General features: G+C 39.0%; 1 protein-coding gene across 1 annotated transcript; it reads right to left on the reverse strand.

Annotated features, from left to right (window-relative positions):
• Positions 1 to 23,020: 23,020 nt before the first annotated feature.
• PI15 (peptidase inhibitor 15) lies at positions 23,021 to 53,772 on the reverse strand. Its single transcript, XM_075743858.1, has 6 exons — positions 53,574 to 53,772; positions 52,685 to 53,026; positions 33,362 to 33,480; positions 32,951 to 33,083; positions 32,690 to 32,805; positions 23,021 to 29,644 (listed from the first exon to the last, which is right to left on the reverse strand). Exons 2-6 carry the CDS (start codon positions 52,955 to 52,957, stop codon positions 29,509 to 29,511), a joined length of 777 nt encoding a protein of 258 aa, XP_075599973.1. The 5' UTR covers positions 52,958 to 53,026; positions 53,574 to 53,772; the 3' UTR covers positions 23,021 to 29,508.
• Positions 53,773 to 72,089: the final 18,317 nt, after the last annotated feature.

Consider the following 72,089-nt stretch of genomic DNA (forward strand, 5'->3'; position numbering starts at 1 on the left):
TACCAACAGGGGACAACCAGCCATGACACTGATCTCAATGGTAACATAGCTCATTTTCTGGGAAACTTTTCGTTATTCCCTTCCCTCCAGTTTTGACATTTCTGTCCTCTCCTCTCACAGAAAGATTCTTCTGCAAAGGCAAAATATTTTCCCTGAAAAATAGCCGTTGTAACAAAAGGTTAATAGTTGTGAGGTTGCAATCAATTTTGAGGTTGTAAAATGGATATGCATTTGGGCTTTATGCATGTGATGGCTTAAGTGGCTACATGGCAATATATAGTAAGTCCATGTGTCTTCACAGACTGCATCACCTGATGTAAATATTCAAGAGCCACAAGAAGGACCCTTTTAGAAAAGGCAATGAGCAAACTAACAGCAGATATTATGCTGCTGTTTTCCACAAAAATCTGCACTAAGATAGCACACGAATAAAAGAAACTCAATCTGTATGGACTATTTTGCTTGCAGTCTGCTTACCAATATACTATAGTTCAAAACTGAGCCAGTATATTTTTAATTGTTTTTCTGTCTTTTCTGTTTATCACTACATTGCCTCACAATGCAGTTACTATAATTTTTAGATGGATACATATTGGCACTTAGGGACATGGTTTAGTAGTGGACTTGATAGGGTTAGGTTAACAGTTGGACTCAATGATCTTAAGGATACTCTCCAACCTAAATGATCCTACGGTTCTATGATCTTCATAATCCTATAGTGAGAGATGGCTAGAGAGAATAAAGGGGTAGGAGGATGTAATGGGTTAAGATGGTTGAAAGGAAGGGATGGTAAGCAGCAAATGGGTTGGGGAAGGGGCTGGTGGGACTGAATGCTGGGAGAATTGTTTATGCAGGGAAATAAAGATTGAAGTTTGACAAGTGCATCATTTTAAACATGCTGAGAAAGAACAAGGAGGAGAATGGGGTGAGAAGAAAGCTACTTACAGAGTACCACAAGAGAAGCATTAATTCTGCCTTATTTAGCCCATATCCAGAAATCTAAGAAAACTCTTATGTTTGTGTAATGGCACAAAATATCTGCAATTATAGCGAAGCATTTTCAGATTTGTTTGGGTAAAAACCTCCTGATGGACACAGTGATAGTTTGCCTGTCTCCATGATTAAGCAAAGCAATGTCTATATCTACAAAGTCACTGAGGTTTGGGCTGCTCTTATTAAATGCTTTGTGGTTAGGCCCATGTCTTACAGGAAGAGTTCTTCAGGGGCTGGGAAGAGGGGACTTCTTATGTTAAGCTAAGGGCACCCCATATTGCATGGGGGTTTTTATCAAATTTTACAGTGATGAGATTTTTTTCATGATTCAATGGTAGAACAAACTTGCAGTCCACTTCTTTATCATTTGGACCGCATAAGATCCGTAAGTGCTCCTTTTCTGCCTCACTCTGTAGTATCGGTATAAGTATGCCTGCATCCTGTCAGTTCTCCAGACGGTATTGAACATGTTCCAACACTGAACATGCTCCAACCAAGGTAACTGAGTCCAGCAGCTTGGACCTGGCATGCCCAGAAGCAGGGATGCTCTGTGAGTGATGTTATAATTATCTGCCTCCATTTTTAGACTGCAACATCCTGAGCCGCTCCAGGCTGCCTGGTGAAGGGGAGCATCTGGGAGAGCTCAGGATAGGCAGGTGCCTGAACAATGCCAATCATCAAAACACTATGCAGTGGGGGATAACAGTTAAGAGCATTCAGAAATAAGAGTGGTTTTAGACAGAACCCGATGGAGAGGCACAGGGCCTCCTCATACTGAAGAGGGATTTATTTCCTTCTGAGACTTGCCAGGGAATCTCGTACACTGGGTCAGGTCAGAAATGATGAGCACAGTAGGCAAAAGTGAAATGACTGGGTTAATAACCTGTGTTCAAATATAAAAAGATGCAAACCCTAACAAGGCTCTTTTCAGCATGGGCCTCAGTGCTGCTAAATTGATGGCTCCTGCCTAAAAGTCCAGCTTGTAAACAGAGGAGCTACAAACAACTTCCTAACACAACTTCTTAACCTTAAAATGAAAAAAACTTACTGCAAAATTGAGTTTCTTCTATTTCAGACAAGGTTAGAGGCCTTATCTATTTGCTTTGTTTATTAGAAAGCAGTTAAATTTGAAAAAAACTCATGTGTGCAAGTAAGCCACTTAATAGTGAACTAATTAAAATTGTTCAGATTTGGCTTTTTGGGGTTGAGACATGTTTTTACAGTGTATAATAGTCTGCAAGCACACAGTCCAAAATATGTTGCCACTAAAGTACCTGGGGTTTTTGGTTGGTTGCTTGGTTGCTCGGTTGTTTTACTGTGGTTACTTTATTAATAGATCCATACCATGTACAACATATGCCCCTTGAAAGATCATAGCTGGAGGGAGTGGCATTGATTTACAAAATTAGGTTTGAGTGCTGTTATTGATTTCTCTTCCAGAAAATATGTTTAAAGGATGGCACTCTTGAGAATCCTGATAGATTGGGAAATAAATCAACTAGTTTATAACTTTGCATCACATTTTTCCTACTTTTTGAGGAGCTCAGATAAGCAAAAGGTTAGCAATATCAAACTATGATTGATTAAGTGCTTTGAGCTCCAACATATATGTTTGCGTCCAGTAGTTAAAATTGCATATTAAAAAGTGATCTGTATTTTTAGAAGCACTTGTATGAAAAAAAAATAAATAAAAATCCCACTATTTGTCTTATTTCCTCATCCATGAAAGAAGCTGGTTAGTGTACTCACATGTGCCAGGTCATTTATTTTAACCAACATTTGTACATGTATAGCCAGCAATTACAGAAAGTTGCAGGACATCCAGAGACTCATAAGAAAGCCTCTGCCTCTTCTGGTAAAGCAGAAATGGACTCCAACAAACAAATATTTACTCAGATCTGTGAGTCACAGATGCTGTAACTTCAAGTTACAGCTTCATTTTCAAGCCTGCAAAGCACATCCAGTTAATGTTTACCAATTACAGCAGTCTTCTGTCTGTGCAATTTTGCTTTACTCCAAAAGTAGAAACTCTATGACTTGATTCTATGTCTCTTTTAGGTAGAGATATAGGAATCAGTTATGTAGAGAATTTGATGATGTATATTTAAGAAGGTAGTTAACTTTTCTAATATTTAGTATGAGGAAAAAGAGTAAGATTTGGCCTGTTTATTATTTTTGTGCCTGATCTGAATTTGATGTATTCTTGTACTCAGGGACTGATCCAACACCTCCTGAAGTTAGTGGAAGCATTGTGTTCTTTTTCCATAATAGATGCTCTCAAATAACGTGATTTGTGATGCATTAATATTAAATATTTTCTCTGCTGTTCATCATCAAACTTGACAGAATTACTATATGTAGAAATAAAATTCTTAAAACATGTCAAAAAGGTAAAATCCATTAAAAGTTTCTTTTCCAAACCAATTAGCATGCACAATCTTCAAAACATTAGTAGTTTAAAATATTCATATGTTTCAGAAGACATGACTGTGTTCACAGGGTATAATTTTTGGTGATGTGGTATGAGAGTTGCTGTCTACAGAATGTAATGATCTGTGACCACAGACAAACTGACCCCAGGATCATCAGCCAACCACAAACACAGCACTGGGATTTAAATGTGGCTTCCAAAACCACAAACCTCCACCCACTGAGCTAAAACAGCAACTCTACTAGATCAGCTAATAGAGCGGACTGATGAACAAACATATGAGGAGGTGCATCGTGTTTTCATTGCAGCACATGTGTACTTCAGTGATCACATCATTAGCAGGTACCAGAAGGTTAAGCAAAATAAAAGCTTCTTACAGACTGACAGAGGCTGTACAGAGAGAGATCTATATTTGACAGCAGCCTTGGGACATGCTAGGTCCCTTTTTAAATAGACAAGCATTCTCCCTGGCTAATGCCCCCTTTGGAGCCTCTTCTCAGCCCTGCCTAATTCATAATGATTCAGTGTTTTCTGTCTTCATAACTAGAGGTGGAGTGCTGTGATAGAGCCAAATAAACAGGAAAGTAATGGACGTACTGGAGAAAATTAAAGGTTCAAAAGGCAAAGCAGTAAAGTTACTAAACCCATGACTCTTATCTGAGGGGGTAAAAAAAAAAAAAAGAACAAAACCTAAAGAGGGAGAATGGGTATAATTTTCATAAACCAAGAGATGTCATTCAGTATTATCAGCTCTAACAATGAACTCCTTCCTTGCCAGGTTTCCATAAAAGCATATTAAAACTGGAGAAAACAAAATGCTTCCTCTGGCTAGCCCTCATCAAAAGCCTTTGTCATATTTCTAAATTCACTTGTGTGGCTATTATAATAAACTTACCCAGGGACAATATTTACAAACCTTCAACATTAAGGTTAAAAAGGAAGTGAGGAGGAAGGTGAAAAATACATCATCGTTGGTGGAAACTCTGAAAGACTCACAACAGCTAAACAGAGCTTTGCAAACTGGCCTTCAAGTACTTAAATGCTTCATCTGATGAAACCCATATAAGATTTAGAATTCTCTCTGCCATAATTCCTTGTATTTTCAGAAAACACATTTTTTAAAAAAAGCAGATGATACCATCATATTGCAGAAAAGTGACTTGCTGGAAATAACTGGATTAAAAAAACAGTGGAAATAAAAAAAAAAACCCACCATCAAAAAATGTACTCACATTCTCCCTGGATTTTTACATTAAAATCTCTAATCCTGAAGGATTTGAAATGAGTCTGTTCATCTTGGTCAATTAGCTCTGTGCTGAATTTTAAGAGAGGTCTGTGTTCCTCAGAGACATTTTTCAGAAAGCTTTTAATTAATTTCAGTGAAAAACTTATAAAATTAACAAGAAAAAGCCAGATCTTCAGTTGGTATAAAATACCAGAATTCTATTGATTCTGTCATTCTGGATCAGAAGGAAATAGGGTTAGCTCAGGTGGAACTAGTGGGAGAAAAGAAAAACAGCTCTAGTGTTTGTTTTCTCTTCCCATCCCAGTCTTTTGACTGCCCGTTAAATTGTTGTCTGACCATTAGACATTCAATGGCTACTTAAACATCTAAATTCCAGAAAAAACTTTGTTTCAAGTCAATGCTGGCAGTCACAGACCTGCCATCTAGGACTATCAAAACTTAGCTCTTTCAGAGCCTATATTTCCATTACTAATGTTGCTATGGTACCAAAACCTCTTTTACTAGGTATGTACATATCTGCCTGTAATCTGACAGCAATAAACTGCAGAGTTCCTTTCTCATAGCTCAACTCCTTCAGGGCTTATAAAATCTGCATTCCTCCACTTCTCTCAAAATACAGTTTGATTTGGTAGATGATCATGCTTATCAACACCTCCCCATGTCCCCCCCTTCCCACACATTCCCAAGCTAGCTGAAAGAGCAATTCCTGTTTTACTCGATAGGCCAGTCATTAAAGCTCTGGGTGCTTTTAACATTTTTGATCCCTCCTTCACCAGAAATTTTTTCCCACTCCCAGAAGACAACAGAAAATGCCAGGCTGCAGCAGTTTCCATTCCAAGATGGTCTCTGTGTCACTCTCTCTTGTAGTCCACATCAAATATTTAATTTTATGTTGAAGGAGAAAAGGCATGAAAAAGTGAGAATGCTTGTCCAATGAGTTAAGGGACTGACTCCCTGGAAAGGGCAGACTGGGACCCTTTACTTACTCAAATAAATTATTTCTGTAAAGTGGAGCAGCTTCACCAAGGCTATGGTAGAGCCTTGCACTAGGTCATTGCATTACCACAGCATCCTAGAGCTGTGGTTTTATGCTCACTTCGGGCAAGGAAGGAACTAGACTTTGAAGCCAGCCATCATACACAAAACAAGGACACTGAGAAGTGACATAGATATCTATTGCTAAAACCATAACCTGTTGGTTTGGAAAGGTTGGATCTGTTGTTTTGGAAAGGACTGATCTGTTCGCATTATCCACTCAGATTGAATATCAACCAGAAAAGTCTTGAGAGTTTACAATTTTGCCTCCAGTTTATATTTAGCAGTCATGTTATTTATTCCAGTAAAAATAATATTTTTTTTTTTCTGGCTTATGGAGTTAAAAAAAAGTCTATTTTTGCTGATTTGCACCTTTATAAAAATAGTGAATATATTCATTTATTTTGGATTTTGTTTTTGAATAAAAGTCTCTAAATCATTGACTGAAAAAAATGTACTAATATTTTGTATACATAGAGTAATATACTTAATGTGTTTATACTGTAACAAAATAGTCCCCCAAAACATTGGAAACAGGACCAAAGGCAGAATTATTTTTATGAAGAAACATAAGTTTTCCTAGTGAAATAGTCTGGGTCATACTTTGCTTCTGGGTTAGCAGAGGAAATAACAACAAAAACATTCCTTTGGAAGTTTTGAATGATACCTGAGAAGTTCCAGGAATTTGCTATCAAACACATTCAGTATCTTCTGGAAGAAATTCGTAACATAAGTCTGAGATCAATAGTGTTTGTCACTCAGGCGTGGTCACTGTCTGTTCCCAAGAGGCAACCCATTGTGCTAAATTCTGCTTTTCTACCTGTTAAGCCATAAAAACGTGATTTTACAGCTCTTCACTAATGCCTCTGTAATGAGATGCAGTTAGCTCAGCGCCGTGGGAGGTTTGATTCCACTGACGGTTTCCTGTCCCTACATGAAGGATAGAGTTTTTTCAGTTGATGGAGGGGGGTTTTTCCCTTTAATGAACAGTGTGTTTATGATGTCCTTCTGCCAGCTCCAGGGAATGTAACAGCTACAGATTAATGGCACGATTTCAAACAGAGGTGCTGGAGTATTATTAAAAGAGGCTGTCTTCTATTCAGCACTACAAATGGAGTCACACGGTGGAACTGCTGGACATTTTCCATCTCTTGACTGCCTGGAGTTCTCTCCAGTCTTGTGGTGAGGGGGCAAGGCAATTGCCAAGGAGCTAATGATCTTGGAGACAAGGGGAGGGGCCAGCAAATAAAAAAAAAAAAAGGAAATGTTCAATTAACACCTATTTAGCTTTTATAATAATGCTCTGACATAATTATACTGTCTGGTGTTAGAGGTATATGTCTCATTAACAGCACTGCATATATTTATGTATGTCTTGGCAAGGGAGAGTGAATCCTAGAATTTTTCATGACAACCTTGCTGTTGTTAACTTCACCCTACATTCTTGTGATTGCACTTCATTCCAATATTTTCATACTTTTTTTCCTACAAATAACTCTGTTGGAAATACAAGATTGTTTTGAAACCAACTGTTATTTTCCTTTGAAAATAAACATCTCTTTGCATTTCTCAGTAGGAGACTTGCTTTGAGCTTACTCATGGTTTTCAAACTATTCCTTCAGAGCGCTTCAGGTCCAAGCTTTCCCTGTGCCTGCAGCTGATCCACAAAAAAATGGGGCCCTTTAAGAGCTACACCAAAAACATGGAGCTTCAGACTCCTACTGTAACCACTATGGTACAGCACATTTTCCCTATAAATCCAGATGTGCTCAGATGCAGTCACCTCTTGACAGAGCTCAGCAGATGCTTAAGTGTCCCTATGATGCTCTTACTGTGATTTCCTACTTCTGTCTCTTGTGAAAGGCTTAATCAAGCCACTCACCTGATGAGCAACTAACTACGAGACCAAACCTCCAGGATAATGTTTAGCACAAAGCACTCATGTCACAGATAGAAATATCCTTGCTTTCATTTTGTCCCAAAAATCCCATAAATAGTCAGCTGGAATGTGATGGGTAAGGGTTTGGTTTAGCCTTTCTAAAGGGAATTTGCACCCTGAATAAGCACTTCTGTTCCTGAATGTTCTATGATGACCCTCTTCACTCTTACATCAGCATTTCCCAATGGATACCTTAGACAGTTTCTCACGTGGTATTAGCTGTTTCATACTCCCCACGTGCTCCCTCAACTGACTGAAACTAAGGCCATAAATTCCTCTAGGCAGGAAGTTAAAAATGCTGCAGCGCCCATCCTCAATATAGGTAAGCCCTTTTGCTCAACTGTTTTAGTGGATCCTCAGCAAGTGGGAGCATGGGGTCCAAGGACCTGAAGTATTCCACAGAATTTCCTATATTATGTGAGAAGAGAGAGAAACAACCAGAAAGTCCCTTCCCACACTGGCACATAGGTAGATCTAGTAGTAGACAGCAGCAACCACAACATCCGTTACACTCATACTTGCTCGCTGCTGACCTCAGTTTGCTTCTATGCTGCAGAAGGGAGTTGGAGCCAAGGTTCTGTTCCTTCAAGAAAGCCACACTGTTCTCTTTGAGAAGATCACAGTTTTGCATCTTCCACAGCACATGGCCCTTGGCAGGTGATAGCCAACGTGCCAACTAGCAGTGTTACAACTGTAGGGTGGACAGGGGAAGTCACAGTTCCCAGGCTGCTGCTGTTCTCTCTTCTGCAGGGATCAGTTGACCACTGCGGCTAAAATTATACTGCCTACAGCACGTCACAGATATTGATAAGCTAACAGTTGTTTCTCTCGCCTTTCCTCATAGTAAAAATAGCGCAATAGAAATATAAACTGAAATAAGTCCAGTTTTTTAATAAAATTTTCTTCTACCAAGGATCTTGAAAAAGGCAATTTACATTAAAAGAAATTCAGTGTCATCAGTAATTTCAAACAGAATGGAAATTCACACATGCTGCATATAAATATTACAAAATGTGATTTTTATACTATTTTGAGGACACTTTTATCCTAATAGACATTAAACTGAAATGAAAATCTGATATTTTACAACTTTCAGTGGAACGAAAGCATTTTTTAAAATAAAAAATTACTTTTGTAAAAAAGTAATTATCTTTGAATCAGTCAAAATACTTGTTCTGATTTTGACTTCATATATTATGACAATAAATTTATTTTAAAAAGTAATATCATAAGAAAAAACTTATATTGAAATTCCCAAAGTGCCTTTAATTTCCAAAAGGAAGGAAAAAAAAATTAGACGCAAGATACTCCAACAGAAATTCTTTTTTCAGGAGTATCAAACTTATGGATGAAAATTTTGCAAAATTAAGCTCTGTTTTTCCTCTATACCGTATGAAACCTATTATGCTCACTGCATCTGTCAGAAGGATCACCTGGGCTTTCACAGAGGGCCATCAGACAAATTGTTGTTATAAGACATTGGCAGGGAAGATCAAGCTGGACTGCTAAAGCTACTATCATAGCTCTCCTCACAAATTCTGGGTTTATTTTGTGAAGAATGGCATTCTACTTACAAAATGAGTGTTAGGTTTTGTACAGTCTGCTGTTTTATAGGATTTTGTAATATCTGATTATGAGATATGTTAATAAATAATGAGAGGAAACATAAATTGGTGAAATTTGAAGATTGCACAACTAGAATGACATAAATGGAAGAAACTCAATCATTAACACTCCAGGAGTAGCGTAAAGTAAGACGCATTGCATAATCTCAACACTTTGTACTGTTAGTCCAACACAAATATCACAAAATTAAGCAGCAATAAAAAACTTATATATCTTGGCTAATATAGCTTCTGAAAAGATGAGTCTTATATTGTCTGACTTGATGTGATGACAGCTGTTGCACTGTATCCCATGGATTTACACATAGTTGTCTAGAACACTTTGTTTTAAGGAAAAAGAGTGGGTGGTGAAATTACCTCTGTTTAGTCATGCTGATTTTCACATGATCTTCAAGATACTCACACCTCATTAAGTAGACAGAGAACAAGGCAGCTCATTATGTGGTGAAACCTTAGTTTAGACACTTTGTTATTTTTTTCTTCACATTTTCAACTCATATGAATGTGATATGCCCTCTCCATTAAAGATGCAGCATTAAAACTCCCATAGATGGACTCATGTTAGTAATAGAGCATGACACCACAGCCAGAACACACAAAATCAGCTTAAATAACCTTTCAAATTTAAGCTATTTAATAAATACCTCTTTCATTTAAAAGTAGCACATGTATAAAAAAGTAAGATATTATCATGAGCCACACAGACTTTAATGACACTTATTTAAAATGTGTCCATATCTCCTTATCCAACATTACGGCTCTCTCTTTCTCATCCCTATAGTTCCCCAAAATATTTGAATCTGTTTTTTTTATTAACTGACTGAACTCAAATTACAGTGAGACCACAGGGACTAACTCTCCCCTTTCTTACTATAACTCCTTCATGCATCATATCCCTTTCCCTTTTCTATACATGAATGCAGACAGTGGAGGGAAGGTTATACATGGCAGATCATGTCTGGATGTCCCTATAATATTGATGACAAAGCTATCAGCTTCTTCATAGAATCATAGAATGGTTTGGGTTGGAAGGGACCTCAAAGATCATCTAGTTCCAAACCCCCCCACCATGGGCAGGGACACCCTCCACTAGACCAGGTTGCCCAAAGCCCCATCCAACCTGGCCTTGAACACTTCCAGGGAGGGGGCATCCACAGCTTCTCTGGGCAACCTGTTCCAGTGCTTCACCATCCTCACAATGAAGAATTTCTTCCTTATATCTAATCTAAATCTACCCTCCTTCAGCTTACACCATTACCTGTTGTCCTATCAATCCATGTCCTTGTAAATAGTCCCTCTCCAGCTTTTCTGTAGGCCCCCTCTGCTTAAAACAAAGCACAGGAGCACCATATGGTGAAACTGGAGGTTTATGACTTTTCCTCCTTCCCCGAAAATCTTCCTTGGTAGGCTAAACATCTGAAAGTTCAAGTTTAATGTATTTTGTTTTCCAAAATAAGGTTGGTTTGATTGATTGATTGATTGATTGAATTAGTGTTTGAGAGAGTGAATGAATCATCTCTTCAATAAAACTCCATCAGAAGCAAAGTACTATAATTCATATAGAATGTTGAATACAAGTTGGAACTTGTTCCTATTTGTTATTCTCAGTTTCTGAAGGTTGGCCATAAAGTGAAGGTTGTCCCACTAAGGCCAGTGATAAAGCCCACTCCAGCACTGATAAATAGGTGAGAAATGTAAAATATAACAAGATAAAGATGAGGAGAAGTATTGGGATAAGCAAGATAACCAGTAAAAAATAGTGGGTTGGTTATTTTAAGGTACTAAGTTTTTCAATAATGGGTAAGGGATGATGGCATTCCCCATGCCTGTGAATGGGGCAGGACAGAATCAGTGTACAACCATGTGTACTTGAGGTGATGTTCTAGCTGCAGGAATGAACGGCAACTGCTTCCTGTAGAAGGGAAAATGCGTGTATGAGGCTTGACCAAGATGCTGAATATCCTCAGCTACCAGAAATAGGTGCTGGCTATGAATTCTGCAGCAGGACAGCAAGAAGATCTGTAAGCAGAGCAGTAGACAAAATATCTAGGTCCTCTTGTTTTCTTCTGCAGATGTGGAAACCAGAGGCCCCTGTGCTGAAAGGAATGGAGTAAAGCTCAGTGGTATAAAACTGGTGTAAGATGCTGAAAACCTGGAATAAGAATGCTAAAACTCCTACATCCTTTTAACAGAAGCTGTTTTTAGGGGAAGGAATCAATCCAACCTCCCAGGAAAGAGGTGAGATATCTTAAAGATGAAATTAAGCAGCAGTGCATGTTGTCCAACAGGGATGTTGGAGGAAGGCGGAGCCATGCCTTACGCTTTGCCCATCTGCGGGACACATTTCAGTCTAATGTTGCCTTCATTTTTACCCTCAGTTTTTTTCTTTACTTGCTCACAGTCAGAAGAGCTATCATACAGTAGAAGTTAGAACTGGAAAAGACCCATGAGGTCATTAAACTTTCTCCCAGCCAAGGCAGGACTGGTCTCAACAATATATCATTTTTTTCTTTTGTTCTGTACTGTCTTGTGCTTCATGTGACTGACTTATCTTGTACCTTCACTGCATTTGGAAAAAGTGGTGTGTATTGGAACTACTCTGCTGCACTTTTCTTCTGTAAATTTTGGCTTCTAAGACCATTTTCTTTTAAAAAAGGGATAAAATAAATCTTCTGTCCCTGACTGGCTATTAGAGGGCTGAATGTTTTTCAAAACGAAAAGTTGAAATAACAGTCCTAATGATAGAGTGATATACAATGTGGGAGAAAGTTTATTTTGGTATGTAAAAGAGGGCCATAGAATTACAAGTTACAGGGATTAAAAATGATTTTACCAAAAATGGTTTATCTTTGCCAGCAGATAATCTAAGCTAGAGGTTTCTTTTAACTGTCACGTCAGTTAAATCTAATGGGCATGTTTCTGTCATCTTTATGTTTATCCTGCCTCCTACCTTTTATGCAATTCTTCTTTCTCTCACTTTCTCTGATTTCTGCCTTCTCTTGGCTTCCAGGCTATATGTCTGCTTCATTCTCATCCTGCTTTGTTGATCAAATCCTGCAGTTGTACCCTTACTTCTTACTCCTCCTTACTCTTATTGATCTACCAGATTATTTTTTTATGTAAAATCTATCAGCAAGTTTATCTATGTGCAAACAGTTCCCAAACTGCATTTTTTATTTCTTCCTCAAGTTCTAATCCCCATATCCAGTCAGATTTATATCTCTTCCTTTGTCTTTAAAATCACCTTCTGGTTCATGGAGCAAGCAAGACAACTCACAGAAAAAATCAGTAGCATCTTACTTTACCCTTTTTAGAATATATAGTCTAGATGCACAGTTTAGAGGTATACAAATCTTAAACTTCTGAAATATAAGAGGAAGCTACTTGCTGAAGGAAGTGACAGGTGGGGTTTTTTTAAACCATATGTGAGCTTGCACACGTGGAGTCTCAGAACTGATTAAAAAAATACGAACAGTAAGATTCCTTCTAATAACAGAATTAGTTTATCTTCTCAAAAACTGTACATCTCAAAAAGACATTTCTGTCTTGCTGAAGGAGCAGTAAACTATTCAGGACAAAACGGTATCTGAAGGTTATTTGGTATAGATTTGTCTATTTGATTTTCAATGGACCATGTCAAGAATGAGACTGGCCAGATGCTAGGAACTGTAATCTCTTTCCTCTTTATCTACGTAAGCTATTTATCCAGCTGTATTTAAGTAAGTTTTTTTCTGATGCTTTCTTTATGAACGTGCATCTTTGCTAAGTATTTCAGCTGCTAATACTGCCATTATGTCGTTGACTATACTCACAGTCAGCTTACCTCCTACTGCAAAGTGAAATGACTGCCACAGACTTGACTTTTAAGTGGAACAAATTTATCATCCCATGGCTATGTCTAGAAGTAACAGAGAGCACAAGACGGAGAACTTAGTTTGGATGCCATCTCTTCTAGCACATCTCTGCCTCCCACAGTTTAGACAGAGAGCAACTGTTTCTTCATTACCCCCTTAATAAAATTGTTTCCTCAGGGTTTAGACTCTCTGACTTTTTGTACAATATAGTTTTAAAAAAACTTTGATTCTGCCTAATGATTAATTTTTATGGCCAGCAGTTGGTTTTGTTGTGGCAAATTTTTCACCTGCTTCATAATGTCAGCAAAAGCCAGATTGGTGGAGGACTTAGACCTGAATGCTGTTCATTTCTGTAGGAAGATTTTAGGTCATTCCAAGTGGCAACTTGTACAGAAAAATAAAAGATCCAAGTACCAGGAGCAAAAGAGTACCGGGATATTGCTAGTGCACCTTAAACCTAAAGAAGCACAAGCATTGTGAGGTCCCTATTCCACTATCTTTTCTACAGAAGAGGAGAGGAGGAGAGTCAGGGTGTTAGAGAGACTGTGGGAAAGCTACTTTGTGATTACACATTAGAAGCACTGTAGTCCTGTTCTGGACCACCTTAGATATCACAAGTGTTTTGTTAATGAAGTTGTGGCCTTCTCCATCCACATTCCTCCTTCTGATCAGCTCTGACAGACCCTAGCCATGGTGGCCTGGGATGACAGGAAAGGAAGAAACTGCAGTGCTGCTCCCACGACACGCACAGCTGGGCACAGCTGAACCAGCTTCCACTGGATTCACTGGCAAACTTTGCTGCCTGGGCTGGTGCCAGATCAGATCAATGGAGTTGTGCCTAACTGAAAGCCTTTTAATTTAAGGGATGGGGTAGAACAAGAAAGAACAACTCTGGTTATTAAAACATCTGCACAAACAGGAGAAGGCTTAGCTGGTGTTATACATCGAGTGGCAAATAATGAGAATAGTGTTTTAGCTGCAGGAAAACAAAAATCATCCTGTTGCAATAGTTGCTTTAACAGCAACACTGATAGCACTTGCACTTAGATTTTCTGATGGCAGTTTCTTTTCACTCTAAACTCTCTTCATGAACCTGCAGTTTTCATAAGCCTAGGTGCCAAGAGTAGCAGTGGAACGAGCATCAGTGCTTTCATTGCACAGTTTATGGGTAGGTAGGTACAGACAGAACTATTTTCTTTGGTTTTATCAGACCATGCTTTCATTTGGCATCATTTACAGAAACAGTTCTCAAAGCGTAGCTTGCAGAGCACTCACTGGTGGTCCACGAAGAATTAGTTCATCACATAGCACATATTTCGCTGACTTTCCTCTCTTCTCTAAAAAGACAGCTAAAACTGCATTCAGTGCTTTCCTAGCGCACCTTCTCAAGGGAAGCAAATGCTCTACTACTTGCAGGAATGTTATAGGTTTCTGAACGCATTGGTTAAAAAATGCCTATCAGTCCTTCCACTGGCATCTTCTAGCAGCTGGCCCTCCTTAACTATCTGGCAAGCACCTGGTGCACAGCAATAAGAAATTATACTTGTATTCTTTTTTTAAAACATGACAAGGAGGCAATACAAAAACAAATCACGCTAATGCATGATTATTCCAGCCATGGTTTGTGCACAGTCAGCATGCTGAGATATTCCAAGCCAAGTGGATTTTTTCCTTGCTTTTAAAGAAAGATTTATTCATAAGGGTGAAGAGGGCAAATTCCCAACATTTCAGCCCTCAGCTGGCTTTTGTCAAGGGTTTCAAATGCACACACATGGTGAGGCTTGGCTAAGGCGCAGGGGAAAAAAGTTATGAAGTAAATTCTATGGATTGATATATATTCTTTGTAGTGACGCTAAGATTTGCCAAACTTCTCATGGATGAGGAATGTGAAAGCTTAGGAATATATGCAGATCTGCATATACTTTTACATGCACAGATAAATAGCACAGTCTTTGTTTTGCCACCATGACTTTACCATTGTATTATCTTACTTTGCCATTAATTTCATTAAATACAGTCAGTAACCCTTTCAACTACACAGCTGGAATAAAAGTAACAAAATCTGGCCTTCAGTGACCCTAGCACTAGAGAGCTCATTTCCCTCCCACCCCCACCTTATATGTAGGGTAAGACCCATGCTTATCTGATGAGGCATTCCTTCATTTTTGAATTTACAAAACACCCAAGAGAGCATACTCATTATAATGTTTAACAAGCATTTGGGTTTATTTCTACTTCCTTTTTTGAATTTTTCTGTATGAATGAATAAAAAGTGAACACACACTTCAGAGCTAGCTTCTACCTAGCTCTTTTGGGGGCTCACCCAGCCTATGTAAGGGTTAGAGAGAAAGTGATATCCCTACTCGCAGGTAAGACACATACTGTTCCACAGCAGGTGGTGGGTTCTACTCTGTGTTCCTGGGAATGTTGCATTTTACATTCGATGTTTAAAAATAAATGCATAATGTTATACATTTTGAATGCCAAAATCACTGTCTACAGCAGCCACAGTCCTGAGAGTAAGGGCTGGGATTTGTAACTCTTCTGGTTAAGTATCTAAATCACCACTTTCGTTTTCCTTTGCGCCTCTTGTATGACTCTTGCATACTTGGCTGTGCAGCAGTGGCTTCTTACTGCTCGCCTACCTGCCTTTTAACAAAGCCCTTCTGCACATGTAAACTCGTTTATTTGGGAGTCTACTGAAAGTGTGAGAAAGGTTGAATCCCCTCAGGAAAAGGAAGAAACTAACTCTAAGGCTCCTACTTCATGTATGGGTTATCTAGCAAACAGACAGTATGGAAAAAACCCTAAACATTTATAGAAGCAGCACTTGCTGCCACCATTTTAGCCTTTTTTCTTCTTCCCAGCCAGCAGAAGGAGCCACCTCCATGCTTTGTAGCTCTTCTGAGCCCTCTGCTCCTTCCTAGGAAGAAGGCTCCAGCCCTTCATGGTTGGGATGTCAAAATTCAGTTTTGCTTTCACTGTTGAAAAGAAGTGAACAGGCTGTGCTTCTACACTAGCATATGCAGACATTGTTGGTAGGAAGAAAGGATTATTTGTCACTTTCTTGGACTTAGGAACTCATATTTTGTCTAAGTAGGTCTTTAAATAAATACGTGACTTTTTAGGATCTTGCCTTTTTTACCCAGGTGCTCTACCACATGGTGCATGGACTATGATTTTAATACCTCTCACTCTTTGTGAGGAGGAATAAGATTTTCATTAATATAATTGTAACCGTGGGATAGAAACTATAGAAATCAATTTGAGATAATTAGTTTGTAACCAAGGTAACAGGTAATGAAGCTAACTGACCATGACAAGGTACAATGCTGCTATGTTCCATGTACAGTCCCTACCAAACCGAACAATAGGTTCGGAGATATTAATCTTATGAAGTAAGTTGTTATGGACAGGTGCACCCACAGCAAAGATACTGCACATGCCCGCAAGAGGAGGGTTGTCCAGCGGACACAAGTGCGTGACCACTGACAACCACCAGAGACCCCTTGAAGACCACTGTCTCAAACCACTGAGCATGTGTGACATGGAGGAGAATATGCAAATGAATTCCAAGATATTATTATCATAGGACTGCCTTTTCTGAGAAAAACGATGAATATGTATATTTTGATCCTACATAACCTGTGTGTGGGTGATCACCTGGCATGCACATTGGGTGGAGTTATCCCCCGTGCATCCAGAGTTGCAATAAAGAATGCCTGCCTTTTAACACTGCATTGGTGTTACGAGGTTTATTCCCAGGTTTCATTGACATAATGGTGAGCAATTTTGAAAATACATATCATATAAATAACATTTTGAACTACCAGTTAAAACTAATTGAATTCATATTGGTTTGAAAACACATAATTTATATGACAATAAATAGTAAAACATGTGTTGCACTTTTAAGAACCAGTATTTTCTGATTGGCAAAGACTCCAAGAGACTGTTTCAATATTGGGAAGGATACCACTGACAAGGATATCCTGTCCTGGTTTTGGCTGGGATAGAGTTAATTTTCTTCCTAGCAGCTGGTATAGTGCTGTGTTTTGGATTCAGGATGAGAGTAATGTTGGTAACACATGAAGATTTTAGTTGTTGCCAAGCAGTCAAGGACTTTTCAGCTTCTTACACTATCCAGCTAATGGGAAGGCAGGGGGTGCACAAGAAGCTGGGAGGGGACACGGCTGGGACAGCTAACACAAACTGGCCAAAGGGATATTCCATACCATATGACATCATGCTCAGTCAACTTGGGGGAGTTGTCTGGGAGGTGGTGCAGCTCAGAAACTAGCTGAACATTGGTTGTGGGTGGTGAGCAATTGTGCTGTGCATACTTTATTATCATCGTCATCATCATCATCTTCCTTTTCTCTCCTATTAAACTGTCTATATCTATCTCAACCTACAAGTTTTACCTTTTTCTTTTTGATTCTCTCCCCCATCCCACTACGGGTTGTTTTAGCTGCCTGATGGATTAAACCATGACAATACCATAATATTAATTGAAAAGGAAGAAAATATTTTCAAAACAATAAAAGTTAAAATGTGCTTTGAGAAAATATGTTGAACAAATAAAATATGATTGTAGGAATTTAGAGTAGAAACTCATTTCTGATACCACCAGTCAGGAGCAAAAGGTTTTCAGTACAAAACCAGCATTGTTTATCTTTAGAGAACAAGGACCCTTAATACAGTTAATTTTTTACCCAACTCAGATATTTTACTCCTTTTGTCCTTTTCAGTTTAAAGACTTTTATTGGCTCTGTAACTTTGGTATATGCAACTGTCAGAAATAAGTCTTTACATTTAAAGGAAGGTCCACATTATGATGACTTCATTGCAAAAAAAATTGAAAAAACAGCATGTGCTAAAGTAGAAATTTCTAAAGACTCAAAGTTAAAATTATATTTTCCATTTCCTTAATTTCATTCAGCTGGAATTTTGCTCTTTTCTATTTTCTCCTTTTTGCAACTCCTCTCTTGCTTTTATATGTTTACACACATTTTGGAGAGGTGAATAGAGCTTGCAGATAACTTTAAAGTTCCTTCTCTCTTTAGCTGAGGTAAAATGATATTACTTATGAAGGTCTGGAAAAGCCGAAGTCCTCAGCTTAGCAGAGGAGAAATCCCAGCTCTAATGGAATGAACAAAACTTTCATTGACTTCAAAGGGTTGCTGTTCGACTCCATAGCTGTATGTCTATGTAGCAGTACAAGCACCTAAATGGCAGTTCTTAGGAGGAGAGTTTCCCAGAAAGTACCACTACATGTGTGGGGCAGGGTGGGGGAGCTCTGTGAAGCTGTTGTTATTATCCACAGACACTAAGATACCAACTCAGGAGAAGAAAGGTTAAAAAAAAAAAATCTCTTGCAAGGAGCAAAGGCAAGGTTATCGACTACGAAGATGAACCAGACATCAGCATCCACAATGCATGAGTGACAGACTGTCAAGATGACACAAAAGACAGATGATGTCTGAGGGCAGGTAGGTACCCTGGTTGGGAGAGAGGGGAATTATCTGCATCAAAAGCTATATTGGCTACCATAAACCTCTGGAAAACACCTGAAGGAAAGAGTGGCATAAAGGTAAAATGAAATTAAAATACCTTATATGGAGAAATAAAAAACTGAAAAGAGCCAGCAAAAGTGAAAATCTATGTATATATCAAAGATTGCAGACTGTAGTCAAAACATTTTTTTTGACATGGAAAGATGGATATAAATAAAAGGATGGATGGATGCAAATAAAATGGAAGATAGTAAAAAAAAAAGTTAGCTTCGATTTTTCCTGAAACATTCCTCACAACTTTGTCAGAGAAGCTACAAGTAATAGAAGATAAGTGGATACAATTCAGGTTGAGTTTATTCTCACAAAAGAGTAAATGAATTACAGGCCTGGCTGAATAAATAATGGAAATTACAGAAACTTTAATAGAACCTGGGTAAAGAGCATCTTTTTTTTTAATTAAAAACATTGGTATTATGAAGAAAGTTCATGCTTTGGAAGAAGAGAAGCAAAATAGGTGAGGAATTTGACACTGTTTTCAAGGAGTGGAGGATCTTACACTGCTGTGCGTCATCCAGCCAGGCTGTGCTACAATATGGGTACCCGTGACAAGTGCCGTCACCATAAACTGAGTTTCCAAAGGTGCTAGATGGCGTCCCAGCAATGAAACAGATGGCTCTTGACTTATGATACAGTTTGAAAGGTATTACTTTCAGCCCTTTTGCTGGAGCTTTGTCATACAACCATCAAGGCTACTTCGGTGTGAAAATTTCATGATATAGCTGTGGAAAGAAGTGAAATAGACTCTGGAGATGTAAATATCACAACATCATCATGAGGTCCAGCTGCGGGGCCCGTGTGCCGTTGTTCAGCAAGGAAATAAAAGTATTCTGGGACTGTCAAAGACATCTTCTGTTTTTGAGCCACTCTTGGACCACCCCTCGCCTCCAGCTCACTTAGCTATACTGTTCCCGAGCATCACATTTTGCTATACAGCTCTGGGTGACTACGCTGGGGTTAGAAGAATGGATAAAATAGATACAGTCACTAATAAACAGTGTGCTTATTTTTGCTTATAGACATACCCAAAATAATCAAACAGATATGTAAAAGAGGAATATTTTCCACTACCTGTTAGGGGAAAAAATCCTTCAGAAGATGGCTAATGCCAAATACTTTTCCATGTCTGATATATCAGCAGGATTCTGGCATTGCCCATAGGAAAAAAGACCACATGTCTGTGCACATTCAGCACACCCCTAGGGAGACATTGTTTCTTTGCAGGCTGCCATCTCAGTTATGTTTGGCACATATGTTTTTTACTAGGAAGCAGAAAACGGTAGTGGTATACAGCATACTAAACAGAAATTACACTTTCTACTGGGGAGGAATGAAGAAGAGGATGACTAGAATGCAGCTGTTGGAAGAGCTGGAGATTTTGAGAAAAGCTAAAAAAGTAAAAACACCAATTCTGTGTAATGAAAATAGCAAACATGGGGAGAAGTTTATATGGAAGGATCTGCAGGTAGATCACAGTAAGTATGAAGAATTTATCAACACATCTGATCCAGCAAACAAGGAGGAGATACAAAGGCTCTGAAGAATGATGCAGAAAAAATGGTGCCAAAATTAAAGCCAGCTTAAAGCAGCAAGCCAAGGGGCCTACAGTGCCTAAATGGACACAGGGATATTAAAAGTTTAGAGAAGACAAAATGGTACTTAAAGAATGAAAAAACACATCTCCTCCTACGTGAATATTAGCACATCCCTCTCTGTGCTCTGTTCTACATTCTAATACAACAGTATGACCAACTGTAGACTCATCTGCCATGGCTGCTAATAAAAGTGAATTTCAATACTTTCAGTTACAGAGGAGACTTTGGATATGATCTGGGTGGAAAAATCTTCCATCATTACGCAAGATCCTTGCTGGTTGAAACTACTGTCACCTCACTGTTGCCAATGTCTACAAAAGACTGCAAAACAGCACTCTAAGGCTGGAGCTGCACATGTATGGACTGCAAGGTGAGCAAGACCTCAAAGAGTTTAGGGCTTACAGACATACTTTCAAAAATTTTGACAAAAAATGCAGTGGACCAAGTCAAATGCTAGCTTTCACAGACAAAATCAAATAAACCTGTCTTGCCTCAGATGAGAAGGGGATTCAAAATGATGGAGTTAGAGCTCAGGATGAAATCCCACAGAAAGTAAAAAAAGCTGTAAGCACTGCCAAGTTCAGAAAATATATTCTCAAACTCTATTATCTAGTAAGGAGAAATCTTTATGTTATTTTCTATTACATATTTTCATGATGTTGCTGTAAAGGCCTGTCATGGCCTAAGGAATGCAACTGCTACAATGGTACCCCAGTCAAACATAAGGGACTATGTTAAAGACACAGGAAAAATTTGCCTGGTCGATCGAGTAATTTTCAGGTTATTGTGTTAGTAACACAAAAGAAAAACAAACAAACAAAAAAAACCCCAAACCCAGAAAAGGTCAAAGAATGTCAAATTAATGCCTCTAATGTCAACGTCACTGGGGACTTCAGAATTAGAGGCTCAGACAAGTCCAAAAACTTGGTATAACTGGGCTCTCAGGCACTGTGTGAGTTCATGAGAAGAAAGCTATCTGCCTCTCTCCTAGGCTGTGAATGGCTGGATGCCACATTGACTGCCTGTGGATATATGGAGTTATCATCCTCCGCATATACACTCTGGCATGGTAGACCTTTTCTCAAAAAAATAAAGAAAACTGTATCTCCTAGTTTACATGAGAAGTTCTCAGATCGACAGTAGCCACTGCACTAACATAAAGGCACTCCAAACCATGGTACCACTATAACATGTGGACTTGCTCCCTCCTGACAACTGTTCCTCCTGTTGAAGTCACAGTTTAGAGCACCTTGTGCTATGTCTGAACTATGGAGTCTGTGACTGATTTCAGGTTTCCACACCTGAGATCACACACTCCCAGCTAAATCCACTCTCCATATTGGCGTGAGAGTTACATGCACGTCAGCTCCTCCATGTCCTGGTTTCTCTAGGTGAAAAATCAAGATGCGAAGGTCTGATGGAAATCATGATTAGCAAACTAGGAGACTAAGATGGGGCATCAGTGGGAATCTTCAGTGGTCAGTTCTGTTTGAGTCTCAGATCCAGATACAAGGGCAACAGAGATAAAATGACAAAGAACATAGTGGATTGATAAGCCTCAGCATTGTCTTTCCAAAAACTGCAGTCCAATTCATAGGTCAAGAGAAAGATGAGAGAAAAGCAAGATAAGAAGAGAGAAAAAGAAACCAAATCCAGTCCATCCAGAAATAAGAAATTAGGCAAAACCACTGATCTTTTTGTTGTAGTCCAAACAGTACTAGGCTCAGATCAGGGAGAGATGAGCAACAACACTGAACACTGTTGGTAAGCTACTGGCATTTGACATAATCCTGTTACAATTGCCCAGAGAGTGACAGCAGCTTGGGCTGTATTTATTCATAATTACACATAATATTAATCCCAAATTTCAGTGAACTTCTACATCACAAACAGGTGTGATGAAAAGCGTACAATGTCATTAAACAAAAAAGAGCATACTAGAGAAAATGCATTGTGGCATTCTGAAAGAAATTCCTTCTATTTCCCATTTTTGTGAGGTTGTGTCCTCCCAGCTGAGTCTCTAAATTAATGATGTATAAAATAAAATTGTGTCATGCCGAATTATAAGAAAAGTGGGTTTTGTTGTGTCCAGCTTGTGAAGGATGAACCAGAGAGGATCAAGGATTTTCACAGCTTGAATAGCTTTTGCAATGCAAATTCTTAGTATTTTATAATTGCCTTCTCTTCATGCCTCTGTTCTCTCTTGTCAGTATGAAAATACTAAAGCTTTGTCAGTATGAAATTCTGGCTTTTTGTTTTCAAATGTAGCTTTTACAGCTTTGGTACCACGTTGGGAGGAAGAAGAGTTACTCAGATTCTGAAGGATTACTCTTTTTCTGACTGCAGTATGGTTCCTTACATAGAAGAGAACTTGGCCAAACTGACAATGGTACCTCTCTGATTTTCTGTGGGTACCTCCTGTGGTCACAGTTTGGATTTTTCCTCCTGGCCAGAAGCACATAAGAGAACATTTCCTGACCACTAATTCCAATGAAGAGTTCAGGCTCTCAATACCAAAAGATAGGCTCCTATCCATATAGGTCGATACATAAAGACAGATTTCAAGTATATAATGGAGCTCAGTTGTAAAGCATATGCACTTATATAAATATATTCAAAGTGAATTTAAATTCAGTTTAGATATGTCTTTTACTATCTCCCTGTAAACTTGCTGTCTTCCAGGAAAAAAAAACAAAAACAAAAACAACAAAGGAAACAACAAAAGAACATCAAGTGTAAATACTGATATTTTTACTTATTTATTTAAATGCATAGATGTTACAAAATAGATCAAAATGATGTACATTTCTCTATAGTTTCATAGTATTAGAAGTTGAAACAGGGATACAAATTTATATCTCTGGTATAACATGTATATAGCATCATATGACAATATGAAAGAAATGTTATATTGATAAGTTCACTGCAAGACGTGTTACACAACAAGCTTTCTTCTCTGAAAAACCAGATACAACCCCACCCACACAATTATCACAAAAAAATCTAAACAAGAAATGATGAAAATACATAATGGGGGGGGGGGGAAAGGATGTTTCACTGTATAAACACTGAACATTTTTTTTGGCTTGGGTTCAGATAGAAAGTGTAGAAATGTCATCATTTTCCAACACTCAACATCTTCAGTCTTCAGAAGAAACTTTCCTTCTTGCATATGGAAAAAAGCAACTGTAGATAGTTTACTTGTTAAATGAACCCTGCCTTTAAGCACCGTTTCAATTACATAAGAGCACCCTACATGAAACAAAGATGGTTAACTTCTCAGAGCTATTAGATTCCAATATTACCATTCACTCTTAAGAAACAAGTTTATTACCTTAAATATTGTATCTAAGGTACTTCCTGTCTTACATGATGATGTATTGAAGCTGTAGCGAGTTTGCAGCATGATGAACAGCCCAGTGATTTGAATAATGATTGCTGTTGTGAGCTAAATATATAACCTGAGGGATATTCCCTCTCTTCTCCTGCTGGCCAAAAAAACCCCAGGCATAATTTATATGGATTGTCAGTATAAGGATTTTTAAAGAATTTAGAACTTGATTGCCAAATGATAAGATGCCAAAAGCTGGAGGAATCATAACATCTTTTTCCACTCTGAATTTTTTTTTTTTTTTTGGCAGAAGACATGGAGATAATACTGAACCGCAACCATTTCAGTCTGGTTTTATCACACTTCGCACTCAGGGGAGCTCAGCAGAGCGGGCGTAACTATCAAAAGTTTATGTCTGTTCCATTAACTTGTGTGAATTTAAAAATGCATTGCCTTGCAATATGAGCAAAAGCTTCTTCTCTAACAGAAAATAACTATATCCTGAGGGAAACTCAGTAAATGAAGGTTAAGGAGCAAGAAAGTCTTGAAATTATCATTAATAATGATTTTTTTCTCTTTTCTTGAATTAACCAGATGGGCTGTTGCCTATCTGTTCAATTAACTAGATGGATTGTTTCTTTTTTTCTTGATTTACAATTTATTTTCTATTGAAAGAAAGGAGTTTGAGAAGGCTGTGGTTATTTCAGGTTACTACTGAAAGAAGTTTAATGTTCTCCTTATGAATCCAGATGGGAAGGATTGTGCACTTTGAGCCCATCAGACCAATTATGATCTGACAACCAGAGTATACAAATTTTCTATTTTGCACAGTTTTAAAAAGCACCATAAAAATGCTATGTGCTCGGATTCTATGAGATCATTTAATTCTAGGTGAGGAAAGCAACAGTTTTGTCTTGAAAATTTAGCAACAGTGGGCAAATTCCAACAGTATTTTGGGCCTTCAAAACTCTTATTTGATAAAGGATCATTAGAATTTAGTATCTGAGTAATGAGGCTTCCCATTTCCTGCATTTCAATAACTATATCTGATTTAATGCCTCTAAAAATTCAGCTGACATCTGAATAGCTCTGTTTTACCTCATACTCATAAAACTTGGTATGATAGGCAGCCGACAGCCAATACAATTGTTATTGAGTTCGGTACTTAGAAATCACATAAAACTAAGAAATGGTGGAGTTATGCAATGGACCTCATTTCTCAAAGAAAATGGACAAAGTCACATGTCTTTAAAATCAAGGCCAAAAATTTTAAAGGAAATGAACCAAATTTGCATGTACTTGTTTTTAAAAAAATCCTAAACCCCTCTGGATTCCTACGAAATCGAACCAATATATTGGCATTCTCCACTACAAGAGGGCATCCATGCTTGCAACCTGATCCTTGAAGATCATATATAAACAGACATATCTATCTACCTATCTATCCATCTGTCTATAGATATGGATATAGATTCAGATATATTTCTTTCTGTTAGGTCCCAGCTGTAGTATAGAACACATTTGCTCTGGGAGGTTTCCTCTTTCAGAAGTATCTCCCAGCGTTGGTAGGGGATAGCACATGAAGTCTAATTTTGCTCCCTGTGAAGCTTTCATGGAATCCAACTTTCTCACTCCTGCAAAAGTTATATTAAACCTCCCATGGTTTTCACTGAGGCCTGATCCAACTCATCTCAAATTCAGAGGGGAACAAACTGATCTCAGAGAAGAGGAACACACAGCTTCCCAAGGATAAGTGTGCAAGGTCAAGTCTAGATTTTCTGAAGTCATTTGTTACCCCAGAGAGAGGATTTGGGATCACTGAAAATTGCTCAGCATCAATCTGAAGTCATGACTGTCAGAGGTCTTACTCTCCCCATACTTTGTTCCACAGGCCCTTCATTGTTGTGATGAGGGGAGGGTGCTGTTTGTTTTGGAATACATTTTCCTCTCTGATGCACATAAAACTCTCATTAGAGCCTGAAACAACCATAAAAAGGAACTTTGAAAGCAAATCTGGCCTAGTGGTAGTAAATGATATGTTTAGCTGAAAAAGATCTCACAAACACTAGAGTGTATATGGTAATATTGGAAGTAAACTTCATCTTCCACAAATATAATGTATAACTTCAGCACCAGAACATACAGGTTAGCACCAAAAGGTATCAATTGCTACCCATCATCTTAGATGTTTAAATGAGGCAAAAAAATCACAAGCAGATATTATAAACAGCTGCACTCAATGATATCGATTACTTCATTTTTACTCTTATCCCTCTCATGGTATTTTGACCAAAAATATTTTTAGCCTTATTTTAGTGTGTGTATACTTTCATAATTTTCTATTTAGAACAGAACAAAAGTCTGAGCTAATTTCTCTGTCTTTAAAGGCACACCACTCTGCTCAGAAGGAATTAGTACAAATCTTCCAGGCTAGCAGAACAGCCGCTGGGGGTAGTTTGCTTCAGCATAACCTTGAACACATCAAGAATTTTCACCAGCATGTATCAGAGCAGATATACTGCCAAAGACACCTGAAGTCTTCCGCACATTTCACTACTTTTGTTCTAGCAGCACTTGGCGTCAGGTAATCAATCAGGCAGCGCTGACACTGGCAATCAAAGTAGAGCTTTGCTGGCATTGTCATTACCCAACCCAAGAGAAAAAAGACGATAGAAATTGGGGTGATTCAAATAGGTAATACAGAAAGGCCTTCAGTAAATAAAATTGAAGGGCAAATCTCATGTGGTAATCAAATATCTGATGAGCTGTAATCCTCCTGTTCAGTGAAAAATATTCAGCTAATGCTTGAGTGCTTGTGGCTGGTTTTATCAGGAGCTGCTCGTATGAAATAGCTTATACCCAGATCATTTTTTGCTGCTGTCAATTACAGTGTGATTACAATAGTTAATCCCTAGCACCATTATGGGATGTTGTGAAAAAACCTGCATACCTGTTTGTTAAAAGCAAAGTTTTCTATATCCACAGAAAACAAAATATTCCACAAAATCAAGGTATTTGTAGCAACTTAAAAAGTAACAGATACGATAACATATATACCCGTTATAATAATTTCAGCTGAATTACAGAATTATAAATTAATTTACAATGTCTAGTCCTGTTTGGAAAGTGTACCATACAACATACAAGTTGCAAGTTCCAAAGTGCATAGTAATTTATTGTTAGACCTACTGTTGTAGGCTCCACCACTTAACCTGAACTTTTGCTTATGCTCTGCTTCCTATCTTGCATTAAAAAAATAAAAAGAAAATACTGAAAATAGATAGATGCACTATTTTAACTGTGCTGTCTTTACCTCTAGATAAGATTTCTTGTGCAGAACAAAAATATATTTGCCCCATGCATCTTTGTCAAAAACTGGGCTGGCTGAGGGCTACTGACCCACCTAATAGTTTTGTCTCACTGAATTCTTTCAGTGTGTATATAGATAAAGCTAAGAGGTTGTGTTTCACTCTCAAAACAGGACTGGATTTTATTCAGCCAAAGTGTTTGATTGAGCACTGTGCAACTCCAAGCCCCTTTGAAACCAAAAGGAAAACCATTTATATTGTAACTGTTAGAATAAAAGTTAGTAGAATATTACAAGTGTTGTTCTTTTAAAACACGGACACATTTTAAGACAATATACTGTCTAGTTATTGTCCTGTCAGATACAGAAGTGTCACTAACTCAAAATGTCTGAAAAGCCACAGATCAGTTGCTGATGTTCTCTGAGGGATCAGATTATGGATAGAGAGGGGCTGTTACACTTCATATGCTGTAGAGCCCATTCCCACCACACAGCTATCTTGCCAGAGAAAAAGAATAACTAATGTGAAGAATTCAAACTGATCTTTTTATATTACCAATGTGGTATTTCATATTCTGGTAACAGACTGTCTCGAACACCCTCAAAAGGACTGAATTAGTGACTTAAAGACACATACATATGTAGCAGTAGTGAAATTATCCTCTGCTGTTCTGCTTGCTCTACTCAGTAATGCTTTTCAAAGTTCATACCTTTCAGAGTTCTAAATGTAGCAGTGCAAGCAGACTAAACACGTATATTTAAAGTGGGGTACACTCTGCCTTTAACATAAAGCCAAAACTCAAAGCTATTTCAATGACATAGTAGTTGTGGCAGACATTCGATTTCCTCCTTTTTATAGTCTATTTTTCAAGAAAACTACTTGTATAATATTCTAGCTTAAAGTATAGGTCCTTTTTATAAATGTTCTAGTAAGCACCCATAAGGTGTTCAGTTTTTGGCAGGAAAGGTACAGATATTTTCAGGAAATAGCATAATATATTCTAAAGGGCACTGCCAATTGCTTTACAATTTTGAAATATTTGTCACAAATATGTACGAAGCTTTAAAGGTGCCTGATGTCTTTTATTTGGAAATCCTCTCATCTACTTTTACATCTGATCTCTCCTTGAAAGTTTCACCTGGCTGAGTTTCAGTCAGGGGGGATGGCACATATACTGGAAAACTTACAGTGTTAAAAGCCAGTATGGATGTCATTTATTGATATATGTTGCTTTGTAGCAATATATTTCTTTACTTGTACTGTGATTACTCTGTTCAGCTCTGTGGCCTCCAGCATAAGAAGGACATGGAGCTGTTGCAGCGAGTCCAGAGGAGGACCACAAAGATGATCAGAGGGCTGGAGCACCTCTCCTATGAAGAAAGGCTGAGAGAGTTGGGGTTGTTCAGCCTGTAAAAAAGAAGGCTCCAGGTAGACCTTGTTGCAGCTTTCCGGTACCTGAAGGGGGCCTACAGAAAATCTGGAGAGGGACTGTTTACAAGGGCATGGAGTGATAGGACAAGGAGTAATGGCTTTAAACTGAAGGAGGGTAGATTTAGATTAGATATAAGAAAAAAATTCTTCACCATGAGGACGGTGAGTTACTGGAACAGGTTGCCCAGAGAAGCTGTGGATGCCCCCTCCCTGGAAGTGTTCAAGGCCAGGTTGGATGGGGCTTTGGGCAACCTGGTCTAGTGGAGGGTGTCCCTGCCCATGGCAGGGGGGTTGGAACTAGATGATCTTTGACATTCCTTCCAACCCAAACCATTCTATGATTCTATACCTTCCTGTACAAGAATAAATATACTGCTGCAAAGCACAATTATACCATTATGACTGTGTTCAGAAACACAGGAAGGTAGAGTTTATACTGTGTCATTATACCAGTATAAAGTGATGTAGCTTTCTATCTAGTTAAGACTTTAGACATGTGAGTTTACAGCCACTGCATCTTGGCCAGTGTGGTTCATCATTCTCTCTAATCTTCCTGTCTGCACACAGGCATCGTTGATGATAGCAGCAGCCGTGTGCTGAACTCTTGGAACGCCATAAAATTGATGTTGTGCATGAGGTAGGTAATATCCTGCAGTTTCTCTTGCACATATGTTTTCCTCTGCTCAGAGTCCCATTGACATTGCAGGTGAAAGCACAGGTGTAAACGGGAGGAACCATTGGGAGTGTGAGGACAATTTGTTGCTTTGCACATCACACTCCATTTTTAAAGCACAGTATTAAACAATGACCCTTCTCTTTCTGGAGCTGTTATTTTTCAAAGGAAGTCATATTCTATCTGTTAATGTGCTTTTAATAGAATCTAATCTTCAGGAAGCTACACTTGCTAAGGTGAAAATTAGTTTGCTCTCCTTTAAAAAATGTTACTCTGAAAGGGTTAATGTGAGTCTTACATCCCGAAGTGTTAAAACCAAATTATACTATACTTTAAAAGCTAATTATACAAAAGCATACAAAAAGAAAACATCAGAGTATTATTACAATATCTCTCTATATATAATATGTGCAAAATTCAATATACAAGCTTCTTGTTACTCATCCACGTGTTTCTTTTAAAAATAATGTAAACTTATTTAAACCAGTATAAGTAGTTTGATGTTACTCCTGGGAAACAAAGATTGTCGGTACAAGAACCTCCATAGCTTGGAGGACAAGCCGAACATGGGACTCCTACTTTATATGGTGCTTCTCCAATCCAATTCCCCCTGAAAATAAAGAAGGAAAAAGAATGCTTAGTAATTTCAGACAGGAAGAAAAAAAAAAAAATCATTAACCATACTTGTTCTGAGTGATTAAAGTTAATATCTTCAGTGATATCCTATGAATGCCCTGTTACTGAAACCATACATTAATATATTTCTGTAGGTTGCTGACAAACATTGATCTACTGATTCCCAAAAGCCAGCAGGAGAATGACTATGTCACCCCAGGCCAGTGGTCCATTCCATATCCTTTAGTCTCTGTGATGAAGTCCCAGTCTTCCTGATTTTGCTACAGCCAAGTGATTTTTGACTCTCCAAGCCTGGAACAGAGCTTTTTTTTTTTTTTTTTTTTTTTTTACCAGGGGGCTATATTTATGAGAAATTAGCAACATAAGCATTGGTGCAAGATTTTCCTTGAGCAGTTTTTTTGTCTGGCAGTTGTCTTAAAAGCTTATTTTTGGAAGGTGGAAAAACAAAGTGAAATCTTATTCTTAGGCTGCAGTACCCAAGGTCCCCATTGTGAAGCTCTGCGACTGAATTCATGGTTAGAGAAAGGGGAAGATAAAAACTATTTGCACCAGTATTGTATTAAAAAGAATTGTATTTGGGCATTTGTAGGGGTCCCATAGGTGTTAATGGGAGGAGGACGGGTCCCATCTGGTGAATAGAGCTGTGTAATAGAGCCCGGGAGGAAAAGGGGTAGAAGTCTGGATAGTGATCATGTGAAAAGAGGTAACTCTGAAAGATCTAGGAACATCTGAAAAATGCATCCAGACTTTTAGGTGCTTATATAAACCCCAGGCTTGTAGAGATTCATGTAACACTCGTGATGTAGGCAGAAAGTAAGTTAAAATTAGATTTTTATTTAAATGTTATGTCTCACGGAGCAGAGAACTTTCCTCTAGTTTGCATGTGACGTGGTATAGCAGTGAGTAATGCAATTATTTATGAAACATTTTCTCATCCCCCACCTCCCAGCCAATAAGATTGGATCAAAAGCCCTGGTCTGTGTTGTGCCTTGGAAGAAAGTAGGAATCTCTCAAATAATTTGCTCATTCCTACTTCTCTTCCAAATGGGTACAGCAGACTGAGTGCTCAGGAAATATATTTAGTTTGATAACAGATATGGAAATCCAGAAAGAGTTTGCTGAAAGCTCATTTCTGCTTCATTTTCTATGCAACGCATGGGTGATTTGTGTGATTCCGTTAGCTAACCAGGTGCAGGGCCTTTCTAAACTTTGTAATTATCCTCCTTAACGTTTTTTTCCTGATTTCAGAAGCATAGATATTTTTCAGCATTACAGTATGGCATCAGTGAAAACTATTGGAGTTCTAAATCCTAAACCTTTGCCAAATTCCAATCATAATAACTCAAGTCGGGGCTGTAATATTCAGCCCCTTCTTCAGAGGAGTTTCTGATGTGCTGGTTACTCAGAAGGACACAGCCTTTATCGACTGGCAAAGAGACTTCTGCATGTGTGCCCAAGGACTCTAAGCCCAACGTCCTTAACTCAACTTAATTAATCTTAGGAATATAAACTTAAGCCAGGCAAGACACCTCAATATCCTTTTTGTGATTGTGCAAGAAGTAGATGTGAAAATCCCGATTCCACCACCCATGAATCAAAGGTCTACTCAAAATCTCATCCAGAGAAGAAGCTCATAACTCCAGGATTTGGTCTGCTGTTTCAGAAACAGTGGGATTTTTAGACTGAGAAAATATAAAATGTCATTAATTCATTGTTAACTGGTACACAAACAGTGCATCAGTTTTCAATAATGCCTAAGGTATAAAAACATTCTTCTCCTATATATGAACATGAGAGATGTATTCTAGGAAGTCTGTAATTTTTAGTATTTTTTTTCAAATGGAGATATATAAAAAATAATATTTGGGTTTCTCTTATAAACTTTGATTTCACCTTGTCTATGTTGTGGAGCTAAAAGTCAGGTACAATTTTTGCTGTCTGATTTTTCCTCCCTCACATTCATTTCTTACCACCCTTTTCTAGTAGATATTAAAGACAAAAGGACAGAGAAATCTCCTTGATTTCCAAAGGCGGGTTATTTTCCCAAGTCAGTTTTCTTACTAAATCCCATCTTTTCCTAAGTTGCAAAATCTTTAAAAATCCTTTTATTCATGTAACAACTAGAATAATGACATATTCTTGCATCTTCTTTACCACAAATGGACCTGTGCCACTGCGAGTTTATGGAAAACATGCTCAGTTAATTATACTTAGATTTCTGTAAAGAACTATGGCTTTGCCTAATACTATACAGTGAGAGAAAGCAGCCATTTACACTGTCCATACTGCTTTTGAAGCACTGATCCAAACCAGACCTCAAATCGAAGCTCTCCCAGAGCCACACTTTATTCATTCATTCTGCACCCAGATGTAAGCTTGGGATGATGTCTAGGAAACGCTGGGAGAAAATTCATTTCTTCATTTCAACCTAATACATATCTCTGCACAGCTACCTGATATAGGGCCACCTATGGGTGTCTCTGACTTTGAAGGACCCTAATATGGAAGGCAAGATGAGATTACACTGAGCTTAGGTAGATGGACTTTGTAGGAAACTTATGCTATGGATGCCCTTATGTAGCATGGTCATAAGCAAAGGTATCTTGTGGGCAACAACATGTGTTGACAGTAAAGCAAGGGCCTGATCTACATTGGGACTGCTTACCTGAGGAAGTCTAGCTCACCGTAAGTACATATAACAGCATGAAGAAATAAGGAACTGAAAGTGAAGTGCAGTCAGCACGAAGGAGGAAGACAGAATTATAATAACAAAAATAACAGAAAACAAGTTTTCTGTTTGGGTTTTCTTCCATACACATCAAGTTATTTCCTTCTCTTCCTTGTATCCCAAAGTCATGCATTTTCTGTATGTTCAGATGTAAAGTTAGAATGAAGGACCGGCCCGCAGAAAAAGCACAAATAGAGGTCAAGCTGCAGAAAAAGGAGTAAGCAGTCCTATGAGAGGACCAAAACATGCATGAAGTATAAAAATAAACAATATTAAAAGAAAGCAACTCACTTTGGGGCATAGTTGCATACCAAGTAAACAGCTCGTCGCCAAACAGATCCCCAGACGTTCATATTGTGGCATGTGTGGATTGCGCAGCCTATACGATTGGAAGTGGCCCAAACCATCTGAATAAATATTTATTATTGGTGAAGTCCAAATTGAAAAGAAATATATATATATACATTTATTTGAGAGAGAGCTATAAATACATCACAGAAAAGTCCAGCTTTGGACAGTAGATTTTGAATAGAAGAATGTAATTTATATAACCTGTGTGTAATGGGTGCACATGGGTCCATAACATCTCATGGGGCACCTGGGGTTGCAATCCTGAGGATAAGGGAAAGCATAATCCTTTACTTCATCGTACCACGGCTTTACCAGCTGGAGAATAGAACGATACCTGGGTTTGTTTAAAAGACAGAAAGAAAACCAGGTCATTTTAGATTTAGGTATTTTGTAACTTTCTGCTGCTCATGTCTCTGATGCAAGTCACCTAAATACATTATTTCTCCACACACCAGTAGGGGTACAGTATTAAGCAATAAAACCCAAACGTAACATAGATGGATATATATTATTGCTAGAATACTGGATGACACTTGAATCAGTCTAAGATCTGGAATCTCAAAGGCTGTTTGAAGGCTGACAAAATAACTGTTTTGCAGGGTACCTGCCTACCTTCCAGTTCTTACAGACAGGTTCTGGCCCAAGAATCTCAGTAAGTAAGAAGGTCCATGGTCCCAAATGCATGTAGCAGCCCAAGCCTCTGCAGATTTGGCAAGAGTTTCATCCCAAACCTGACAAAATAAAATATCCTTAGCAGTAGAACAGAAAAAACAAATAGTGATCACAGCACAAGAACATAAGAAGCAAGTATTTTAAGTCACAAATATACTATCATGACACAGACTCTTGAGAAACGTGGTCTACTGGGGGCTGATGGGGTCCATCTGTCACAAAAAAGGGAAGAGCATCTTTGGTCATAGGCTGGCCAAGCTGGTGAAGAGGGCTTTAAACGAAAGTTGCCAGGGGGAGAGGAACCTCAATCCATCCCACTCCTACCAGTTTGATGCCAGTGCCAGCAATAGATGCCCAGAGCTGGAAGAAGGATCACAGGTCAGCAGGAGATCACCTGAAGTACACCACAAAGGAATTCCAGACACTCCAGTCAGTCAGTCAGCTTCATCAGGGACCCAACCAAAATGCCTGTATGCAAACACACGTAGCATGGGGAATAAACAAGAGGAGTTGGAGACGTGTGCACGCCTGCAGGGCTGTGATCTTATTGGCATCATGAAAATGTGGTAGGATGGCTCCTATGACTGGAGCGTTGGAATGAAAGGATACAGGCTCTTTAGGAAGGACAGGAAGGGGAGATGAGGAGGGGGTGTCACTCTCTATGTCAATAACCAGCTGGAGTGCATGGAGCTCTGCCTGGGGATGGATGAGGAGCAGCCTTATGCTCACAAGCCCTGGTCCTCATGGCGGACCTCAACCACCCCAATATCTGTTGGAGGGACAACACAGCAGGGCACAGGCAATCCAGGAGGTTCCTGGAATGTGTTGATGACACCTTCCTTCTCCAAGTGATAGAGGAGCCAACAAGGAGAGGTGCCATGCTGAAGCTTGGTCTCACCAACAAGGAGAGGCTGGTGGGGAATGTGAAGCTCAAGGGCAGCCTTGGCTGCTGTGACCACAAAAGGGTGGAGTTCAAGATCCTTAGGACAGCAAAGAGGCCACACAGCAAGCTCACTACCCTGGACTTCAAAAGAGCAGACTATGGTCTCTTCATGGATTTGCATGGTAGAGTACCATGGGACAAAACCCTACAGGGAAGAGGGGCCCAAGGAAGCTGGTTAGTATTCAAGGATCACCTCCTCCAAGCTCAGGAGCAATGCATCCCAACAAAGAGGAATTCAGGCAAAAACACCAGGAGGCCTGCATGGATGAACAAGGAGCTCCTGGACAAACTCAGACAGAAAAAGGAAGCCTACAGAGGGTGGAAGCAAGGGCAGGTAACCCTTGAGCCGGCAATGTACGCTTGCAGCCCAGAAATTCAACTGTATCCTGAAGCGTGACCAGCAGGTTGAGGGAGGTGATTCTGCCCCTCCACTCCGCTCTCATGAGACCGCACCTGCAGTACTGCATCCAGCTCTGGGGCCTCCAACATAAGAAGGACACGGAGCTGTAGGAGCAAGTCCAGACGATGGCCATGAAGATGATCAGAAGGCTGGAGTACCTCTCCTATGAAGACAGGCTGAGAGAGTTGGGGTTGTTCAGCCTGGAGAAAAAAGAAGGCTCAGGAGAGACCTTATTGCAGACTTCCAGTACCTAAAGGAGGCCTACAGGAAAGCTGGAGAGGGACTGTTTACAAGGGCATGTAGTGATAGGATGAGGAGGTGAAGGAGGGTAGATTTAGATTAGATATAAGGAAAAAATTCTTTACTGTGAGGGTGTGAGGCACTGGAACAGGTTGCCCAGAGAAGCTGTGGATGCCCCCTCCCTGGAAGTGTTCAAGACCAGGATGGATGGGGCTTTGGGCAACCTGGTCTAGTGGAGGGTGTCCCTGCCCATGGCAGGGGGGTTGGAACTAGATGCTCTTCAAGGTCCCTTCCAATCCAAACCATTCTATGATTCTATGATCAGATGTGTAACCTAGGCAGAGAGCTCTTGAATTCAGAAAACTGTGGGACAGCATGTACAGGACCTAGTAGGATTTGCCCTAACACTGGACAGAATTCCCACCCACATAATCAGAGGAAGCCAAGTATTCAGATCTCTCCCTTTTTTTTATGAAAATCCCATCCCTGAACGGGCATTCTCCTACCATTTTCCCTTCCGTATTGATGAGATCCATGTGTGGAGAGAAGTGAAACATTGGATGGAACTCAGATGGAAAGTAAAGCAATGCAGAGGCACACAGGGAAGAATAACTCGGCACAGGTAATACATACTCCACAAAACCCAAAAACATTTGAAATAGGATATCAGGAGTATCTATAGCCAGAGAGAGTGTGTGTGGCAGCTTTTCATATTTGAGGCCATGAGGTCAAGAAAAGGGATTCTGCAAAAGCAAAGACTATGGATAGTTTCCAGGTGTGGTAAGAGTTTCATCATTTTCATCATTTTATTCTGCATGGGAGCTGACATTGCTCCTTGCCTGGAATAAAACGATAACAGCTCTGTAAGAAGAGACAAATTGATTTCTTAAGTTCTCCTCTAATGGTAGGAAAATGACAAGTGACCTTAAACACTGCCTCCTTTATATGCTTTTCTATCTATCTCATTTATATGCTTGCTTTGTAAGTAAGTCCACTGTTTTCTCCACAGCAAACAGACTTCCCTCAGCAATAATGGAGATAGCAGCAGTAGAACCTACTACACCACTGGAGCTCCAGATAAAGAATATCTCACTGTTATATTACAAGTACACAGAAATCCTAGTATATCTTCGTATCTGAGTGATAGTCAGGTAGGCTCTAGCTCTTGGAATCAGATATGCATTTTTAATACCCCAAGTGGAGTGTTTTGGTGCAGGACAGTTTTAGTGAATTGCAGGTAGAAAGGCAGGAACAGAATGTGGTAAAATTGCCTACCCAGCCCATCGCAGCTTTTAAACACAAATCCAAACTCATAAATCTTGAGTGGCTACGAAACAAAGAGTATGCTCTCTGAGGTATGAAATAAAAGGAAAAATCATAAATAAACTTATCAAAGGATAAGGTGGCCCACATCACAAATATTTTCTGTTCTATGAGCAAATAAAGATTTCTAAAACTGAATTCATAGTTTTAATTTTGCAAACCTGTAGAGTGAAAAGACTGACCACAGGTCATGGACTAGGACAGTAATTCATGCCCTGACTCTATCTGGTAGTTTGTGAAATTTGTCTAAGTGAAATGGACAAAATTTAGTAAATTGTATGAAATTGCTAGATCATTGAACCAAGCTTTTGCTAATATGGAGTGGGTGAGGTACCTCCTAGATTAAAGCTGACGAAGTGCAACAGAGATCAATACGAACCCTTAACACAAATGATCTTAGTTCCATTCAAGTGGAACCACCTTAAGGAAAGTAAGATGGATGGTGCTTAAAGCACAGCAGATTTACTTTGCACCTGTTCGTAAAAGGTCCCAGAACAAAGTCAGAGCAAATTGCCAGTAAAAGGACAAAACAGAGAAGTGTTGGGAAGCAGCATGCAAAGAAGGAATAGTCTTCAAGCCAGGGAATACTTTGACCTCAGCTCTGAAAAATGAAGGGGTTTTCTCGGAGCAGTTAAAGATAAGCCTGTAACTTGGGAAGAGAAGGCTAAGCTGGAGCACTAGGGTACAAGAGAGGGGACCCGGGGCTGCTACAGCACCACCCAAAACCCAGGAAATGCTCCAGGGCCCAAGAAGAAGAAAACTGTGTACACACATTTGTTCTGCTTTGTATCTCTGACATTAAGTCAATCAGCTGCACATGGCTAGCATACAAATAACCCTTTATAATCTCTGTGGTACAGCAGCGGTCCCAAAAAGAGGGCTTAAAGAGGGGGTAACAGTAGGTACAAGCATAAAAGTGTGCCTGGGAAGTGTGCCTGAGAGGCCAGGGCCACAACCGGCGTTTGGAGCCTGCCCAGGCCCAGGGGAATGGAGGAGCACATGGATCCAAGCGCGTGGGTCCAAACACAGCTGCCTGGTGTGCATCCATAAGGGGCAGCTCTGCCAGGACTGTGACACCCCATAAACACCCTTCTTTGCTGGGATTAATCATGCTTCTGGCACGACTGCTCCCTGCCAGGAGGCTGAACATGAGGTTTGCGTGCTTGCTCCCAAGTGACCTGGCTGCAGTCCCACAATAATCTAAATGTGTACTGTATTTGCACAAATAGCACCGGGCTCCTGATTTCCACCCAGCATATTTTTGCGTACTAAATTGCCTCGCAAAATAGTATGTTAGGTGTTTGAAAGAAATGTGAAGACTGGGTTAGGTTTTCACTATTAATGCTCTCTCTAAACCATGCACAGCCCCTGCATTGGACAGTGAGAGCATTGCCAGTCCACTTTCATTTCTCCTCAGCTTCATTTTCTGGTTCTCAGGAATCATCTGCGGCATTTGATCCGTAAATTTTCAGGGGGTTGTTTCAAACTCAGTTAAAAAGTTGTGGGTTTGGCAGGTAAGCATTACTGTGATATATAGTGTGCTGTGCTTTCCATTATCTATTCATTCTTGACCACTCTCTGGACATATGAAATTTTTGGCAAACATGAAAAAAGGAGAGAGAAAGAGAAAGAAAGCAACCACTGAATAAGAAATAAGGGGGAGGGGAGCATATGCAGCATCTTTTACTTTTTCTCCATTCCTTCATTACCAGGGTGGTGAAAAACCTTTGCGCAGAGTCCTCTGCTGCTATGTAAGTCATTTGTATTTCATGGGAGATGATGAAGTGCTTCATCTTCCTTTATTTTATTTTATTTTATTTTATTTTATTTTATTTTATTTTATTTTTTATTTTATTTTATTTTATTTTATTTTATTTTATTTTTTTATTTTATTTTATTTTATTTTATTTTCCTAGAAGAAAAGGTGTTCCCAGACCCTCTAGGACTAGGTCTAGATCATCTCCACGAGAAAAAGCAAATAATTAATACAGACTGAAGCAAAACAATTATTCTCTCATAATGACCTAAAATCTTCTAAACTGTAAGAGATTGTACCATTAGTTCACCCTTTTCAAAAGAAGTCTGATCCTGAGTCCACATCTGCATTAATTTGCATCTCAGTTCAGTCCCCTGTTTTGGACAAAGACATTTAGATTTTCGAACCCATGAGGCTTCATTGTTGTACATAGATAAATAGCATATAAAGAAATAGAAAAATATCCTAAAAAGAGAAACTGAAGTAACTTGAAAGCAAGAGGGACAGTTTATGTGTGAGGAGAAATTAAAAAGCTCAGGGTAATTAGCAAAGAATTTAAAAAACCCAAAATTACAAACTCTGAAATGATGGCCAATCCACTGTTTCTATTAAACATGTTAGAGAAAGCTGCCTGAACACAAAATTGCAAAAGGGAAAAAGGAGAAAGATTTGCATACTCAGTGGGTCAAGCTCCAAGGAGGTGACTCATCCTCAAATGCTAATCATGCAAACTTCCAGTGCCAAACTATGCTCATTCTCTCTCTGGGGATAGCAAATTGTCATTTGCTAGGTCGTTAGTAGCTGGGGAAGCAGTCACCTTCCTTTCACCCAGTATAAAGATTTCCCCTCCCAAACTCTCCAGATCACTGATTTTCTCCAGCATGGAAACCGTCCCCGCTCCTCAACTGGGTCTAACTGAGCTGCGATAGAGTTAAAGCGTCTCACCACACTTCCACTGGCAACTTGAAGTGAACATCCTTTGGCCAATTTATTTCTCTTTCCTCAGCCAACGATTATTTTCCTAGAAAGCTGTCTGACTGCGCTCTCTGCACTGCTCCCTGCAAAACTACACTTCAAAACTACACTTCGCTTGAAAATTGTCAAGTGGATTGAATATAGGGAACAGGCCAGTGCTTCTACACAGAGAGTTTCAACACCAGAGACCACTTTATGAGGCTTTATGAGGCAGCTCTGCGGTGTTCTCCGCACTCACACAGCACATGCTGGTTGAGAGCTAGGACTAAAATCTTAGCATTAATAAAGTCAGCGGGAATTTTGCCAGTGAGGCCAGAATTTCACCCAAGATGGTTTTTTTGTTTGTTTCACTCTGTAAACAAATAGTAAAATAAATTCTTTTATTCCCATAACGTATAATAAGCAATGGAATGTAAAACAAAATCTCTTTAATGAAATTTCTTGAAGCCCAAAAAGTGAGCTTCCTTCCCCAAGGGAAGCCTTTTAATGTTGTGGGTCACAGTTCCCTCATACCTTCCCTTTTTATAGCTGTTTCTATAGCTATCTTTCAGTTGTTCTTAGATAATTTATATGCAGAAGGGATGGAGTTGCCCTTTTGTTCTTTGTGGGAACAGCTTTGTTGGAACAGGAGGTCCTGGTCACAACTATCCTCTTAGGTATTAAAATGACCGTAAAGCTGAATAAACGTTATCATGAAGAAAAAGAAGAGAAGCATCTACAATATTACAAAGATCCATCCACAACATTTATTGAAAAATAATTGGCTATTCCCTTCCTACATTGATAGCTATGCTCTAATTTGAGGAATGGTGTACAAAACTGGTTTTAACTGTGACTTGAACTTAGAAATACAGTTATTCTGTTCATTCTTATTACAGTCAAAGTTGTACTCCTAATATCAATCATTTAAATGGAGTAGCTTTCCCTTGACACCATGCTCAACCCACATCTTAGGGGGCAAATCCTGTTGCAGAACAGGAGGTAAAGCTGAAAGCAACAAGGGACTTCAGACAGCAACCTCACTACTTTATGTGTAAGTAGAAAACATTGAACAAGTTTACCAAAACAAATTAAATGGAGCACTCTTAATCCGAATCACTTGTTCTTACTGCAAACTTTCTAAAGGACTGCTGTATTACTACAAACATACTGCTACTCTGGATACATTTATCCTGTGGTAATTTTACTTCAAAAGTAAAAAGTTTCATATTCCTAGCTTTAAATGCACTACAGCAACATCTATTAGCACAGCCTGAACATGCAAACTTTGCTGAGAATATCTGTGAATGATGGTTATGTAAAGTCATGGTTAAATTCCACTGACTAAAACAGAGCAGCATTCTCAGGGCCTGGAGCCCATCATTGGTGCTAATGAAACATCAGGTCTTGGGATTTTGATGGTATCAAGGAACCGTGTCATTTGTGTCATTTACCTGTAGTAAAGCAGGGGGCATATATTCACTACAGGCCTTCAGTATGACTAGGTGAAATAGCTAATGTCAGACCCTTCTTAAGGACTTTCTGTTTCCATGGAGCACTTCAGTTTTGCTGCACGACAGGTTGGAGTCCTTTTAGTCTGGCTTCATAATAATTGAACTGTGTAATTACATAAAGGTTTGGAAACGAAATCTTTTTCTTGTGTGAGGTCTGATTCAGGACATCTGGATATCACTGAAGCTCATGACATGACTGTGTTTTTTCCTTAAATTAACCTGTCTCAGTAAGATGGTCCAAACACAGACACCACAATGTTTCTGCCTAGAACAAGTATTAAAACACTGGGTTTCAAGCTGATTTTGTGAGATGTCGGTTTGCTGTCCACAGGGCTCTAGGAAGCAGTCTGTGTCTCTCAGAGTTCAGCTTGGCCATCCAAAGGATGCCAACACCTGGAGAAAATGCTATACCAGGTCATTTTCTGAGATTTTTCCATAGCTGGAAGAGCTAGAAACATAATACATATTCATTGAATGAATATTACTTTCATAATTTACTGAAATAGGAGGAAAAGCTCAGTCATAGAAGTGGCCATGCATGTTTATTACCTTAGCTTCTTGATCACATGCCTTAAGGTTTCTCATTGCTTTAGAGAGAACTTTTTTTGACATTTAGCAAAAAGAGAGGAGAGAGAAGGTTTGCTTACTCTGTCAAGGGTTCCTCTCATATTTTGAGTGATGCAAATGAGATGGGATGTTATAGATTGTCCAAAGTCCTTGATGGATGCTTTTCTTAAAAGCAGACAATCCTTACTCCGGCAAGTGTAAAAATGTTATATTCCTAAATTTCTTTTATGTATACCAGAATATGTTAATGATTGGTTTCCCATTTCTGCAAGAGGATACCTCCTCATTATTTGAAAAATAAGCAGAATTTCAACATATTGTAATTTTACAATGGAAAAAAAATCTGGCTGCTCTCTAAATATCAAAATGGGCATCCATTTCTATTACATCTTTTCAACACACTGTCAAAAAAAAAAAAGACGATTCATAATATTCACTTTCCATATTGCTGATACCAATCCTCAGATTTATGATCTGATTGGTAAGTTCTGCAAAACATGCTGTGATTTTTTTTTCACCACAGAAAGCAATTACTGTCTTCTCTCAAAGTCATCGGTAAGATCTGTCAACACTTCACTGCATTTACTTTGCTTAAGAGTGATGTTACGTTGTCTCTTTCTGATGACTCACTACTTCAAAAGTAAAGTACATGCAGATAAAATGTTTATTTCAGCTTTCGTACAGGTAGACAAAAAAGATTGATTCAAGCAGTAGAATGCCTCCCAAGTAAAATAGATACTTAAACCAATAACATACTTAGAGCTGAAAAGGTAAATTGAAAACTAATGTTTTAATTGCCCCCACTAGAGATGCCACACCTGAGAGAGAGTGACTGATACTGTCACCTGGAATTGCACCCCTTTGTAAGTTGTTCTTAAAAGTTCAGAATTTGGAAAAAGAGGAAGTTAAGATCCATTATTCCTGGCAAATATGGAGAGTGAGAAAAAAATACCAACCTACCCTTTGGTAGTCAGGTTCTTCATTATGTGTGGAGAAAGGATACTTGGATGGGGATGACCATTTAGCCAAGGATGACTTTCCATGAGAAAGCTGAAACATTTTTAATTTCTTTTTTTCAGAGACAAAAATTAATCTGTTTTCAGATTAATCAGATACCTTCTTCCCTGAAGCTCAGAATGCAGATTTCCAGTGACAAAAGAAAATATCTGACTTAGTATTGTTATGTCTTTATGCATGTCTTGTTGTATGTCAGACAGGCACCATTAATGACACAAATGGCAATGAACTTTCCTCTTCTCTGCAAGTACTCTGGAATGGTTCTTAACGGCAACAGGGAGCAAGAATTTGTGATCTAAATACAAAGGGAGCAGTATACGCACTATTCTTCCATTCTTCTTTTGCCATCAGAATCCTTAATCTTTCCTGGCTTAGTTTTATTGCCAATAGCAAGGAAGCTCCCCTCTCTTGCACAAGAGTACAAGAGAACCTCAGCAGAGCATTGCTCTGAATATTAAATACCAGCAGCAGCACTCAGTACTTTTACTGCTTGGTTTTGTTGTTGGTGGGGATTTTTTTAATATGACATATCAGCATAATATTCTGTATGTTTCTCAGTGGTAAAACAAGTACTTTAAGCAAAACATACACATCCTGGTCACTCACTACCTTCCTGTGAATTCTCTGTGTGTCCCTCAGGCAAGGGCTGCTGGCCATAATGCCACGACTGCCACAGTGTGACGAGCCCTTCAGCTGGCTGCCACCGACCGTACAGCGGGAGGGGCAAGCACCAGGTACAGGTTTGAGCACAAATCCAGAGTGAAAAGGTGAAGTATGCTCTTTTAATCACTCTCATCTTCCGCAGCTTCTTTACATGACTGCAGCTACATGGTAAGATTGCAAATGAAATGTTGGGATGCGCAATTTGAATACAGTTGCATGGCAACATTGTCATATTTTGCAGTAATAGAAAGTGGAATTTGTTCACCAGTTTTGACATCTTATTTGTCATTAATATATGTTTACTGCGGACTCATATTAGCATCTTCCAATTGTTATTTACCACAAACAAATCCAAGTGGCTCCTATGAACCCCAGAAAGGTCGCCTGTAGGACCTTCTTCTAGCAGTGCTCAGTCAAAATATTAAACTTTCTGCCTCAGACTTCTGATCTTATTCTCTGTTAGCCCTGTGCTTCTGCTTGTTTGCCCAGCTGAACGTCAGAAGCTCTTACTTCCAGAATGGCAGCAAGCAGGAAAGAAGAAAACCTCAATTCAAGCGATTTCTTCCTGTGAGAAAAACGTTGGGAAGCTGAGGGATGAAATCCGACATCTCCAGCCCATCTGTGCAGCTGCACTCCACAGCTGCTAGTGCGAGTCCCAAAGCGGATTAGCAGATGCAGGCTGCTACACGCAGGTCTTGTCCTCATGGGTCATTCAGCCGTGCAAACTTGCACCAGCCGTACTGCTTGCACGTGCGGTGGCCTTTTCTTCAGAAATCCCGCAGCAGCGTGCAGGGCACACAGGAGTCCCTTGCACAACTTCTCCCCTTCTCTTTTGTATAGTCAAGCCTGTAGCATTTTCGGGTTCAGAGACTTTCTGTAGGACCCCCCACCATGTCCACTACCCCAAATCTGGCACAAAGCTTAATAAAACAACCCACCAGCCCTTCTGCCTGCATGGTTTTTCAGCAGAGTGACTGAAAGAGCCTCGTCTTTTTGCCTTCACTTTTTTCAATACATACTGTGTGATGAAAACATGTGAGCTCATTGGAATTTATAGACAGATTTGGCAAACTTTATATATTTATTTGGGCTCTGAGATCATTTGGACTCTAGGCTGTCTCTCTCTCTCTCTCTCTCTCTAAGAATATGAACACTTTTTGCTCTCAGCTGCCACCTGTTAGAAATTTTACTGTCCATACTGTAATTGGTGCCTACCACATGTGCAAGTCCTTTCCCAAATGCATTAGGTACTAATTAGAAAGTTTACATAGAAAATAGCCAAAGTTTACCCTCTAGAGAAAAAAATCTTGATGGGAATTGCAGTTCTGTACTTCATTCTTTAGGAAATAAATAGAGGGTTAACATATCAAGCTGCTTGTCCAATAGTCCACTGCAACCCAAAGTAAAATTGTGCAGTGTTTTATAGTCAATTTACTCTCATATAACCAAACCTCCAAACATCTGATTCACACTTCTGAAGGGCTCAGTATTAGAAGGTCTGTCTTATAGTAATCAGGGCATCAACAGACAGATGTCCAAGAAACCTCATTGCCAGATATACTTTTCTTATGAAAATTCAAGTCTGTATTTTATACAGAAGTTTATATTCCTGGGTGTCTATTTGGTCCAAATTCAAAGTGCTATCACTTGAAGCTTGACCACTGCTAATAGTCAATTTGTTTCTTCTAAAGGTTGTCTGCATTTCTTTTCATGTTTGGCACCAAGCTTTTAAACAATAAGAAACAAAGAAAATTGGTAGGCTGTCAGATTTAATAACAATAAGCTTTCCTGATATGCTATTATTTGTTTAGCTTTTGGAAAAGTTAAATATCAGAGCTACATATCTTAAAATATTCAGTGCTTTCCTAACCTACTGCAAGGCATATTTTAGTTGGCAAGAGCTTATCTCAGAAGTGGTAACAAAAAGGACCAAACTTTGTCTAGCTCCCTGTCACCCTGACAATTGGTCATAAATCTGAAGAAGGTGTCTGACCTCTATCATTTTAAATATGATCAAAGCAAATTGCCTTTTCTCAAACCCACAAAATGTGAATGAAAAATGTATTTCTTTGGGGTGTTTTGTTTCTCTTCTATGTGAAAAAAAAATCCAAATTTTTTACTTTTTTTGTTACTAACCACTGAAGTTTTTCATTAAAACAAAAATGTTCTTAATTTCTTTAAAAGTTTTCAGAGAAAATACTTTCTATTTTCTAAGTAGCTCTAACTGAAAGATACAGCAGCATGACACAAAAAAAAAGCACATAGCAGCTTCTTCTTTCTGCAGGATGAAGAATAAGAACAATAGTTCTTTATTCTCAGAAGAAAGCTCAATTTAAGATTCTTTCTCTGGATACAGATTAACAGATACCACAGTACAGACAGAGATGCAAAACCAGTTCATTCTCTGTTGAGTTAAAGTAAACCTCAAACCCCATCCCAGGACACCTGCAGATGCATTCATACATGGAGGTGCTTGCGCTGATGACGGTATTCTGTGTACAAAAAGCAAACAAGAGGTTATCCTGGGGTTTCCATCTTTTGCTGTCTTTAGGATACACATTGCCACAGACCTGGATAGACTATTCTTCTTTTCAGATTTTCTTTTCAGGTACAGAAAGATGATAAAAATGTTGAGAGGTTTAAGGTTACTATCATCTCCATTCATGTATGAAACAAAGTACTGTGTACTTTGGATCAAGATTCTTGCGAAAAATGCCCTGTCTCTGTTTTTAGCCAAGAAGTTCAAGAGGTGCTACATTTAATAATAAAGGAATGTCTAATTCTGAGGGGTCTGGGCAAGCTGCTTTTCTATCTGAGACTTTACTAGGTTGTTTTTTGTTTGCTTAAACTCCTAGAAGGCTTTCTGCTAATACTAAATTTAAATAATGTAAATATTCTTTTCTAAAACACCATCAAGATGGATGTTTTAAAATTCTCATGCAGAAAACATTGGAAAGGAGCTCTAATACCAAAACAAATTTAACACAGTCATTCGTTATCACAATATTTATCAACATTAGCTTTTTGGGGGAAGTTCTTCAAAATTTTCAAGGACCGCTTTCCAGGAAAGGTCTCTTCTGCCATTCACTCTGAACATAACTGATGGATTTTGTACTTCTTTTAGCTAGCATCCACTTTGATTTGACCCTGGATGAACACCAGTTACTGAGACTGAACAGGGGTTCCTAGCCTTTTGTAGATGAAACTCCGCTAGAAAAATGGGCAGCATCCAATGCGTAGTACAGAGCTGCATTATTGACAATGGTGCAGTAGGAAACAGATAAGTGGATAAACTCACCTGTGAGGCAAAAGAGAATTAGGTAACTCTGTTGTGCCACAACTAGCAGAAAGTAAGCTCCATCTAATCTTGCTCTCTCAGCTTACTGTCAGTTGCCATGCCTTTCCTCTGATGCAGAAAAAGGCTGAGTATGCCGTAAAATGACTGCTTCCTTTCACAGTTGTCATGCAAACAGGCACTCCTAACTGTAACCATGTAAACCACAATAGTTCTTTCTATTTTCTTCTAATTTTCTGAGAAGAAAGATATTCCAGAATTTGGTAGCCCATGGTCTTCAGACACTCCTGGTGCTGAGTTATGGCACCAGGCGGAAGGGACATATTCAGTTGGATAAACAGAAACACAAGTGGTAGGAGGAAGAAACTGAAACCAGTGACCACGTTTCAGCATTACACACACCACATTCTCATTTGTTCTCACCTCACTTGTGAATTCCCAGCATAGAGCAAGCTAAAAGCCATGGCAAACTGGGATAGGTGGACTATGCTGGGGAAGCTCCAAGCTGCTTGAGATCTCTCCTCCCAGAAGACTGGAGTGGACTATACTTAGATTTGCTTTGTGCTTTGGCATGATGAAAAGCAGATTAAGATCTTTGTACCCTGACTCATCGTCTGATTACTTATTTCAACCTTCACCGTGTATATAGGATTTAAGAGAACAGGGCTATTCAATGGAAAAAGTAGGCTGCCAGTAATTTCTAGCATAAATTCTCCATTGCATTATGGCACTTGTGCCTTTAAACAGGCACAGTGAAAATGGTGGGCCTAATCTGCTTTGACATTTAAGGGTGCTGCTCATTGATTTAACAAAGGAGCTGTAAATGGAGTGCAACTCTAATTTGCTCCAATATGCAGAAGTATTGTAAGACATGCACATGGAAATTAAGGAAACATTATACGCATGCACGCATCTTAATTAATGCCAAGAGAACCATCAGTAAATATGTAAAAAGTAATGTTTGAAATTAAAAAGGAGATAAATTCTACCAGGCAGTTAAAACGTGCATATAAAGATTAATTATCTTAGTTTTAGAGGGAAATATTTAGGTTAGACATTTGGAAATCATTTCTATTCCTAAGGTAAAATATTTGCCAAGAGATGTGACTGAGACAGCATCACTATATGTGTTCAGGAGTAGACAAGATGAAAACCATATGTATTTAATGCAGAAGGAAGTCCTGCAACAGGGCAGGGATAAACTATATGAATTAAGAGATCCTATCCAACTCATTAGACATAAATCTTGAAGGAACTAGCCCTGCAATCCTCACTCACAGACATGGATGATTTCAGTGGGACCATGTAGATGAGCCAGGGCAAACAACTCAAGAACAAAATGTCCTCTAAGATTTAGAATGGTCTGTAAGAAACCACACTGACAACAGCAAAAAATAGGTAAACAAGTTGAGAAGCTTATTTATCAGAAATGCTTTTGAATTGGAGAGAAAACCACATTAACTCACTCTTTCCATGTCCGTATGAAAGGCTTTAGGTATTAAACAGGACTTTGGAAAAAATGAAGTAGGTTTTGTTTTGCTTTGTTTTTTCATTTTGTCTTACCCATCACCTATTGCACATTCGCAGACCATTTTTAAGATCACCTTGACAGCAAGAAAATTTTATCAAGACTTTCAAATTTAGGAGTGAAATAATAATGCAGTTACTTACATTTCTGATGACTAAATGGGCTATTGTCTTGTTTTTCTGACCTGACTTTGTAAGACTGCAGATCTTCATGGACAGAAATCAAAGTCTCCAAATTCATCTTCTCAGCAAAGAGGATCACCCCTGGGCCATACAGAGTGCACAGGTTTCCCCCATGGACTCCCTCACATGGCAACAGGAATTTATTTTGAAACACAATTACTTTTATTTTAGAACAATAGTTCATTTTATCATGATCTTTCAGGCCCAGATTGTCCATTCCCTTCCAGCTCCTCTGCCACTGGCTCACAGGAAACTATATTTATGCTATGTTGCCATGAAATAACTCCTGGGTATCCAAACTAACTCATTTCAGGCTAGTCTGGAAATCTTTTACTATTTTGAGTCCTACAAAGTGACACCTTCACCGAGGGGCAGATTTTCCCAAATATAAAAATGCATTCATGCAATCACTGAACAAAAAGGAATTGAAACTATATCAGAAGACTTTCTAGGCATAAGCAGGGTCAAGTTTATCTAGACCATTTTTCTGCTCTTAAAAAAAGTCTTCAGACAGCATTCCACAAACATTCAGCTTCATGTTTCTGAGTGTGCAGTCCTGCTCCATCTATCATACTTCAGACATGCTACTGCCAGTCTGCTGATGACTATGTTGATCAGTACTGGGCTCAAGACTCATCCTTGCAGAACCCTACCCTGCAAGTCAGCAGTGACCTACTCTCACATCTTGTCTTTCGGTATGACTCTTTAACAAGTTGTTCAGATCACCTTAGAGTACTCCTAACTAGAACAGATTTTCCCACTTTGCCTATGGGAATGCCATGGAGGACAGTGTTCAATGCCAATTAAGGTCTAGTTCTATCAGGTTTACTGCTTCTGCTTGGTGCCTGTGAAACTGTAAAAGGCAGGTTTCGCATGCACACGGTGATGTGGTTACAACAAAGACCATACAGACTTTTAAAAAACTGGCTTCAAGTGGGTATGATTGTAGAAAAGGTAAAAATAACATTTGATTCTCACAGGAACAGTTATTTCATTAATTAATGTTTTGGGAGCCTAAAGATAGTACCAACGCATACTAAATGAAATGTTTTATGAGACTCAAATTTCAGCTGACAACATACTGCAAATCTTTTATGGCCTACCAAGTAGCTGAGATGTTCCAGAAAGGCAACACAGGGTTCTGTAGTACAGAATTAGCATTCAGAGAAAGGGATTTACTCGTTCACTGAATTCCTACGTATTTGCAGATTTACATACCTTTCACACTACAGAGCTGCAGGCAATTCTACACCTCAGTTCTTCTGAATCATGAATTTTATGGAACCTTTCTGCTTTCTCCAGAAAAAGTATGCAAGGCAAGTGGATGATTTTCATCCTTTGCCAGGTCATAAGGATAGTGTCATCTTTCTTTCCACAGGTATGGCATCAGCTTTTAGAGCACAAGCAAAGACTGGAGAATGACAGTCTTAGGATGAAGAAGAATGAAGGATATCATAAGACCCACATTAAAAGAAGAAGTCATTACTTCTACATTATAGGCCTGAAAGTTCTTGTTTCTTTTCTCTTTCACTTTCCTTCACGTATGCACGAACTCTAGATTTGTACTTGCAGAAAAACTTCCAACTGAATGCATCACCAATACCAGAACCAGAACCGAAAGGAGGACTACTTTACAGCCTGACTCATAGGGTGCTAATATCCCAAGAGAAAGATTTCCCAAAGTCACATTGGCATTAGACACACCTGTTTCTTTTGCTGAGTATTGATAATAGAACAATGCCTCCCGTCTTGCTTTTGACTCCCCAGAGGTCCACTTACACTGGAGACTGCATACAACAACAGGCTGGAGCAGCACTCAGACCCACCTCTCCCAGAGAGAATTAAACCACTCCCCCAGCTCTGTTACTGCAGTGTTCATCTGAACCTCCCCTGCCTAATGCATGTGCATTCAAAGCCATTCTTCAAGACCTCTCATCGAAAGTCCTACAGCACACAAACTTTCAAGACAACAGAGGCAGACAGAACAACGCCCAAGGAGTTCAAAGTATCTATAAATGCACTGAACGTGCGAGAAGCAGACTGCATTAGGGGAAGGAGAAGAATGTATCGGTGGAAAATCACAAAAAAGGATTGGGTGTGGAAACTGGAATCACAAGAACCAACCCATACTGCTAAACCGTAAGCTCTTTTCAGTGGAAGAGAAAAAGCAAATGGAACTGTACCGAAGTGATAATGTGATACAGCCATTCATGAGAAGAACAGAGTTCCTAACAGAATTAGGAAAACAGAACAAAACACAATTTAATATGACTGTGGACACTGAAAGATGAGAAAACATCTTTTTCTTGTGCTTCCAAACTGCTTAGTCCTTCTCCAACACACTTACAAGAAGTTTCCACAATCTCCTGCATCTGTAATTCCAGCTCTCTGACATGTGACATCCTTTTTAGTCATTGTTAGGGGAAATGGGAAAGGCCACTTTCATCACTACCACTGCACTTTTCCATAGTGTTCAGGACACAAATGGACACTCTGTAACATTCTTTCAGCACAGTGTACCTTATCTGTTGGTAATGACAATGTGTTTGCCATCTTATGAATATAAGTACTGAGTGACACAACATCTTTTATATACAACAGTGGCAATCTTATGTCCCCGTAAGAAACAACAGATGCTGCGCCATACCCTGAAATTATACAGACCAAAGAAGGGACTAAGTAAGTTTAAATGGGCGTTACTGATACAGGGGTCCCCAGTCTTGGTATGGCTTACACCACCATGTCATCTATAAGACATGCCTACCAAAGCCTTTCTGTAGTCACAGAGAGAAAAAGCTGATGATAAATTTATTGAAGTCGATAAACAGATGATGCCATGGCTAAAAACCAGAAGCAGACCATGCTATGCATGATGTTGCTCACTGGACTTTTTTTTTGCTCTGTAAAGTTCAATGGGACACACACAGACTGATTGAATTCTGAAAGAGAATTGGGGGTAAAGGGGCTGGTCACCACTTGGGGATCCAAGTTCAAGTTGTACTCTGGATCATTACCTATGTAGCTTGAGGTGCTGCTCTGAATTCTGCAGCATGAAGTCACAAAGTACTTTCAGACTGGGAAACCAAATGTAAAAGAAAGCCTTAGACCTTGCCCTTGAGACCACTGGTGGGGTTGATGCTGATGAGAACACAGGTACATCCTATGGCTGGTTGGCACTGCTAGAATCAACAGTAAGAAGGGCAAGGAAAAGAATAGCATGTAACTTGTAGAGAGCATGGCATCAGTCTTGATTTTGTATCACACCTTTTGTATCATACCATTGCAGAGCAAAGCTGCAGCAGAATACCCAACCAATATAGGTAAAATCTTGGCAGTTTATGCATATGAGTGCATTAAAATAGATTCAATCAGAGAAGATTGCATTCTGTTTTGAAGTTTGTTTTTTTTTACTGAACAGGCTAAGAACATGGCACTTACAAAACTCTTGGGAATATGACAGGGTGCTGGCTTGACTTAAGCAAACTGCAGGAGCACATTTCTAAAACACACAAGCCAAGGAAGGGCATGGTAGGCTGCCATTCCTTCAGACATTACAACAAAGTTTATTTATGCAGAATCAAAGGAAACGTCAGTGGAGAGCACAGCAATGAAAATGATGACTGAGCTTGACTTCTGACTTCTCTGTTTTTTCTTTCTCTGACCTTTCCACTTAACCAAACTTCAAACTCAGCCTATGGTATAGCAACAGGCCTTCATCCTGCAACATTTTGAGTGCACTCAGCATTTTGAGGTGCTGCTGGGATGTGCTAAGCAGATTATATGATCAAGTCCAGATTTAGGTAACATCTGTGATAGAAAGATGTCCAAATTCTTAGTCATTAGCTGCTAAAAAGGAGGAGTTGTTATTACTATTATCCCCGTTTTATGTCAAGCTGATGGTGTCCTGTTTCTCAAACCTGTTAACCGTCTGTTGTCATGTGAGAAACTCTGTGACTTTAAGCAGATATTACAGTGCTGACACAATTTGTCTGTGCTTTCAAAACAGTATGAATACCTTACTTAGAAGGTAAAAAAAATTTTGCTTGGCCAACCTATGTTTAACATTAGAGGTCCACAGTATGCATGCATTCAAAGTTGGAACACAAAATCACAAACACGCTGCTTTAGCTAGTAGTGCCAAGTATGAAATCACAGTGAATGGTACCTTTTATCATACCTGCAGGAACAGATAATTCACATAATGAGTATTTGCCAATAAGGGGAAAAGGTGCCTGCCACAAACATAACATTCCGAACACACTGAAATCCTACATACTGGAGAAACATTTAAAAGCAGCATTGCATTTGACGGAAAAATAAAAGTATTAGGTGCACATAAACAATATGCAGTAAGTAAAACACATGAGCATGAGACAAACAGTGCATCAGATGAATTAGTTTGCCAACACAGTTTTACCATATTGTCTCCGACAGTACTATGTGTGAAAGAAATTAAAAATGTTTATTGGCTACCTTTCTGCATACATCAGGGCAATGACTTTCAGTGTACTCTGCAAAAGCAATGGGGCTGCTAACACTTAGCACTTTAAACACATGCAATAACATGTTGTGATCACATACTATTCTTCAGGCCAACAGACAGTTAACTCACAACTTCATTCACTTGCATCCCAGAAGCTTCATTGGGAGTACTCATGGAAATGAAAATTCAACAGGGCAAGTAAGAGGTTCAGAGTTCAGTATTTAGCTTTTGCTTGCTTATGTTAATGCAACTTAAAAACTGTAAGGAAAGAACATTTTAGTAAGCAGTAACAGTTCAAAATAATTTGTCTACTTAACTAAACCCTCACAATTTGCTTAAGAAAATGAAATCACTGGCTTACAGTTTGTTTTACTCTGAAATAAACAAAGTTCACTTACCATATATTCCATGTTGGAAGCAGGTGGGAAGACTTTGCCTCTGACTTGATTATGATAATCAAGAATGGCAATCATATCATTCTGTGAAATGTAGCGCTTCCGCCTGGCTTTGGGAATTTTTGCAGAGTCCAGATGAGCTGCCAAAGCTGTCTCAATGTCAGTGAAATTATTGTTTGACAGGAGTAGGTCAGTGGAGTTGGGTAACACTAATGCACTTGTTTCACAGAGAATGGAAAATAAGAAAGCACAACTGATTGCAGCGATTACTGTCATTTTGGGGCCAGAGGAGAAAGATAGGCCACAGAGGTACTCTGCTTTAAGTCAGGGCAGTAGAAAACAGATCTGTAGAAGAGAAGATGTCAAAGATGTGATTCTGTACATGTGGGTAGCAAGACAAAGTGAATTGGCAGGCTGTGATCAGAAAAATGATTCTGTCAGCTCAATCATAAAAACAATCTAGTCAGAACACATGTTACTGAGCAATTTTCAATAACCATAACTAAGACATATGTTCTTACTACAAACACACCAAGGGAAGTATCTTTATACCATGAATTACATGATCAGAGCTAGTAGTATTCTTGAAATAGTGACAGTGCTATCACACCAGATCAGTCCATAAACCGTAAATCCTGAGTGGGGTCACTGCAAGAAACCTCACAGAATGTTTTCCACTGAAAATGAAAAATACATCCGAGGCTATACCTATCCCATATGCATGGACTGTTTTGACACAATGTGGCACAGATAAACTAGTAGGCAAAAGACAACATATAAAGCATGAAAACAGGACATCTTAGAAATAGCATTCAAACCTTAACTTCATCAAAATGTGATGAGCATCGATAAAACTGCATGCAAAGCAAACTTAGTGAGCTGAATGGCTTACCTCTGGATAATAGCAAAAAAGAATACAGCCTATTGTTCTCCCAGTATATATAGCACTCTCCTATGTGATGACAAGAACCTTTGTGAAGGAGTGTCTCTTATTTCAAACCCCCAAAGAACAAAACTCTGCTGGTTTTGAAGCTTCTGGCCACAGGAGCTGCTAACAGCTTTTATATGTTACAGTCTGTATGAGCCAGAACAGGCAGTTTCTCCAAAGGTCTCTGCTGAGCCAAAAGGAGAGGGGAGGAGTTGTGCAAAGCACACAGACAGCGATTGGGTGGCATCCCTGGAGTGGAGGTGGTTTGGATAGTCAGTCACACCCCCAGTTTCTATAGTACAAAGAGGCAACATGCAAGACTCGCTATTTTTCGGTACTTCCTACCTTTTTATTTTTTTCCTCCGTGTTTGGGTTGTTTTGTTGTTTTGGTTTTTTTTTTTTCCTCATTTCACGAGCATCATGCTGGCTTGGCAAACATTTTACGCAGCTCTTCGTGCACCCGAAGAGCTGCATGAAGCGCAGGGAGTTTGCAAACCTCTGTTGCCCCAGTCACAGGAAACGGAACATATGCAACGCCGTCCGTTCCCCCCTCCCGCCCCGTCTCGTCCCGTCCCACGCCGTGCCGTCCCGCGGGGCAGCCCGTGGGGCAGCCGCCCCCTCTCCCGAGCCGTGCCTGGCAGCGGGCGGGCAGCCTGCGCTCCATTGATCGCCGAGCACAGCGGGTGCCCGGGGTGCTGCTCCTCCCTCCTCACCGGGCTGCAGCCCGCTTCGCTCCCCCTTCGTCTGCCTCCCTGTCCTGCTCACCCCGAGAGGCACAGCCGCAGGACAAAACTCGAGGCAGGTTCTGGCTAGCCAGTATCGGTTACCTGAAGGTCTGCCGTGAGAAACTACGGGAGCACCAGGACCGAAAGCTTTCGCTAGTGCCTGGGAGACATCTGTTTCACATTAACTAGCGTATAGCTGGAATTATTTAGGCACAGAATGGTCCAGCCACTCACACAGCAGAGCTAAGGGCATAGGACTGAGGCCATGACGAAAGCTAGCGGAGAGAAGCGGCAGCAGCCAGCAATTGTCTACTGGGGACAGAGATGGGAGCAAAACAATGTTGGGCTGATCCCCCACCAGGGCTAGGTGACCTGGGGCAACCCGTAAAATGAGACCCTTAAAAATGTAATTACAATATTTTGCGACATCATAAAGGAGCGAGGAGAGAGAAATACAACCGGTTTGATATTACACCAAAACTTACCGAGTGCTCTAAAGTTTCAGTAGCTCTGTTAGAGAAGCAATATGGGAATTAAGTATTAAGGAAGTGAAGTCCAGTAGTTAGAGCACAGGGCTGGCAGCCAACACTCACCCTCTCCTTTTGCCTCTGCTACTCACGCGCTGTGTGGCCTAACCCAAGCCATTTAATCTCTGTGTGCAATCTCTACAATGGTATAATGGTCTTTTACAGACATGGTGTCAGGCTCAAGTAACTAATGTTTGGTAATGTACTTTGTGATGAAAGGTGTTAAGTAAGGATAAAGTATCATCGCTAGTTACGTTACTGTACGTGTACCCAACCTGTCCAAAACTGCTGCTTACAGTGCAGCTGCAGGTATTCCTTTACATGGTTATACAAGGAACTTTAACGCATCATTTGTCTTTGCAGAACTAGATGCTGGATGATTCGTTTCATCCCATTTTCTTTCTTCTGAAATGAAGCGCATATTTGTTTATCTTAATGTCAGGAACTATCCTCCCATTGTCTGAATACAACTCAAAGAATTCTCAGCTCCTTTGAATTGCCGCAGGTCCTTTAATTTCATCTGAGCTTTAATTAGTTATCAAAGGGAAGACACCAGCTTAACATCTCAGGAAGTTCAGAGGGTCGATTTTACTAGTTAGTCACATTTTAGATTGCTATAATTATTTCCTCGTATTCACCCTGTGGCTTGGAGGTTGCTATGACAGCTTCTCTAGAGCATAACGTTCACAGCTGTAAAATTGAGCTGGACTTCCCTAAGAACAGGCCAGCTTAAACTATTTCTTTTATTTCCATTGCTTGTGGTTATTCCCTAATTATTTGTTTCCATGTCTAACAGGCAGTCAGTGTAACTACTCATCTAAATGTAGAAAATAAGGTTATGAGCAGTACTAACAAGCACAATAACAAAAATTATATTGTGAACATGAAAGTCCTTAGGGCATGAGAGTGCCTTGACCCAGGCCTGTTGTACTGGTAAGTTCTCAAATAAGATGCAGTGGCAAATAGTGAAAGAGCAATAGTAACTCTCAACAAAGGTACCTTAGACAATCACATGCATGTGTACATTCAGTTTTCTTCGGAAAGAAATGAGTCAAGGACCTGACTTGCATGAAAATTATCAAGCAAGACAAATGAAGCCAAACTAAAGTCCTCATGAAGGTCCACACCAAGGAGAGGGATGGATAAAATAAGGAAGAGTAAAGAAGCATCAAAGATGTCTGCAAGTTCATAAGGAGAAAAATGAGAAATGGATGGAACCATCTGCAATATACACAAAAAGAACTATTTCCCGACTCTTCAGCCCACTCAGAAAAGCCAAAGAGAGAACAATCAGACCAGTGACAAAAGATGATTACAGGCCAGAGAGAGACATTAGTGAGACCGTGGAATGAGTCAAAATATCTGTAAACCTAATTAAGAACAGAATGTGCCAGCCGAGGCGGCCACAACACGGTTACTGAGGAGCCTGGAAAAAAAAAAAGGGCAATAATTCTTGTACTTAACGTCGGCAAATGTTACCAATGAAGAAAGTTATACAATCAAGAATGTAGAAGAAACTAAGAAAGAAAAATAACTCAGTTTATCTTCTGAAAGACACTCTCAATTCTAGGAAATGGACTAGATTTTAAGGTTTGACTAGAAAATATCTACTTTTTCACAGAAACTATTTACACATAGGAAAAAAAGCAGAAATGGCAATACAATATATTAGCATAAGACCTAGATTTTGTCTGGGAAAAAAGGCTGTACAGAGGCATGGGTCAAAGAGAACAGGATATAAGTTTATGAAATACACCATCTTCATTGCACATAAAAGTGATGACTCACAACACTCATGGTTCTTCTGCAGTGTATTCCTTGGATTAAGAATATAAATTCTGATCTTTTAATCATCCATTACTCAACAAAGTAGCATTAACTTTATCATTTTGACTGACATTTATTTTGGTAAAGGAATTATTACTGTATAGAAGCTGAATTGTCATCATTTAAGAATAGTGTATCTGCACCAAATTAATTTTATGCTGGTTGATAACATTAGACAGTTAAGCTTGAAACATTTAGTGTAATTTATTTTACTTCTAACTACCTTGGAAATACCTGCCTGGGATTCCAGATACTTTTGATATTATAACTTTAATGCCAGACCATTCATAAAATTAAAACCCAAAGTGCATATTTTTTCCTGTTCTGTATCTCCAGGCACAGTAAAGATCAAAAAGTCTGATACATTCAGATTTCTGCCTTGTAGTTTTGATAGTTCATCATACAGATAGCCATCACACAGAGACAATGAAGCACTGAGAGCTAATTAGCATACCTATAGTTACTCAAGAATCATGTAGAGAGCAGAGCCTTGACCTGAGCTCTGCCAGGTCCTAGATTACGGCTTTAATTCTACCTCTGGATCATCCTGGGAAAGAAAATAAGTTTCCTACTGTATTGCAAGGACAAAAACAAAAAAAAAAAAAAAAAAAAATGGCCTTTTTAGCAGAGCGTAGTGAGAATAGGAAACAAATTCTTTCTTCAAAAATTCGTTGGCAATATCTACCTCCTTCTGGAAGGATGGTGACAGAAATATCATCAACTACAGTGGTGTCGTAGATGAAGTCTGAAATCACAAGCCAATCAGGCCTATAGTGGTATTTTTCAGTTTAAGATTGTAACAACTAACTCTAAGTGTCCAAAGACCTATATCTAAGCTCCTGAAAAAATAATGGCAGCTGAGGAACAGCAGAGCCTAGAAACAATTTCAGCTTACCAGTGTAGATTTTCTGTTGCTCAGACATAGACTTGTAGTTTCGTTTAAGATGCCCAGGCATTTGAGATGTCTGCTTCACAGATATGACATAGGACTTAAGAAGACCTGTGCCTTTTTGAAGTACAACAGGTGACCAGATGAGGACATCTCATGTTGCATCAGACACCCACCCTGGCAGGTTGGTCAAATAACTTTTTCAAGGTCAGTGACTGTATTTACCATATCTTTGTTGACTACACGGGGGGCTTAAGCACTCAGCTCATATATAGACACTGCTTTTGGTGTCTTCATCTTGAACTGAATCCTATCCAATATATCAACATGTACTAGATCCAAACTCCACCCAGAAATCAAAGCTTTAAACAAAGAAGATAGAACAAGCACAATATGGACAACCATATTAAACATTTTTTCCTGAATTTCCAAACAAGTTTAAAATATAGCTTCCATCAAGCACAAGCACTAATATTCTTAATATACTGTGGAGCCAACGGCACAGGTTTGGGTGGCAACAGTAACAAAATTGGCACATGGAAGGCTCATGAAACAATTTACTCAGGTTCATCTATTGTTACTGGAAGTAGCAGCAGCCTAGAAAAGAATTAGTAGAAAATGAGGAGTAATTATTTATAATGGGAGGAAATGCTAATTACATGTAGCAAGAACTCTGCTTTGCCAAGAAATTACTGCTGAGTAGAGTGGATGCTAAAGAGCTATGCCAGGCATAATATAACATTTCTTAGAAATGAGGTAATTAGCACACTTTGAGGCACTGATAAAATCAGTATTCTCACTAATACATGAGCAGAAACCACTGGCTGCAGAGAAGAGAAGCAGAACAGTTAAGAATTTACTAGGTTAAGTGTACTTGTCATATTAAGCATACATTTGCCAGAATTTCTTTTGGTTATTGTGTCACATTTCACTACTCTGGGCATTGTTATGGTGTTCTTTTAGGAATCTTATCATAACCAGCATAATGAAAACAGATGAATGCATCAGTACTTAACTTCTTTGGATAGATAAATTATAAAACAAAATCTCCCTAACCATCAGTGTAGTGTCTGCAGTGCTTCTCTTGTGGGCTCATCGTGACCAAATCTAAGCATTTTTTTTGTATTCTCTCATAGCTCCTTGATCAAGTAGTCCCTTTATATGGTGCTTTGAGTATCTTTATAATTGAAAAATACAGTGTATACCAATACTAAAAAAGGCAACATTTCTCATTCCAAGTGCAGAAGTTCACGTTTTATTTCTGCTGGACTGAAGTATCCTTTTTAGAACTTTGAAGAATACTGAAGTCAAAAAGAATAATGATTTTCAACATCTGTCAACTGCAAATCAGGTTCTGATTCTAGCATTGTGTAATTTTCAAGACTTTTAATACTTTTTTTTTTAATGGAAAGTTATGTAGCAACTTGGCACTAGTTTTGAAGAATGGGTGTGTATACTCTGCAGTATTTTTCCTGACCTTTAGAGGATTCATCTTCCTTCATATGCAGCTTCTGTGAGCAAAAGAACCTTCTAAATAATGTTTGACCCAAATATGCCCAAATAAACTTTGCTTAAGGAAAAATTTAAACCTGAAAAAGTTTCTAAATATTTACTTCGAAGGCCATATGGTTTAGTGACCAGTTCAATGTCTTGTAAGAAAAATTTAACGTCAGTTTCTGGATGAGGTGCTGACCTGCTTTGTGACTCTGGGCAATGTAGTTTACTACTTAGAACTTCAGGCAAGTGTCTAAATCTGTGTCTCTAAATGCCTTCCTGACTTTCTTATATTTCGTCTATTTGTACTAAACAGATGATAACCTTTTAAGACCTGGGATAGAATATAGTATTGTGTGAGTATTGCAATTTTTAACCATTTTTTTCATGTGATAGAGGTCTGCTTAGATATGTCTCTTCCTCACCTTCACAACCTTGCTAACTTGCTCAGCATTATAAGGAAGACATTCTGACACAAGTTTCCCACATCATCTAAGGAAATGGAGGAAGAAACAGTTTCTCAGAACATCAAAGATGAAGTGGTGAGTTATTAAATGCCTAATGGCTAATAAGCTAAGCATTTCAATGCAGTAAAAATTCCCCAGAAATGCAGCAGAAAATTTAAGCATGGATTTAATCTCTTCATAAAGATGAATAAATCAACTTAAAATAAAAAAAGGTAAGCAGAAGGGTTTGGTTTTTTCATATATATACTGTATATACAGAGGTATGAGGAACATTTGTTATTCCAGAAAAGTGAAATGGCATAAGGCAGTTAGCAGACTTTACTACAGATATTTTAGGAAAACAGAACTCCTACAAAGAAAGAGCCTTTTGAAAGATATCAGTTTCCTGTGAAAACTCAAAGAGAGGATGAAATTTTTCAAACATTTACAATGGATTTAAGACTGTTGAGTTAAACATGTAATTTTGGGTTTTGTGGAATCCTGAATTCAAGACTAAATTATAATAAGAATCAGGGACCCAAAGTGGAGAATGAGATTGCTAGGAGAATGTAACTTTAACAGAAATGATAACTGCTAAAATATGCCAAACTGAAGCTAACAGACACAATAGTTTGCAGAGTAGTTTCCAGGCTCTTCATCTAGATCTTCTGACACCTTCTTCTAATATCTTAAGGGACTTCTATGGGGGTTTTTTTATGGGTTTAAGCTGAAGGAGGGTCAATTTAGATTAGATGTTAGAAAGAAATTCTTTACTGTGAGAGTGGTGAGGTACTGGAACAGGTTGCCCAGAGAGGTTGTGGATGCCCCATTCCTGGAGGTGTTTAGGACCGGGTTGGATGAGGCTTTGGACAAGGTGGTCTAGTTGAGGGTGTCCCTGCCCACAGCAGGGTGGTTGGAACTAGATGATCTTTAAGGTCCCTTCCAATCCAAACCATTCTATGATTCTATGATTCTAGGAAGTCTTCCAGAAACATTGGGAGTGAGTGATGTTGCTAGGAAAGGGTAGCTACTCCACACTTTTTCTTCTACCAAATCTAGCAGTTTCTAAATATTTCTGACTGCTATTTATGGCCAAAAGGTGCATACATCTTTTATCTTCAGCTGCCTCCTGATTTGGGAGAGTCAAGCAGCCAACTAGTGCTAGGAGGAGAATCGTATAACTGTCAGGCCCTGACTGCAGCTCCCAGAACAGAAATTTGTGCAGTTGAGCAAGTGGAGGCAAACTGGTAACTGAAGACAATGTGGCACTGGTAACAACCACAGGGCACTGTCCCTGGCCCTATATGGAGCAGCTACCTCTGGCACAGCAGAGGTCTTGATCCAGGCAGAGCTCTGGAGGGAGGATGTGGCCATCCACATCCTAGCCTACAGGCTGACATGGTGGGAGCCTGTGTACTCGCTTGCAGGAGCCATGCGCTGGTTGAGGAGTCAGGCCACCACATTAAGGAGATGTGGGACAAAGAGCAGACTACCCAGCATCTGGGAAGATGTCAGAGGCCCAGCAGAGATGAGAGGCTGAACCCCAATTGCACAGGAGGGGAAGCCCTACTATATTTGACTGATTGGAAGTGGAAAAGGTTGGAAAAATTACAGACAGGCTGGAGGAATGGGGCAACAAGAACTCAGCAAGGACAAATGCCAAATCCTTCAGCTGGGAAGAAACCCTTGATACAAGCTGGGCATACTGGGATACTGGCAGGGAGCAGCTCTGTGGAAAAGAGCTGGGGTTTTGGTAGACAAAATTAATATGAGCCAGCAGTGTGTCCTTGCATCAAAGGCTGACAGCTTCCTGGGATGTATTAACAGATGCAATTATTCACTTTTTCTTGGCAGTTTTTAGACAGCATCCAGAATACTGTACTGCTTGCAGTTTCCCCACATACACTCCACCCAGTATAATAAAGACACCAATAAGCTGAGGTGACTTCAGCAGAGGACCACCAGGATGATCAGGAGCTGGAGCACTTGCCCTGATAAGAGGCTAAGAGTAGGCTTTGTTCAGCCTGGAGGAGAGATGGCTTTGGGGGAGACCTGATAGCAGTCTGGCAGAACCTATGATGAGGTAACTGAGCAGATGGATCCAGTATCTTCACAATGGTGCACAGCAGAAGAAAAAGAGAAAATTAATATAAATTTAGTCATTTGTCAGGAAGATGATTCCTACTTACTAAATGCAAAGGTGAATCAAAATCTTAGAAAGACAAGGCTTAGAATTGTTTCAGAAGATCTACCTGACAGATTTATAATAAAAAGTCAGGAAGATTGGGAGCAAAATGTGTGGTTAAAGGCAAGTAAAACTGATTAAATGTAGGAAGTGAAAAGCCAAAAGGACAGATGCCATAGAAGAAATTCTCCAAAAATGTCCATGCTAAACTTTTTTACAAACTCGGAAAAAAATTCACAATGAAGAAATATTTGTCTAAGCACATGATAAAGAAAAGGTAGACTGTGAATGGGAATCAATGTGGAATGATAGCTTCTTGGAAGATTCTCCTCCTTCAGGATGTGTGGTCATAAGGCAAAAACTTGGCTTATGTGTTGAGTAACTACAAGACTGTTGTGATCCAAATCGTTCCTTCTTCACCTTCCATGTTCATGGAGCTGCTTTTCAGTACACTTACACTCCTTCAGTTTCTGAGCTGACTTAAAGTGCAGTCTTCCAGCAGTTGAGGAAACTCACCCTCAGAAAGGCAGGGAGAGCAGGGTCCCTGACTCATCTCTACCCTTTGAGAAAAACATTTATTGCTAGAGCTGTTACTGACACTCACCATTAGTGTTTGTTTTGCTAAGAGAAGGTCAAAGATATTGACTTTGTCTGACTTTGAACTTCATCTCAACCCTATGATATATGACACTAGAACCCAGGGGAAAGAACCCATTATAGGAAGAGCTTGTTAACTCTCTTTGTACTTAGGTCAAGTTACTCTGATTTCTAACATGATTTCATGTTTTGGTTCCCAAAATTTTTTAAAAGCCTGCTATGTTAAGCTTTCAGTGCTATGCTTTTAGACTGAGTAAAATTATTTGTTCACAATGTGGTATAGTTTAGCTTTCTCCACAGGTAAAGTAGTCAAATGACATTGAAAACCATTCATCTGAACCACTCTAAACTTAGAACACCACTCCCATTTACTAGGTGTCAATAAGAAAACACAGACTACTTATCCAGCTACAATTATATTCTGTGAAGTTGCCATCTAAAAGACTTTTTTTAGAGAGGAAAAAGCAAGTCTGTAGGTTTTGCTTGAATCCTGACTATAATTTTGCCTGGTGTGCTTGCAACAAAGATGATGAGAAATGTGAACAGTTATATTTTACAGAATGCACTATATCCTGTGATAAAGAGCATATTCATGTAAATTGGGTAATTTTTCTTCACTCTTCCTCCTTCCAAGGAAGGATTAATAATCAGAAAGGTTTTGATTTTTTGTCCACTTCTGAGGTGATATCGTCCCTGGTTCAGTCATTCCTGCATAAGGATAAGACAAGCAATCACAGGCCTTTCAGATGACGAATCCCCCTTTGTAGATGTGTGAAGGATAGCTGTCTGCAGCTTGGGCTCTATGCACTTTTCCCCTCTCATTTCATCTGCTTCCCTACGGTTCAACAGTCATTGTGAAGTGAAAAATGTAACAATATTCAGCAAGGTATCAGATTTATGTGAGAAGAAACATGAGTCTCATTTTCTTCTTTTCCTGCTTATGGTTTTATGTTGTCTTCTGTTAAGAAATGTTGTTATAAGCATTTCAAGCAAGTTCAACCCTAATCATATGGAGAGAAAGAGAAAGCCATTAGCATCAGACATACATTTGATGTTGGTTACCTCTGGAATTTTTGTCTTACATTAATTTGTTCCTGAATGTTGACATTTTTGGTGGAGAAACCCCAATCACTTTGGATCCTGGGTAAATCAACTTTTTTCATTTGTTTCGTATTTTCTGTATAAACTCAAACACGCAGCCCGTGGACCAAATGTGGTTCACAAAATGTTTTCTTAAACAATATATAAAAGCCCTTACTTTCAACAAAGACGTGGAAGGTACACTGTGTAAAAACCAAGCAATGTGTAATGCTGCATTTGAACTAAGAGTCCTTTCATACTAAAGAACTTTCACATCTGTTTCTATGTTTCGTATTAAAATTGATAGAAGAAATGAAGCTCGGTCCTGTGATCTGCTTTGAAAACTGCAATGAACTAGCTCCATTTCAGGCAAGACATGTCGGACTCACTGGCTCTTAGAAAGTTTGCAGCATCTTGATGTGAACGTTCATTGGGGAAGAAGGATAAATGGCACTTTTCAGTTGTCAGTGAGCTGACCGAAAGGACTCTAGGCAAACCGTACCTTATGAGGCAGACGAGATGGATACAAGGCACTTCCTACCACTGAACAGAAATGGCGGCAACAGTTTTATCAAGCTTGATCCTGAATTAAGGTGTTTGGACTTGGGCAAAGACGTCTTCTTTTATTGCTGATTTGTTACAACTAATTTTGTAGCGTTTATTCCTTGGGGCTGAAAGATTTGAAGAGAGATGCATTTCAATAATTTATATCACCTGAATTAAAAATGTTGTCACTGGAAAGGTAACTCTTTTACTGCTTCATTTTGAGATCACTCCTATCATCAGCAGTTTTCCCCTAAACACATCTGCATTCAATTTGGAAAAAACTGGCAAAGACTGAAGGAGACACCTTCAACTCATGTCAATCTTCTATGTCCTGTTAGATTATTTACACTTTTATGAATACAGGCAATACAATGGCCTCTTTGACCTCAAGCAAAGATCTCTGACAAAGATCTCTGGTAATACAACTAGACAAAATATTTTAAAAAAGAGGAATGGTGGTGTTGAGTTTGTTTTTACAGCAGGTTTGCCAAGTGATGCAAATGCAAATTGGAATTCCACATTCTGTATTAACAAGAGACAGAGCACAATATTATTCTTTGATGCCCTTCTGAAAGTTTTTTTCCAGCTGTATACAACAATGCTGATCTTTTGGTAAGAAAATGACATTCCTTTCTTGATCAAAGTTCAAGTTCATAACATATAATCAATTCTGATGTTAAAATCCTTTAATATAGTAAAACAAAGCCATTGTTTTATCAGACATTTTGATATAGTGCTAATCAGAGTGATTTCACTAAATTAATTTAAGCACTCGCCTAAATGACAACTGAAGTGGAAATAGGAACAGCTCATATGAAATCAATTAAGTTCACTGATTACACTGGGGTTTCATTTGGCCTCTATGTCTGCATGGTTACTGTGTGTGTTCTTTTTATTAATTTGCTAATAACTATGTTATACTGTATAATGATCCTAATCTAGGAAGATTATAAAGTGTTTTACAAGCCATATACAGAAATAGTTTCTCTCAGCACTGAAAAGCTGCCACTCTTATTTCAGTCCTCCTCCTGTTCCCATTTTTGGCCCCTGAAGTCAGGCACTTCTGACTGCAAAACCCTAGGCTTTTAACAGCCAACACTGCATATGTTAAAGAACACAATGATGTAAAGAAACACGATGTAAAGGGCACATCTAGACTACCTAAGCAAGGCTGAAAATTACCTTGGCATATTAAATAACTGAAGTAGTTTAATTAGAGCAAGTATTTCCTGAATGCTAGAAAAAAATAACTGATAATTGCTGATGCAGAAGTTAAAGAATCAGTGATGCTGAGTGACACTACTTGCTCATCTTGTAATCATGGAGAAAGCTAAAGTCACAGGCACCATCAAGATGTTCTGACACAGCTCCAAGGCTAGCTGAAATTGTAACTTAATTTGTACCTGTAAAAACCAAATGTTATCGGCTTTTACTTTCACCCTCAACAGTTGTTTAAGACTGAAAGGAACACTGAAGTTGGGATAATATGATCTATCCCAGCGTACGTTAAGAACTGCAACCTGTATTTCCATAGAAGTCTTCAGAAAGGAGAGCCTCAGATCAGAAAGTTTCACCTTAAAATGTTTCACAACTTGACTTTATTAGTTCTTCAAAATGTACAGAAGAGATGGATCACAGTCACTGTCAGTACACTAGAGAGAAGACAGAGGCTTTATTGAAGCAAATTTCATACTCTACATCAACTGAGAGGGAATTTCAGTAATACACAACATATCACAAACTGAACTATGTTGCCTTACCCTAATAGTACAAAACAGTTCTGGCCAACAGGAATGGAGGAAAGTTTTCAGAGGAACAGGGGTAATGCATCTTGTTCAGTCTTAAAGAGTCATCTCTATGTGTTCCAAATATTTTAACCCTTTGGACAAATTATTTCACCTGCAATTTTGTTTGCAATTTCAGTTAACTGACTATCAAAAGTGTCTATATCACCTGAGTCACACTGAAAATTAGGGAGACTAAAACTCCGAAGTCATATACTAGCATAAATCATAGCAGCTAGATCTGCCAGAAAGTCAACAGTTGGTCAACTGTTACTTGCAGGTGCAAACTCCAGATGCAAATAGGAAGATGAGCATCTTATTTGCATTAGACTGCTAAACTTAAATACAAATCTGACAATCCACCACCATTATCTTGAACTGATTTTTCATTTCTTTGTGCCAAAGCCAGCTGTGCTCCTGTCAGCACAAAATACTTTCAGCAGAAAAAAAAAAAAAAGCCAAAACAAAACAAAACCACACCAATAGATTAAAACCCAGAGCATTTCTTGACAAGGAAGCTGAATACAAATACCCAAGTTAGAATACAGCTAAAACATCCAGGGAAATACCCACATTCTTCTGCAGAACTGAGTGTGATCTTTAATGACTATACTTATTCCAGTACTCTGTTTCAAAGTTTTCAGGAAAATCTGATCCTACAAAATGATTCTGGGTCAGTGATTCATTACTGATTTACAAGAACGAATGCAACTAGCTAAACCACCTTTCATTTCATGTTCTCCTTAACCTTACTTTGAACCCTTCTTCATGCCTGTGCACTTTCTCTATGTGCACTTTCTCTAGCAGTCAAAAGTTATTATACCAGGAGTTACACGGTGACCATGCAGGTTCCTCTAGTTCCTCTTTAAATTCAAGGGTGACAAGTTGCTGAGCACCCTATTTTAAAGTCAAGAGCCATATTTCTCAACAAATAGACAAAACACTGGTAGCTTGTGCTGTGTAAGCTCGAAGATGGTACATTTAAGGACGTCTGAGGATGAGTAAAATCACTGCTGATGGGAATGATTAAGCTCTGACTGCTGTGTTTATAATCACTGTGCTGTGCCATCAGTGAATTGTGGTGCTATAAATACAGTGACATAGAAAATGAGATTTTATGGGTATTTTTCTTACAACCTTTTCCATGCCAAAGCATTATTTGAAATGATGTTCATATTGAAAAAAGCATTTCTAGATTTTCAGCATGATTCTGTATGGCTATAAAAATAAAAATGCTATGGCATAGGTGCAGAAGAGGATGGACTGGCAACTAGGGAAACCTGTAATAATGCAAAAATAAGTTTTTGCACTTTCTTTGCAGTTTTAGTGTTCTCCATTAAGAAAACAATCTATACAAACAAACACAGACTACTGCAATGTATGCTGTAACATCTTAGCTTTCAAGACATGAAAAAAGATCCAGTTTTTGCAGAATAGTCTGCAATCGATGCAAAGATTGAAAAGAGAGAGTGAAAACATGGTACTCCAACCCACATACAGACAGCGTCTTCCTTGTACAGGCCTCAGTCTTTATCAGTCAGGACCTGAGCTTGCATCCACCTCCAGCCTGTGGAGCAGATCAGCAGCCAGGGTAAATCAGCAGTTCCAAAAGATTTTCCACAAAAAAATACAAAACATTATCCCAAAATTGGTTACTATCTCAGTGTAACCGGTGGTAGCCAAATTTTGCTCTAAGAACAGAGAAGACCGTATGTTCATGATGTCATCTGGGATACACTGAAGTCAAAGGATGTCTGTTGTTAAATGTGACCATAATTTAATTCCAGATATTTACAATAAGTCTAGAGATGGTACAGGGCAAAGAAGATGGAGGCCATTCATTCCCTTGTTGATTCTCAAATTAGCTTAAGTTCTCCCTCTCAAAATTTTTAGACTTATCAGCCCTGACAAAACAGAAACCACAATCACTGCAAGTCCTAGATCCCTGCAACAAAAGATTTGTTAGTTACATCTGTCAGAAGGTCACTCTGTATTTGAAAAAAAACTGTTTAATGCAATGCAGTGAGTACTGGTACACAGAATGGTGTACTTGTTCATAAAGTAAATGCACGCAACTGTCCAGAAATCCTTGCCAGCTTTATATATTGCCAAGAGAGATGCACTTCAACAGATCATCATTTATATTAGCAGCTGGACAAATGAAAGCAGTATGACGCATGAACTGGCTTAAGGAGAAGCACCAACCTTTTTCTAAGATTATCTGGAAATATCCCTTGTCATTTCATCCTAAAATAATTCTAAATAGGTAATTGAAAATAATAAAAGAGTATTAACAAGCTGAAAAAAGACATAAATATCATTTATGTCACACCAAATTTTGTGCTGAAAATCATTTCTTCTGTTCTTTCATGTTTTCTTCTCTGTTTGAACCAGATGAAACCTGAGTCTTTCTCCAAGCTCATCAGTTTACCTTATTGGAGTTCAATGCTGTTGCTTTCACACCTGGGTTAGCATCAATAAGAAACAGGTCTTTTTGCTCATCTTTTGGCACTTAATTGCAACTTTGCTGCTTCAAAAGGTGAATAATACTTGAGAAGATAGTTCAAACACACTCTGTAGTGAGCTTACCACATGTATTTACTAAAATCTGAAAAAACAATTATCCCAAACTAATACCAGCACTCAGGGCCATATTCAGATGTAAATTACATCAGCACTAAGTAGAGTAAATCGTTTGGAAATGATGGTACTACACTAATCTTGCCAAGTGACAACTGGGAGGAAGTTTGGTGTGCTCAAACTCCATCCACAAGGAGAAATTGAGTGGCAAAAGTAGTCTGAAGTGAAGATTTCCAAAGCTGGGCATCACTGTGACACAAATGACATTTGATTTTCTGCTGAATGATATTTTAAATTACTGGTAAATGTCCTTATTTAAAATTGCCTACTAAACCCCGGGGAGAAGAGTGTAAGAAGCATTTCCCATCAACATCTGGGTATTTTTAACTGGTCCATCTTTTCAGTAGTTTACTTACTGTAGTGAGCTCACCACAAAATTGCCACATCCTACCAAAGTAATGTAAGCTTCGTACAAAGGAAACTCCTGGATGCCACTGTACTGTCAAAGTTCGCATCTCAAGTTAATTTTGTCAGTATTCTTCAACTCAGAGTGTACAGGTAGCAGGCAATAATAACCAGAGCTATGAAAAGCCTCCATTGCACGATCATTAGCCAGCGGGAGATGCATTCTTACACTGAGATTGTATTTATCAAACAGTTCAGGAATCTTCTGAGTGATCTTGACATCTATTTCTCAGGACTCTTTCTGCAATTCATGTTTTCATTTCAAGTACATTCTCCTCAAAAGTTTGCTCTTTACAGTGATTTTCAGTGAATATGTTCTGACATTGTTGCTTTCTGAAAGTCTGCATACTTTGAGAATTTTTTTGAACAACAACTAAGAGAAGGTTCGCAAATCGATAGGACTTAGGCTGCTGGTGTTCATTTCTCAATACTTCTCTTTAGAGGAAAATCTGTTTACATAGGACCTAAAGAGAGTTACATCTGTGTAGCAGAAATGTTGAGTTTATACAGCCTAGCAGGAACTACTATGGTAAAAATGATACCATCCCAAATTTTTAAGGTAAAACTTTGCTGCAAAAGGCAGTATGAGACTCCATGCTTATTAAGTATCAATGACTTATGAAGCAAGCATTCTACTTTCCTAAGCAGAAATACTGTCTCTGGCACTCTAGATACTCCCTAATGTCCAGATGGACTCTTCAATTTATGCTGGTTTTCTTAGAGCATTTGGTAATGAAACTTTTTACATGAAATTAAGTGATCAGTACCAGTTCAATTGTGTTGTAGGAAAGCGAGGGGTAAATCTTAGAGTTTCTTTAAAAAGTGCCCAAACTGCTGCTTATTATATTGACACAAAATAGGAACCTCAAGATCTCAAATTTGGGAAGGAAAAGATAGAACTCATTGTGCATGTCTATCTTTCATATTTTTCTGGCTCTGGAGAAAATGTAGCAAAATGTTATTTTTGTCAATAAATCAAGTAGAAATGATTCAGAATGCAAACACAGGGATCAGACCTATGACTAAGGCACCATTTTTAAACTCAGAGAAAGCTAGTATTTTAATTGAAACTGTATTACTTTATTGCTATTTGCCATCTGCACCAGATGCAATGTTTTCCTGGAGACTTGTCCAAAAACATGGGAGTGAAACCCCTGAGAATTAACCTTATCATCATTGTCTTTTATGCACCTCACTAAATTCTGCCAGGAAAACAAGACACATGTCTTTGACCTTAAAAACATAGGACTCTAAATATTATTTTACCATGAGGGAAGTATGAATGAGAAAGAGTATCACATATCATATCAGCATATCAATGTGAGGTAGTTATATGTCCTAATTTCAGTGTTTACTTTATGTATCTATACGAGGAGCTTAGAAGGGATTCACACAGGGTAACAGAGTCTGGTGATGCTCTTTGCCCTGGCTTCCCCTGCTAGTCAATGGAGAGACAATAGCTTTTCAGTGAAGGAAACTAGTTTATCACCAGCAATTTGAGAGGGAACCTTTGTGAAATTCCCCCATCTCCTCAGTCTCTATAATAATATAATAATAGTTGACCTGAGATGATATACAACATTTGGATTGCCAAGTTAGACCAGAGAAAGAATTGTGAATGAGTATAAGAATTTGGTAACCTTTTTGTCCTCTGGATAATGTTGTGGAAAGATTATGTCCATCTGAAAGACATACATTATTAACATTTTTGCCCTCACTGTTCATAGATGGGATCATTATTTAAATCCTGAGTGCTAGAAGTATGAAGAACCTCTTGTACCATACCCTAGGTAATGAGAAAGCCTATGATACAGAGCTCAAATGGCAAATGCTATCTTCTCTCTCATTCTTAAAAGCACTTTGGAGAAATTGGTCCAAAGAGTTCTTGGGTGTTTTGGCCATCTGGTGGCAGTCTTATGGAATTATAGGCTGAAGAGGGGAAAGCAGGAAGCAAAATGGGCCCAAGCATTTTGCCATTTAAATCACCAATGTTCCTGAAAAATACTTGCTTAAAAAAAAATAAAAATAAAAAATCAGTTCTGTTGCAAATTGCAGACTAGCTCAGGCTGGAAAGATAATTTCATCCAAGGTTGTCATCTCTTGCCAAGCAAGAAAGGCAACTGAAAATATTTGGAATGTATTTCTGGGTCTTCAAAGGTAGAATTTGGGTTTTGATCTGTATTTATATGAACTAGACTTGTGGATAAAGAAGATAAAGGAATCAGATCTCTAGTCCAAGATTGTCTGAAGGGCTGACTGATTTCCAGACGTCTAGCTAAGGGATCATGCAGCATTTTCTCTCCACTTACAATTTTCCCCTCTCTCTTCTAAAAAGTTCATTCAATTTTTTTTAAAAAAGTAAGGAAAAAGGAAGTTGTAATATTTTGAGTTTTATTTTGAAGTTTGGCAATAAGATCAGCTCTAGGGCATCCCAGGCTTATGTATGTTTGGTTTGGCTCCATACTGGCAGGGGCACAGGCATTTTTGTCATGCACTGTATTAGCCACTTGAGAAACATTATTAAAATATTTCCTTGGAGTCCGGGGTAGCCATCACTGTACGATGTGACCCACTGAGGGATTTGGCAGCAGCTAGAGAATTAACCTAGGTCCTGCCACCAGACCTGGTCTCTAAGTCACCCTCTGCAGAGCTCTAAGAAATTTCTGACTTCATACAATAAAGCTAAGAAATTATCTCCTTTGCTTTGATGCAGGCCATTTCTTTCTTTTTTCGTTCTAGGCCTTTAATACTACCACCCATCACCCATCTTTGAGCTCATATACAGACAGAACACATATACCACATGGCAGTGTCTTCTGAAATGAAATAAAAGCTGTAAATAATTGCTTACACCTTCATTTATTTATAAGTACTGTAATGACCAACTGTAAGATGGGATTTTATAGATTGCCCCTTACCGACACTCTCTCTTTCTGGGGGAATTTAACTCCTTTCTACTACTCCTCTGCTCTGTGGGCCAGTCTGAACATTCTGCCAAATCATGTATCACATTTAGTCCTTAGCCCATCCCAAATCTGAACATCACACTTGCTGCCTAGAATAAGGTTTTCTGCATACTGACTGGCAGCCCCACAGCATTACAGGCTGGAGCCAGTGGGGAACTGGTGTGTCCCACCACTTAGCGTGGCCCTGGCCAGGGCACATTTTCTTTCTCCAATTTTACAGAAGACCCACAGGAACAGCTATCCTACCTTCCCTCTAAAATCCTATACATGTCCTGTGCTCACCTGCACTTCTGTCCTCTGTGACACAAACTTTTCTCATGCTCATAAAATTCCCCATCACTGATTCACCACTGCACAGGATGTCCCCCG

The sequence above is a fragment of the Balearica regulorum genome, chromosome 2 (genome assembly GCF_011004875.1).
Source record: "Balearica regulorum gibbericeps isolate bBalReg1 chromosome 2, bBalReg1.pri, whole genome shotgun sequence".
In the NCBI taxonomy this organism is placed as follows: Eukaryota; Metazoa; Chordata; class Aves; order Gruiformes; family Gruidae; genus Balearica; species Balearica regulorum.

What these genes read in the sequence shown, in the direction of transcription:
- PI15 (XM_075743858.1), bottom strand. Translation starts at nt 52,957, where the DNA reads ATGACAGTAATCGCTGCAATCAGTTGTGCTTTCTTATTTTCCATTCTC. An exon ending in CTGTCTGTAAGAACTGGAAG is followed by an intron (nt 33,084 to 33,361) that starts GTAGGCAGGTAC and finishes AAACAAACCCAG; the next exon opens with GTATCGTTCTATTCTCCAGC. An exon ending in TGTGCACCCATTACACACAG is followed by an intron (nt 32,806 to 32,950) that starts GTTATATAAATT and finishes ATATTTATTCAG; the next exon opens with ATGGTTTGGGCCACTTCCAA.